The 60,948-nt window shown below is 38.2% G+C and overlaps 2 protein-coding genes across 3 annotated transcripts in view; both read left to right on the top strand.

Annotated features, from left to right (window-relative positions):
- Window positions 1–10,017: 10,017 nt before the first annotated feature.
- Window positions 10,018–47,693, top strand: CSRP1 (cysteine and glycine rich protein 1). Of its 2 annotated transcripts, XM_087720199.1 has the most exons (7): window positions 10,018–10,203; window positions 26,548–26,661; window positions 34,000–34,112; window positions 42,285–42,453; window positions 44,171–44,300; window positions 45,118–45,211; window positions 45,846–47,693. In XM_087720199.1, exons 2-7 carry the CDS (start codon window positions 26,627–26,629, stop codon window positions 45,920–45,922), a joined length of 618 nt encoding a protein of 205 aa, XP_087576325.1. In that variant the 5' UTR covers window positions 10,018–10,203; window positions 26,548–26,626; the 3' UTR covers window positions 45,923–47,693. The 2 variants fall into 2 exon arrangements, with proteins under 2 accessions (XP_087576325.1, XP_013909413.1); XM_014053938.2 differs by lacking the exon at window positions 26,548–26,661 and having other exon boundaries at window positions 10,047–10,203.
- Window positions 47,694–56,114: 8,421 nt separating this feature from the next.
- PHLDA3 (pleckstrin homology like domain family A member 3) overlaps window positions 56,115–60,948 on the top strand; it is a 7,088-nt gene continuing 2,254 nt past the window's right edge. The window contains exons 1-2 of the mRNA XM_014053937.2: window positions 56,115–58,030; window positions 60,809–60,948. The exon at window positions 60,809–60,948 is cut by the window's right edge and continues 2,254 nt beyond it. Of these exons, the coding sequence (XP_013909412.1) occupies window positions 57,667–58,030; window positions 60,809–60,948 (504 nt within the window). The 5' untranslated portion in view covers window positions 56,115–57,666. The remainder of the gene's footprint in view (window positions 58,031–60,808) is intronic.

The following is a 60,948-nucleotide window of genomic DNA, read 5'->3' as shown; positions in this document are numbered from 1 at the left end:
TATTCAGAATAGTATAGATCAAGGATGGTTAACCTTGATTGTTGGGTGCCAAAAATGTGAGGGCGTGCACACAATAGCGCACATGCATGCCGACACCCATAATACAAAGTGCGCCCCCACATGTGCATGCATGCACAACCCCCTCTCCATTCCCCCCCTCATGCATGCCGCACAATTTGCTTCTAAGCTAAACTTGGTATTTCCTCCAGGGGGCTGGGAGGCCGTTTTCACCCTCACCAGTCTCCAGGAAAGCCTCTGGATTGTTTCCGAACTCCTGGTTGCCTGTTGGGCCCGTTTTTCACCCTCCCCAGGCTTTCCTGAAGCTTGGGGAGGGTGAAAACGGCCTCCCCTGTCCCTCCGAAAGGCTGAAAATCAACTGGCCGGCACATGCATGTGCGCTGGAGCTGATTGCTCACATGCTGGCACATATGGCTCCCCGTGCCCCCTATGGCACGTGTGCATTGGTTCGCCATCATGTGTATAGATCAATAATTCTATGCAGTGTTTAAAATGAACATGGATTATAAAGGACAATATAGAATGTAAGAATAAGAAGGAAGATCTCCTAGTTCAAAACACTATTCAATGAAGGAATCTGCTATTACAACATTTCCAGCAGATTCATTCATTCATTCATTCATTCATTCATTCATTCATTCATTCATTCATTCATTCATTCATTCATTATTCAATTTATATGGCTACCCATCTCAAACATATAACTCTGGGCAGGTACTATTATCCAGCTTCTGTTGATACATTCCAGTGAAGAAGAATCTACTACTTCCAAGATGGTCTAGTTCATGGGTGTCAAACTCAATCGCGTCAAGTGATATATCATGATTTTTTTTGCAGAGCCAGAGTGGGGATGGCCTGTGCATAATGCATCCGGCCACGGACTGCCCTGGTCTAGAGACTAGTCCATTGGTGAGGAACTCTTGATTAGGAATTTTTCTGATTTCCAATCAAAATCTATTTTCTTATAAATAACTTTTTTTCTTGTCAGAATATATCAGAATATATCTGCCACATCTTCCTCAGATAACAGTGTCTTCAACTTTTTCAGGTGATTTTCTTTCCAAACCATTTTTCATCTTGGTTATTCCCTATTGGACATGCTCCATTCTCCATTGTCAAATGTCTTACTCAGAAAATTCGACCAATTCAGAACAGAGAGAAATAAGTGCTTTTCTTGCTGTTTAAACTGTAGTTGTATTACTTATATTATGGAGTTGACTCAAATTCAGCTTTTGAGCCACCAAATTTATCTGAATCCATTTCACATGTACTGTTACCCGGTACAGTCTCCTCTATATTTATGATTTTATTGTTTTTTCTGCCCAAATGTAGAGTTGCATTTTTCCTGTTGAAATTAAACTTTCTGGTTTCTATCTATTTTTTCCAACTTGCCAAGATCCTCCTAAATCTTGATAAGATCTGAGTCATATATAAAGAAATCTAAAGCTCCTCTTTAGATAAAAAACCAGAGAAAAATATGATTTGAGAAGCTCTGCTCTAGTCCTGTTGCTATCATATACTATCTTTGCTAGGAGAAAGACTACCTTATTTTAAAGTTGACATAATCCCCATAGCTCTCTTTCTGACTTTAACTTACCTTGTGAACTTAAGATGCTTTAGCACTTTAGATGTTGTAGTAAAATGATGATGCTTTACTAACAATAAGCCTCACCATAAAGTTTCATCAATAATTTAGACAAACTTGCTACTCTGGAAAGTTAAAAGAATGAGAACGTGTGTGTCAACAGTGTAATTTTCAGGTTAATTAACATGTTTATTTAAATTCTTTTAATCTTGTTAGCGCCATCCTGTGGTTGATGTAGTTCTTAGCATTTCAGGCTTTATGTCAGAACAAAAAAAATGATCTAAAAAGTGTCTTCTTTTGAATTACCTGCTATCATTTATAGAAAACATTAATTTTTATAATTATGTTAGAAACTTCCTACAGCAATACAGAGGAGGCCAGTACACTATACTGTTCCCTGTTATATTTACAAATATAAGCATTGATATGGCTTTTATGCAAACTGACCACTGTGGAGCAACAGCTATGTGTTTCTCTACTTCAGGGCAGGCAGGTAACCCAAAAATTACCTTCAATTAGTAGAATTGAAAGTGTTAAATTTTCTTTGTATAACTTTGTTTTTTTCAGCTATTATGTTGTCTCCAAATGTTACATGGAGTTATAAACTGCTATAAACTGTGCAGTTCTTACTTTGAATTTTATGATTGTTCACTAACATTCCCCTTGCTAATAATTTGTCCAATGGAGAAATTAGTTTTTCTGCATGAGACAATTGTTCCACTTGTTTTGAATACTATTCTAAAATTAAGCTGTTATATAAGAACATAAGAACAATGTTGCTGGCTTTTTATTTGGTGTTGCATGCATTATGGTATGCACATAGAAAGTATGCAAGCTTTTAATTCAGTGGCCATTTTGAATATGTATCCACTACAATTAAACATATTGTGCTTTTGATAACTCATCCTGTTGGATTTTTATTAATAATCAGGGAAAAACAAGTCATTTCAGCTATGAACCAGAGGTGGGATGAACATTGATGTCATCCTTTGAACATATTGTCAACTGACAGAAAATTCCCACCAACCAAACAAAAATATAATGCTAGAGCCTGAATATTTATTTATCTACACATCTGTCCAATGTGTAGTTTTCAAGTATTCATGTTGGATAGTACAAAAGCCCACAAAAACAATCTTTGCTTAGGGTAATTTTATCACGGCCCTGATTAAACTGTACTTCAGTCATTCTGGGAAGTGTTTGGTCTCACTGTTTTTTCTTTAATAATTTCAGCTGCAATAGGAAAATTCTAAGACTCTATGAGATAATACATGCCAAAGAAATCTCCATCTAATCTCCATTTTTAAGAATATTTACCTATACAGACATATGCATGATAGCACAATGTGTTGAGTTCTATTTTGTGTTGGAAGCACCAAGGAATTAATGCCAAACCTACATTGAAACAGCTGCTGTTTTAACAATGCAATCTTCTGTGAATATTTATGCAGTGGCTCAATGGCTAAGATGCTGAGCTTATTGATCAGAAAGGTTGGTAGTTCGGTGGTTCAAATCCTAGTGCCGCATAACGGAGTGAGCTCCCATTATTTGTCCCAGCTTCTGCCAACCCAGAAGTTCGAAAGCACTTAAAAATGCAAGTAGGAAAATAGGGACCACCTTGGTGGGTAACAGCATTCCATGCGCCTTCGGCTGGCCACATGACCATGGAGACATCTTCGGACAGCACTGGCTCTTTGGCTTTGAAACGGAGATGAAAAATATCTTTGATTCTAGGCAAGGGGCTGTTGCTTAGCCTTTAATAGTAAATTAATGATAACTTTAAAATTGCCATTCATTCTGGCAGTTTTATTCTTTTAAAATCAAGCAGCCTGTGATGTAATTAGTTTCTTGAGGGAGGGGACTCTGGCTTCCATCCAACTCAGGCTCTACTTTTTTCCGTATAGCTTATGGAGGGTGGACATACTTCGTGAAAACTTGGGTCTAGCATTTTCATATAATATTGCCTTATCTTTTATTTAAATATAGATGTTAGGTGTGGGGGCGCTATCTGTGAACACAGACTCAACATCAAACAATATCCTTTTCAACCTACCCTCAATGGTTTCTGTGATGCTATTGTAGGAAAGCCACATTAATCTATGGTGGTAAAAATTCAAAAGTCTTCAGTTCACAGAAGCTTGTGCTTTTTAATATAATTTGTTAATAGGTAAAGATCCTTATCAGCCTTCTAATCCAGTGTCACCTTCCTCAGAGTCTGATTCATTTGTCTTCACAATATACCATAAGTCTAACATGTCCCAAAGGTGCTTTTTCAAGAGACAAATGGACTTTCCAGTTTTTCTTTGAAGACCCTGATAACACAGATAAACCTTCAGGTGATCTTAACAACTTGCTAAAACAGGGGTGTCAAACTCAAGACCCACGAGCCAGATCCGGCTGGCAGGTTACTTAGATCTGGCCCATGGGGCCTCTCTGGAAACGGCGAAGGACCGGCTCGCGGTGCCTCTGCCAGCAAAAACAAACTCGGAAGGGCCACACGCAGCCCTCCATTTTCACTGGCAAAGCGCTTGGGCCACCACAGGGCCCCCCAACACAAGTGATGTCAAGCTGGCCACACCTAACTGTTGTCAAACACAACCCTGATGCGGCCCTCAATGAGATAGAGTTTGACACCCTTGTGCTACAAGAATGCAAATGACCAGCTGTCTGCAAGGAGTTTAAAACCTTCATTCTCCACCATCCAGTTAGAGCTGAAGAAACCTCTTGGATGAGAAGTGAAACATCTTCAAAGAAAAACCAGAAAGTCCAGCTGCCTCTTGGAAAAGCACCTTTGAGACAACCATGACCTGGATGACTGAGAATCTCCATAGATACATGTCTAATACATTTACTTGATTTTTATATTTTATGCTACTGTGCTAGTATCACTCCAATACAAGTGATCTTTCTTCCAGTATACTATAAGTTACCGGTAGGTCTCGGTAGTTTATCATCTGTGAAATTGCTGCTTAAATTCACATGGTGTTTAACCAGTTTCAGCAGAACTAATACAAAATTGCATTGATATGGTTTTGCCATTTATTTCTGTTATTTCTGTTATGAGCTGTTTTGCTGGTTTCATTTTACTTTGTATGGTATAGATTTCCAGGTCAGCTAATAGCTAGCCCCGTTGCCCTTTCAGCATCAGTTTTGTCATCCATGGCATGCACTGCTGCACTCTTTTAAAATAACTGGTGCTTTGCTTTAGCAAATGACTTGTGTCGTCCCCGTCCCCCCCCAGTGGCAGCCTTTCTGAGCATTTTTTACATTTTCTGCACTTGGCTTCCCCTACTGTAGCACTATTCATTCTGACCTGTTACTTCCTGTATGCTACTATAAATTACTCCCATTTGCTTTCATTCCTAAGTGCTGCTCTGTAATACAGTTTCCATGGAGATAGAAACCTCAAATGTTCTTTTAAATGTTTAAAGCTGCCTCTGTTAAAACTCTTTTTCTCTTAGTTTTTCTTTCAGAATTTCACAGCGTAGACAAATGCTTAAAGTATCCTTAAAGCCTTTGCTGAATTTGCTACGTTTGAACAGTTTTTTTTAACATTTCCTTGCTTCCAGGAATGGAAGAGAAAAAAGAAATAAAAAAGAATTGTACTTCCACTGCCTACAATAATATTGCGGTCTCCCCCTCTCCAAATTAGATATCCTTAAGGCCTCCTATTGAAAAGCCTATATTTGAGCTCCCTTCTGTAGTTCTCATCTGTCTAAAACAGTTTATTCAGCAGAGCCCAATTGGCTTGTTTCTCTGCCAGCTAATCTCAGGCCACCATTTCTGAGAGTTGAGGTCCATATATCTTCAAGTTGCCATGGTAAAGAAACACTGGTCTAGACTCATTCACACCTCAGGGATCCTCAGCTGGAAATCTTCCAGCTACAGTTGCCTCCATCTCTGCCCAAGCATCTACCGGTAGTCTATCCAGCATTTTGTTGTTCAGCCTCATTTTAAATGGACAGCATCTCTGGTAAGTCTGCAAGAGAAGAGAAAATACAAAAATAAAACCTCTCCAACACCAAAACCTGAGTGTTTTAAAGATCTCCATGAGGAGACATACAGAACTGTGTGTCAGTAGATGTGCATCTGAAAAAGAAACATGCACCACTTGGCTGTTGTTAGTTGCGGAGTCATGTCTGACCCATTGTGACCCTATAGACAATGTTCCTCCAAGCCTTCTTGTCCTCTACCGTTCTTTGGAGTCCATTTAAGCTCACACCTACTGCTTCAGTGACTCCATCCATTCTCTGTTGTCCCCTTCTTCTTTTGCCCTCAATCTTCCCCAGCATTAGGCTCTTCTCCAGTGAGTTCTTTCTCATTAGGTACACCACTTGGTAGAGTGGGAAAAAATTAATAACACTGTCCTGGCCGTTGGGGCTCATCATCAACAACAGTGTCATTGCTACCTCTGAAAGAGCTGTTGGTTCAATAGCAGCTTTCTGCTCAAGTAAACTGTCTGAAAGTGGAAGGGCTGGAGGCATCTTCTCTAGTACAAGTGTGCACTCCCACCTGGCTGCAGTCTAAATAGAAGGAAAAAGGAAGGGACCAAGATGAGGGGAGAGCTTCTATAGAAGGCGAACCAGAAAGGAGCTGAAGAATGAACAGTGACATGTCTCAGAGAGGCTGCTACTATGGAGTGACATAAAAATCTTGAGGGAAATTGTGATGGATGGTTGGAAAAAAATGAGGCAAAATTAGCAAACATTTGAAGACAAAAAATAAGAGAGGGATGAAGCATAGGATTATTTTTCTCATCTTCCATCCAATAAACCTTGAGAAATAGGTACTCCTTAACTTTGAGATGATCTTATGGTATGAACAAAGGCTCCTTAGCTTTGATGGTCTCATTCTTGGCAAAAGGGCGAAGCATTCCAAAATAAAATAGACGTGTCCTTCTTGTCCTTGGAAAAAATCCAATGAGATTGGACCATTAAAAACAGGTGTATTGAATTATAGTTTGGAGCCTCTATAAGCTAGTCAAATGCCCATGGAATGAAATTCGATTTTGGTTTAACTGGGAGAGTCCTGCATGTTTGTTAGCTTTGAAGAGGTTTGTCTGCAGTCATCTCCCTGGAGTTCTCTGGCAGACAGAAAATATTCTATATTTTCTTTCTTTGTATTCCTGAACACTTTTAAATTCTGGATATTCTTTGATTTGCTCTCTTGGGACATGATTTATTCTTCGTATTCCTTTTTTATAACTTTTTTAAGAATTTTGATTAAAAATTAAAAGAGAAAGAAAGCAAATAAAAATCCAGTAGTTCAGAAAGAAAGAAAAAATAAAAAGTATTTTCCTATTTTTTTATTGCAATTATAAGTACAAATACAAAATTACCTCTTATTCTATGGTTATAAAAACAAACTCTTTTTTCTATTATCTATTTTTAAACACACATATTGTCTTTTCTGTAATTGAGGAAGTCAATTAACTATCACTGCAAATTCCATCAATTCCACCAACCGTTCCTCTATAATGGCCATTTACTGGGCAGTGCTGCTATGCATGTAATAATATTGCTGCAATTATCATTTATAAAAACAAAGTTCCATGACTTTTTTCCCCAGCTGCTTATCAAACTCAAAAGAAAACTGCATATTAATCTTTAAGATCTTCTGAACTGGTATATGTATTTGTACCCAAAGTTTTCTGGCTTTTTTGCATGTCTATCAAGCATAATAAAATGTCATTTTTCATATTTCCAAAATAAATTTGAGGTAACTTTATACATTCTAAACAATTTATCTGGTGACATATACTAATGATGCATCATTTTATAAACCTTCAGGTTATAACATAATGTAAATTTCAGTCTTTTTAACCACATAGTTTCCTATCGTTCTCTTTGTATATTGTAACCAAAATGTTTAACCCATTTTATTATACATTCTTTCACGTGTTCATCTTTCCTATATATCATGTAACACTTTATATTTAACAATATTCCTTTTAAATACTGTTAGGATTACTGACTCACATTATGTGATTATGTTATTTTCTTATTGTGCCTTGGAATAAAACTTTATTTATACTATGCAGTCACTGCTTCTCAGGCCAAAAGAATTTGTGACATAGTGCTCAGCTGGGGACAGAAGTACAGAATCTTAAAGGAGATTCTAATTCAGACCATAAATCAATACAGATCAGGCATTCAGATCTTTCTAGCAAAAAATATTAAAAGATTTTCTGCATCACTACATGCAATCTCACATGAGAAAATTCAGAAGTATAAGTACCTAGATCTCATTGTCAGAAAGCAATGCTTAAAGCTGAGGAGTACCATTTGAAGAACAGAGATCTTGAACAGTGTTAAGAAGAGAAAAAACCCTAACTTTCATTTTGCCTCTGTCAAAATGCCAGTGCTCTGGATTTTACTTATTTTGCCATCTGCTATTTTTTATTAGCCTACCACTGCCAATAAGTTATTTATTCTAATGGAACCCCACTCCTTTGTTAGAAAAAGGCTGTATATTGCCATTTTAATTTGGAATTTCTTCAAAATAATTGGTTTAAAATCTGATCCGGATGTTTCCTCCATAATATACAATACTTTGGTCTCTGATTTTAGAAGAAATGATTTTTTGTGTACTTAAATGTTCAAGAACTGTGTGTAGTATTGCAATTTAACAGCAGGAGGCATCTGCATCCTGGGCTCTTATTCAAACTTAGAATGACCATGTGTTTTATAGCTGTTACTCTGTGGGAGGAAAATGTTACTTCATCAACTAATAACATCTTAAACACATGAATCAATTCTTCATGCTTCCTTTAAAAAAACCCAGCAATAATACAATTATTAAGGTGTATCTAAAATCCATAAATGAAGATGTAATTAACTGTGTACAGTTAGTTATAAAGATAACATTTCACTATATATTTTAGCAATAAGGAATAACAAAAAAATGAAAATGATAAAATATAGAAAGATGCAATGAAATAAACTAGATTTCCAATCCCTCATTTTGTATTTATTACAGAAATATGACTGTTGAAATATGACTGCCTACACTTTGGTTGTGAAGTACATGTTGAAAGTCACTGTAAATGTTGTACTTCAGCTCCAAAAACTTCCACAACCCATTAATGAAAGCTGATGGAGAATTCTGGGAGTTGAAGTCCAAAGTTCGTAAAACAGTCTTCAAAAGCACTAAGGTCCCTGGGTTGGTTAAAAACTGGGTTGGGGGATTTGGGGCTTTCCAGATGTTAACAGATTTTCAGCAAGAGCTGCTTAACAGATTAACAAGAGTTGGAAGGAACCTTGTAGGTCATCTAGTCCAACCCCCGCCCAAGCAGGAGACCCTTCACCAGAGATGGGTTCCTGCCAGTTCTAACCTCTTCTATAGAAGAGGTTCCACAAATCCACAGTGCCGTTTAGAACCGGTTCCAGCCCCTTCCCCTGCCCGCCCGCACATCATCAAAATGAAGAGCGAGAGGAGGAATTCTGGGAGTTGACGTCCACAAGTCTTAAAGCTCTCAAGTTTGAACACCCCTGGTTTTTTTTCCCTAAAGTGTTAGGGGTGCAAGGGTCTTGTATCTTGACAGTTTTAAGACTTGCGTGCTTCAAATGCCAGACTTTCTGAGCCAACATTTTGATTGCTAAGCAAGAGCGTTGTTAAGTGAGTTTCACCACATTTTACAAGTTGGCCACATCCACCCAGTCACATGACCAGCAAGCCACTCCCACAAAGCAGGCCATACCTACAGAAGAGGTTCTAAAAAATTTTGAAACCCACCACTGCCCTACACCATTTCTGACAAACGGCGGTCCAATCTCTTTTTATTTAATAATTTTGTCAAGCATGTATTAGACAACATATGTATAAGCATGATTTTTGATACATGAAATGGATACGAATAAAAAGAAACATTAGGACAGAGACATAGGTAGGCACTTCTTGAAAGCCTCCAGTGATGAAGCTTTCACAACTTCCGAAGACAACTTCTGTTCCATTGGTTGATTGTTCTGTCAGAAAATTTCTCCTTATTTCTAGGTTGAATCTCTCCTAGATTTCCAGCCATTATTCCTTGTCTGGTCTTCAGGTACTTTGGAAAATAGCTTGACCCCCCCTCTTCTCTGTAGCAACCCATCAAATATTGGAACACTGCTATTATGTTTCCCCTGGTCCTTTACTTCACTAGATTAGTCTACCTAGTTACTGTGCTACCCAGAGCAGCAAGGAGTTGTAATTTAGCAACTCCAGAAAGCCACAGGTTCCCCACCCTTTTTCAGCTTCTCCGACAAGCGCGGCTACCACTGGAAACTTCCTTTTAGCTAAAAGAGGTGCATTCTGAAGATACGTCTTGAAGCAGAAAGCGCCGCCTCCTTGCTCGCCAGCCCGCTTCGATTGTTCCTTCAGGAAACACCGGAGGCCCTTGGGATGACATCAGCCCGTTTGTGGTATTGAGTGCAAAAAAGAAAAGGGTCAACCCCAACCCAACACGGCCCTCCCTTTCGAGCCTCTTTGGGCTGGCTGTGGGCGCTGCTCGGGGACCCGCCTTCTCCCAGAGAGAACAAAACAACGCTCTGCAGATTTCTGTGCCACGACAGCTCGGGTGCCCAGAAACAGGACGTCGGAGCGACCAACGCCAGCTTAGCCAGGTAAGGGTCCGTCCTTTTGCCAGCTCTATTAAACGGTCCCGTCGTCCGGGATCAATCTTAGCTGCGAACGATCCGTGTAAAAAGAGCGCCGCCAATCTTCTGCTCCTTTTGCCCGATTTAGGAAATCCCCATTTGAAAGCGCCCAGCCAACTTGCGCGACTTTCGCACGTTTACCCGCCCAGTAAGTTTTTGTTTTTTTAATTGGGGGGTGGTGGTGGTGTTCAGCTACTGTTAGATTTTCGCTTCCCCGCCCCATAAAAAGAGTATTTTGCTGTGTGCCTGATCAGGCTCACTGTTTTATTTTTTTTAAAAAAAAAATATTGACCCTCCGCAGCAAAAGCCCGGTGACCCCGGTGACTCTTATGTAATAGAGGGTGCCTGAACCGCAAACTTACTCTAGTTACAGTATTTCCTGTGTCCCCCCCCCCCCCAGTGCAATATCTCACTGCAGAAATTGGCAACAATTCGCAGTCCAATGAAGTAATAGTAGGGTGCCGTTTGCTACGTATTTAATACTGTTGGATGTCATGCCTCTATTGAACAAAGAATGCAAATTCATCGCTGGAGTCCTTCTTGATATATAAAGATAACTCAATAGAGTTGGGAAGGCTGTTTATTACTAGCATTCTTGAAAGAGAAGAATGTTACAAACACTCCATTTCTGGGGTGACCATCAGAGTCTGTGCATTTCACTTCCTTCCTGGTGCTCGAGATTTGTGGGACTTGTGCTCCCAACACAGTTGGAGGATGTCAGGTTGGGGAAGGGTACTAGAGTATGTCCTAAAGTCATTGGTTGAGTTGGAAGAGGCAACATAGTTTGTTTTTTGCTAACCTGTAATGTGAGGTTTTATTGTAGTTGTAAACTGTAGTTTGCTTAATCTGTGTGATCTAGGCTACCATGGCTTCATCAATAAACCATGACTAAAATATTGGCATAGGGTCAGAGGCACATTTAGCTATTTAATTGCTAACTGCAGTAACTTACAAATAAAAAAGATTATTGAGAAGATTATTCTATCAAAGGAGAAAATAACCAGCATTCTGCCCTATAACCCAAAGAACTTGATTCCAAGGCCAAACTTATTTTGAGAATTTATTTATGTTCAAATGAAATATATACTGTATAGTTTTTTAGTAGAACCCAAACTACTTACACTATTCTAGATGAGATTTTCACAGTCATGAAAATTAATTTCATTAATTAATAAAAAAATAATAGATTATTTTTTAAGATATAAAACAGTCTAATAAAATTTTAATGGCCTCAGGTGCTCATCTCTAGGGTTTTTGGTAAAATCCTGGTTCTGCATAACATTAAAAATGTCTCCTGTTTTTTAACAAAATGCCTTAAGGTTATTATTTCTAGCACTTTAATTATTAACACTCAGTCTGACTGACAACTTGATTTGAGCTGACAGAACTATATTTTTATGTGAGAGAAAAGAGAATATTAGGAACTGGGAAAGTGGAAATAGCCTACAAAGATAGTAATGTGCCATGCTGTTTTTAAAATAAAAAAGGGAAATGAAAGTGTAAATTGCATTTTGCACTTAATTCCAGCCCCTATATTTATAATGCATTGGGATCATTTACATTTTATAGTTTTCTAACCCTCCGCTTTGTTTTACAATGCATAAATAATACTAAGTCTAATATCATGAGACTCACATTTTTATACAGAAATAAGACTAAGTGCAAATATCTGACTTTGTATATTGTGCTAAGTTTGGCTTACAAGTCACAATAGCTAAGCAAGCAATAATAGCTAAGCAAGCAAATATAATTTAGCCTGCTATATAAATTTTGACCATGTGTTCACACATTTTGTTAAACCATGGATTGTTTTAACCATAATTTATTGAATAAGCCATAAAAGGGACCATCAGCATTGCAGGCTAACTCTGCCGACTGCCAAGCAGTTCGATCCTGACCGGCTCAGGGTTGACTCAGTCTTCCATCCTTTCGAGATAGCTAAAATGAGGACCCAGATTGTAGGGGGCAATATGCTGACTCTGTAAACTGCTTAGAGAGGGCTGTAAAGCTGTGTGAATCAATATATAAGTCTACATGCTATTGCTATTACGCCTTTCAGGAAAGATCCTAATTGCAATACTATTACATAGTAATAGTGTCAACTTACTTGGTCTAGTGCAGTACTTCTTAAGAATTTGACTCATCTATAATGCTAAAGGATGTCCATTTATGGTAAAGAATTCTGTTACTCAATAGTCTGATCAGTGACTGTTTCTTCCGCAATAGAGTAAGCTTTGAAGCCTGCTAAGAACAGTTGACTATAAACTTTTAACATGTTGACATAACAACCAAAGAAAACAGTTGTGCTTTTGTTGTGTTACATGGAATTTTTTTCTTTCTTAATAATTGAAGGATAGCTGTGTCTCTGCACAGTTTTGTCAGACAGAATGAAGAGGCTACCTGAAGTTAGATGGCAAATATCTGACAGGATTGACATGTGCTCTCCTGTAGTTATTTGAGTTTTCTTGAATTGGCTGGTTTCACAGAGTAGTCTAAGCTGTAAACTATGGTTTCGATGCACAATAATTATATTCACACAAGAAATTAAGTCAAAATCAAGTGTTTCATTTCATGTTATAGTATCCTTTCAATGTCAGTTTCTCATCTGTGCCATAAAAACATTAATTATATGTCTTTTTGTGAAGGAGACCAGAATAGAAATGTGAGGAAGTATATTTAAATGCTTCTTAAATGAGAAGTACTAATAATCTGCCTCCACATATGGCAACATTTGTTTAATTTTCTGAGTTTAGAAGTTAACTCATGATACTTGGATGGGATATATCAAGGAATTACAGGGCTATAGGTTAGATTCAAAACATTAATATAAACTAGAATAAGGCAGTGGCTAAGCATTTTTGTATTGCTTAAAAAAAAAAAACCATATCAGTGGTGCCCAGGCCCCATAGGGGGGCAATTTCATTTTTAATGGGGGCAATTTGAACCTTGTTTAAACCAAGTTAATGGCCTTTTAGGCTTTTTCCGCATGAGTAGAGTTCACTTTCTGAGTAAAGCAAGAATTACAAGTCACCGGGGAAAGGGGGTGAATCAGGATTTTAGAGATGCTTAGGTGGGGCCTGGCCCAAAAAAGGTTGGGAACACTGTCCTATATGAATGTATCTGAAGTCTTCAGGCACATTCATGGAGTCCAAAGTAATTGGCCTTTATTAGCAATTTAAATGTAATGCAATCCAGCAATTCCTATTTATTCCCAAAAGATGTAAAATGAGTTTCTAATAATCTTTCTCCACAATTGCAATAGATTAAAACATTACATTTGCCTACACCAAAAAAAACCCCAAAACCAAAAAGCAACTATATAGTGGAGAACATGGCTTATTTAGTCCAGACCCAGACTTCCCTTATGTGAGTTAGCATGTTTTGTGTGTGTGTGTGTGTGTGTGTGTGTGTGTGTGTGTGTGTGTGTGTGTTCAAGCATAACTCTGAAACGCCTCAAGCAATTTCAACCAAACTTGGTATATAAATGACTTGCTCTGCAAAAAAATACTGTGGGGGTAAAACACCCCTAACACCCCTTGGGGTGTGTGTTCTGTTAAGATACAGCCTGTTGTGCTTTAAAATGATTTCTATTGTACTGCCGTAAAATGGCTTTTACTGTACTGCACTGTACACCTCCACGTCGCAGTAGAGTTGCCATGGTAATGGCTTCACAGTACTCCACAAGGGGGCTCCCTCTGGTAAGGGGGAAAATCAAACATTAGAAATTACGTTTGGTCTCGGTTCCTGGGAGGAGCCTACTGGTGGAAGCAGCAAAAATCAGCTGCCTCCGAATTCCTGGCTACGTACCTGTTTAGAGGATCTTCCATCTGACGTCTTATCAGGTTTTCTTATCCTTCAGGCAAGAAGGAAAGAAGAAACTGTTTTGCTGGCAAATGCTCTTCGATTTTTGCAGCTTTTGTGCTTGCAAGGAAAGGGGGGCTAGCCCAAGGCAGAACGGCTGTCCGTGCTGGGAACTTCAAACTGCCTTGTGCAGGACAAAGTAGGTCTCTCCCACTCTGATCAAAGTTTTGTTTGATTTATTCTTATCACGAGCTGGATCCGTTCACTGTGGACATTAATTGCTTATCAACATTTTAGCTTCTTTTCCTTTTCTCCTCCGAAAAATTATTTACTCAGAGGCTTCTAAAATGGCGCCGAGCAGCCTGGTTTCTCCGGTAATAACGAACACTTTTTGCTAGACAATGCAAATCCTCAAAAGAATTCAAAACAAAGAGATTGCTTATCATTTGTTTTGGTTTCACAATAGAAGAATTTTACTCCTTTATTAACCTTGCTTATTTGGAAGTTAAATGGTGATGAATCTGCTGAATGGTCTTGTTACAATGTTTACTCACTGAAAGTTTTGCCAAGCCTTAAACTTCAAAATAAAAGCCTCTTTTTTTAAAGCTGCTTATTTAGGCAATAGAGTTTTATTAACTGCAGGCAGATAAATTTTGAAATGGCCTCAAAACCAAATATTAACTTGAAGTCGTCACCCTCTACTTCCAGGGGCACATCCTCAGTGCCTGGCACAAAGCTGCAGCCTCCGCTTCCTACGCCCCCTGCTGGGGATGTGTTAACGAAAGAATTTTTTCTGAGTAATCTAAGCGAGGCTCTTAATGCACAGACAATTAAAATGGAAGATAAATTTAGAGATAATAGAGAGGAGAGAAAAGAGGAAATAAAAGAAATGAAAGAAGAAATTAAAAATGAAATTAAAAGTGAAATAAAAGGACTTAAACAGGAGTTGTATGAGAAATTTGAGGCTAAGGTTGATAAAATTAGAGACGACATGCTGAGTCTTGTAACTGTATTAACAGAACATATTTCTGGAGTGGAAGATACTTTAGAGGTTCTTAATGATGCCAATGCTAACTTGACATTGAAAACAGAGGTGGTGGAACAAAAAGTGGAAAATGCTGAAAAAGAAATTATTATGATACAGTACCGACAAATGGAGTTCGCATTAAGAGTAAGGGGGCTGCGTGAGGAGAAACAGGAGAACCTGAAACAGATCCTATCGGAAGCTTTTGACCGCCTGATGGGAAGACCAGGGAGCAATCAAGGCTGGCAAATTGACAAAGCTTACCGCGTCAACTCCTGGCTGGCAAAGCAGAAGCAGCTTCCTCGAGACATCGTTATATATTTTACTACAAGAGAGTTTAGAAATATGGTACTGCAAGCATCTTATAACACTAAGCTTCAAATTGGCGGTCAAGACCTGGTTGTTTTGAAAGAGATACCACCTCCAATGTTAAGAGCCAGGAGAGACTACGCTTTTTTGGTCGAAGAACTCAGAAATCGTCAGATACAGTATAGATGGGATGCACCATTTGGCATCATATTTACATTTGATAAGCAAAGGTACCGCCTCAACTCTGTATGGAAAGCCCGAGATTTTTATTATAATATATTGAAGGCCGGACACCCTGCACCATCTGGACCCAGAGAAAGACCACAAGAAAGACAGGATAGACAGCAAACTACACAACCATCAGACAAGATGGAGCATCTTTCTTCTCTAGAAGTGCAAGGTGCTATGGAACCAAGACCTAGCCGCATGACTACTAGACGTATGGAGAAACAAGCTAAAAAGCAACAGCATCAACAATCATCGGCCAGCGATCAAGGATCTACAACAACAAATCTGGAAGCAATGGGAGGAGCTAGACCTAAGGTTAAACAGGCCGTGCAGGAAGCTCTAAAAATGCTTCAACCAACCAAAAATGACAACTAAGATTTTAACATGGAATGTCAATGGACTGAACTCTCCACAGAAGAGGAAGAAAATATTTCATTATCTCAAACAGTTTAAGAACGATGTAATTTGTTTGCAAGAAACTCATATCAAGTCAACTGATCAAAAATATTTGATCAACTCAAAACTTGGTCAACATTTTGCAGCTTCTGCTATGGAAAAGAAGAATGGTATAGTTGTATACTTAAGAAAAGATATGAAAGCTGAATTAATAGAAGCAGATCCCTTCGGAAGATATATTGCTTTAGACTTAATCTTAGAAGGGAAAAAGACATTACTTTTGGGAATTTATGCTCCCAATCAACAGCAAGATAGATTCTATAGAAATCTTCATGCTAAATTAGTACAGTGGGACTATAGTTCCTGTATACTATTGGGTGACTGGAATGGAGTGATAGACACTAAGAGAGATAAGAAGATTTCCCGCCTAAATACCAAGATGCGAGCAAAGTTACCCAAGTCTTTCTTTGACATTATGGATGATTTTGAATTGAGAGATATTTGGCGAGAAAGAAATGCAGAGGAATATGACTTCACTTTCTTCTCGGACAGGCATCAATCCCTTTCAAGGATTGATTTTATCATAACCACTAACGATTTGCTTTCTAGGGTCAAGAAAACAAAGATTGCAGTTAGGGTCCTTTCTGACCATAATCCAGTTTGGATGGAGTTGGGAAGGGTAGTGCAGGCAAGAAGGTCTTGGAGATTGAATGAAAACTTATTTAGATATGAAAAGTATATTAATGATTGTAAAAAATTATTATCTGAATATTTCGTTTTGAATATGAATAAGGGTACATCTATGGAATTTGTATGGGACGCAAGCAAAGCGTATATGAGAGGAGTTTTGATGAATATAAATAAACCACATAGAAATAAGCAAGGGTTAAAACGAACAGAACTGGAAGAGGAAATTAAGAGAAAAGAGCTGGAGTTAACAATGAACCCAGACGATACAAAGGTTAAGGAAGCTATTAACATATTAAAATCTCAATTTGACATGTTGATCTCTGACCAGGTGGCTACTAATCTATTATATGCAAAACACAATACTTTTTGTAATGCAAACAAACCTGGCAGATGGTTAGCTTATCAGATTAGGAAAAAAAGGAAAACTCGAAATATATCTAAACTGTTTTACAGAGGGAAGGAGGTGTTTCAACAGGAAGAGATTCAAAAGGCCTTCTGGGAATTTTTTACAGAACTGTATAAAGGGGATAAAATTAATGGTTTAGACATAGACAAATATTTAGACAAAGAGAAAATACCTTCAGTTAGAGAAGAACACAGGCAAAAATTGAATCAACCAATAACCTCGGGGGAAATCCTGCAGGTAATTAAGCAATTAAAGTTAGGGAAAGCACCAGGTACAGATGGCTTGACAGCGGTTTACTATAAAAACTTACAGTTAGAAATGGTAGAACCTCTTAGAGAATTATTTAATATGATTCAAACGGAAGGTAAAGTCCCTCCATCTTGGAAGACAGCGTTTATATCTTTGATACCCAAAGAAGAACAAGATACTACTCAACCCAAAAATTATAGACCTATTTCATTACTGAATGTAGATTATAAAATTTTTACTAAAATATTAGCAAATAGGTTAATGTTGGTCATTCAACAATTGATACACACGGACCAAACAGGTTTTATACAAGGGAGACAGATGAAAAGTAATGTTAGATTAATTATTAATGCATTAGAATATTTGGGAAAGAACAACCAGATCCCTGCTGCGTTTATATTTTTGGATGCTGAGAAGGCCTTTGATCGAGTTAACTGGCAATTTCTGTTGAAGATACTGCAAAAAATGCAGATAGGAGATAATTTTCTATAGTCAATTAAAGCAATATACCAACAGCAAACAGCACAAATTATAGTCAATGGAAGTCTAACAGACTCTTTTCAAATTGGAAAAGGTACAAGACAGGGCTGTCCTTTGTCCCCATTATTGTTTATTATAACTTTGGAAGTATTGTTGAATAAAATACGGGGCTTGGATGGTTTAAAAGGGATCAAGATTAGGCAGCAAGAATATAGAGTCCGCGCTTTTGCGGATGATTTGGTCATAATATTGGAACAACCGCAGGAATCTAGTATGGTTTTAATGAATATGATTAATCAATATGGTCAAGTGTCGGGCTTTAAAATAAACTTAGGAAAAACCAAAATATTAGCTATAAATATGAATATTAAACAAAAGGAAGAATTAGGAGTGATGCTAGGATGTGAGGTAGTTAAAAAAGTTAAATATCTTGGAGTTAACATTTTAACTTCAAATGGGAAATTATATAAGCATAATTATGAACCACTTTGGCATAGCATACAGACAGAGATGAAAAAATGGGAGAAATTGCACTTATCTTTGCTGGGTAGGATAGCGGCAGTGAAAATGAACATTTTACCAAAATTTTTATTTCTCTTCCAAATGTTACCTATACTTAAAAAAGATGCGAACCTTTTAGAATGGCAGAAGGGTATCAACAAATTTGTGTGGGCAGGAAAGAAGCCGAGGGTAAAGATGAAAATAATGCAAGATGTACGTGAGAGAGGAGGATTGAAACTACCTAATTTAAAAATATATTATGATGCAGTGGTATTATCTGTAATTAGTGACTGGATTCACTTAACCAATGATAGAATATTGAACATTGAGGGACACGATCTGGTATTTGGTTGGCATGCTTACCTGTTATTCAACAAAAAATTGGATAAGAACTTTAAAAGTCATATTTTAAGAAATGCTTTATTGCGGGTCTGGAAGAAATATCAATATAAATTAAATGACAAGATACCCATGTGGGCAATTCCTAGACACGCAATTGAAAATATGAATACAGCACAAAAACAGGACAGAATTACCTACAGACAGCTTCTTACCTCGGAAAGGGGGGTATTACAATTAAAATCTTTAGAGGTATTAAAAGAGGAGAAGGTAGTTCAAACATGGTTCCAGTATGGGCAATTACAGGCTAGGTGGAAAATAGATCAAAAAATTGGTTTTATTCAAGTTGAGGATAATTTGTTTAAACAAATAAGAGATCAAAGCTTAATGCATATAAAGAGGATATATAATGTATTGATACAGATGGATTCGGAAACAGAATTAGTTAAAGATTGTATGATAAAATGGGCTCAAAATATTGAGGAACCAATAATGTTGGATACATGGGAAAGAATCTGGGTAAGAAATGTGAAATTTACACAAGCTCAAAATCTGAGAGAAAATTTTTACAAGATGTTCTATAGATGGCATTTAGATCCTAAAAAGTTGGCTTCTATGTATCCGAATGTACAGCCTAAATGTTGGAGATGTGGTTCTCTCGATGCTACATATTATCATATATGGTGGACCTGCCAAAAGGTTAAAGCATTTTGGATAAAAATATGGTGGGTCATGCAAAATGTTTTTAAAAGAAGGATAAAGTTTAGTCCTCAGTTATTTTTACTAGGTATATGTACTGACTTTACAGTGGTAGAGACCAATTTGACTCTGCACCTGATAACTGCAGCAAGACTGTTGGTGGCGCAATATTGGAAGAAGGAAGATTTGCCTACAATTCAAGAATGGACATTGAAAGTAACAAACTTAGCTGAAATGGCTAAAATATCGGCATATCTCAAAGATCATTCAAATGAGAGATATAAACGAGACTGGAAAAAATGGATTGACTATATACAAAATAAATACGGGACTAAGAAATTCCAGTTAGCCTATGCTTAAGATCAGAAATGATTTAAATTGTTTAAAGTTAGTTCAGTAAGAAGAAGCTAAGGTCAATCTAGAATGTCATTAATTTCTTTATTTCTTTTTTCTCAATAGATTTTAGACTGTGTTAGTTAAAATTCTATACCGTGTACGGGTTCTGGGAAGTCGGGGGGGGGGAAGGAGGAGGGGGGGTGGGGGGGTGGAGGGAGGGAGGGGTACACACACAAAAAAAATTGTACTTCAATGTTTTAATGATTGACAAATGATGACATATTTGTGTTTTTTTTTGAAGAAAAATAAAAAAGTTCTGTTAAAAAAAAAAAAAAGAAAAGAAATTACGTTTGGTCTAGACATTTCCTCCCTATAAATAAATACCTGGGCAATGCCGGGTTATCAGCTAGTCTTAAATAAGGAAAAAGAATATATTGTACCATAAATCAGACAATCCCTGGTGATTACACAAACTACACCCATGTACTTTTCTTAGTAATAATGTGGAGTGTCCCCCCCCCCATTGCTACCTTTCTTCTTTTAGTCTAATCTATTCTCTGAAACCAGAGATTTCCTTGGCTTATTTCTCCAAATAAGTACTGAACTCTCTAATATTAAATTTCTTATACTGAGATTATCTTCTTTCTTATTCATACTTCTCTACGGCTACTATTTCTCATGTTCTCCTAAAACAACTTGATTGTAAACAATTTAAACTTTAGAAATATTTTTCTAAAAGATGGAAAAGAAAAAGATGCATAGAATGCAAATAGTAAATTTTTAGAACTACAACAAAGAACTCTTTCTAAGTGCTTAAATAGAATGATTGTCACAAGGCTACCACTTTTTACATAATCTCATTCTGATCATTTTTGTTTTCCCAATTTGTACTCTGTCCAACTGACAACTATTTCCTCCTGGCTTGTTTTAGCTTACAAGCTGCCTTTTAGTCTAAAAAAAAGTGTTATTAACAGCCTAATATAGGAGTGTCAAACTCAATTTAATTGAGGGCCACATTAGGGTTGTATTTGACCTTGGGAGGCTGGGAGGGTCATGGCCAACTCAACGTCACTTGTGTCAGGAGTGCCTGTGATGGCCTGAGCACTCAGCCAGTAAAAATGGAGATCAGGAAGGCTGTTATTCTACTACACCCCTGATCTAGTTTCGTCACGAGATGTTGTATCATTTTGCTTTTCCTCTTAAGCCACCTTGAGCATCCCACAATGTAAAGGTGGAATATACAATAAGTCAGTGGGTAAGTAGTCACCATGGTACAATAGTTAATATGATTGTCTTGTACAAGAGGAATCCAGATTCACGTCCATCCTCAGCCATGGACAGGCAATGGGTGATTTTCAGTCAGTTATTTTCTCTGCCCAAGCTACATCACGTTGTTGTAGAGCAGTGGTTCTCAACCTTCCCAATGCTGCGACCCTTTAATACAGTTCCTCATGTTGTGGTGACCCTCAACCATAAAATTGGTGTCACGGTTCCTAAGACCTTCGAAAATATGTGTTTTCCGAAGGTCTTAGGTGACCCCTGTGAAAGGGTCGTTCGACCCCCAAAGGAATCCTGACCCACAGGTTGAGAACCACTGTTGTAGAGGTAAAGAGATGGAGGGAGCACTCTGTAGAGTACCTTATGCTTCTGAACAAAAAGCAGATCATAAGTGTTAGGTAAGCTCCCCATTGGGAGAGCGAGTACATTCAGCTAAGCGTTGTAAGAGTTGTGTTGGAGAATACACAAACCAGCATACAGAAACACTGCAGTTTAAATAGGTTTTTACTTTCGTGGAAATAGAGGTACCAGAGTCCATCAAACAGTCCAAGTCATACACAGATAATTCTATGTCTTTCAGTTAAGGGATAATCCAAATAACATAGTCCAGTATTCATATAATCAGTCCAGTAATCAAGGTTTGCTAACAGTTGCAAAACATAATAGCTCACGGCACTCAGATCAGATCAGCCCAGCATCTAACGAACAAAGAAAGAGCTAACAGGCATTCTGGCTCCCTCTTATGGCCGATTGAGGAAAACAGCAACCAATCACATTTACAGCATGATTTAAAGAAACAGTTACACCATTGTTACATGATTTATATATAGCCGAACTAACAGTTAGAATTATATTCCTAACATCCTCCCCTTTGGGTAGGACAATATATAAATCTTACAATCTTAATCCGTATTCCTCGCAACAACATTTATGCTTTATATTACTTTGGGCCTTAGTAAAATGATCTGCAATGTTATCCTCAGACATACAATACTCCAGTGAAACTAATTTACTATTCACACTTTGCCGTACATTCAGATATCTTATATCAGTATGTTTTGACCTAGTTTTTACAGCAAGATCGGATGCCATCTGAATTTCTGCTTGATTGTCTTCATAAACAAGAAGAGGGTCTTGTATGTCAATCCCCATATCAATTAGCAGTTGTTTATAGCACATCAAATCTCTACATACTAATGACAGACATGAGAATTCAGCCTCCATAGTCGATAGACTTAAATGTTTTTGTCTAATGGACCGCCATCCAATTAGTGCCTTTCCCAGGAATACAACAAACCCTGATGTTGATTTCCCTGTAGACACATCTGAAGCAAAACTTGCATCAGCATATGCAGTCAAGCTCAAATCATCTCTAGGTTCTAAATACAATGCATAATGCATTGTTTGCTTAAGATATCTTAATACCCTCTTAGCAGCTTGCCAGTGCCTTTCAGTAGCTTCAGCATTAAACCTGGCTAATTGATTTACACTATATGCTATGTCGGGCCTTGACCAATTACTCAGATATGATAAGCTATCAATTAGTGATTGATAAAAACCCTTATCAAACACAGGGCTTTTTACATCATAATGGCTAAATTCCAGACACATTGGAGTTTTAGCTGGTTTACACAGTTCCATCCTGAACATTCTGAGTAGCTGGTTAATATTCTCGGTTTGTGAGATTTTGTATCCTCCCCTAGTTTTATCTATTTGTAAATCAAGATAATGCCTAATCTCACCGAGATGTTTTATACTTAATTCCGTTTTCAACAGTGTAATAATCTCATAGCTTCTTGCTCAGTTTTAGTGATTAATGCTATGTCACCAGTGAACAATAGCAACAATGAAATCACACCATCACTTTCTTTCTTAAACAAACATGGATCAGCAATGCCAGATTTAAACCCATCTTAGTTAACTCTTTCACTATACATTGATTCCATTCACGTCCTGATTGCTTTAAGCTATAAAGACTCTTTTAATTTCCAGCAATCAGTGTTATTACCAGTGTTTAACCCTAAAGACTTCTTTAAATATAAAGTATGTTGCAACAGTGCATGGAGATATGCCATCTCAACATCTAAATGATTCACTACATATCCATGCCTAGCTGCCCAAACCAATGATGCACATAATGTTGTAGCCTTTAGACTAGGTGCAAATATCTCATCATAGTCATTGGCTGACTGAGCAAACCTTTGTGCAACTAATCTGGTTTTATGGGTAACAGTGCCATCTACACTTGTTTTAATCTTGTAGATCCAATTACATCCTATGGCATGTTTACCTGGGGGTAACCTGAACTTTTGTAAGAATTTCAGTTCTTTTTTCATTGCTGTTTTCCAAACTATCTGCTCCTCCTTAGGATATAGGATTAATTTATGATAAGTAGTGGGAACTTTATCTACTTGACATGCTATAGTAGCTTGATATCTGTCAGGTGGCCGTGTTACATGGGTTGAACATCTAGGCAACTCAGGACTCACCAGTGGACTCCTGTTTCAACTGCTCCCGTTTACTATTTCATTACTAGGGACCTGGGAGTCGATAATTACATCATCAGTTGGTTCTAATTTATTCCACCCCATGTGTTCTATAAACCTAGCACTAGAGCTACACTGAACCTTAGTTGTGCCCTTCTCCCAAAATCTAAACGATCTATGGTTGGCCTTGTAACCTACGAAAAATAACTGTCGAGCTCTACGTTGCCCTTTCAGTCTTACGTGTGATGGTATATGCACCCATGCTGGGGCTCCGAATGTATGTAGATAACTTAAATCTGGTTTTCTGCCATGCCATCTAGTGAATGGTAATTCACCGATTGTCGTATTCACCACATTATTAAATACATGGTTACTACAGATCATAGCTTCACCCCACAGTGTTTCTGGCAAACCTGAATCAGCTATCATAGTGCGAGCCATGACCTGTAATGTTTGCCCCCTTCGTTCTACAAATGAGTTATGTTATGGCCTATAAGGAGCAGAACGTTTATGCTCAATACCAGGTGATCTTAACATCCTTTGGAATTTATAGTTTGTAAACTCAGTCCCATTATCAGTAACTACAATGATAACCTTGGCTTTCATCTTTCTCTCCGCAAACCTCAGCCAAGTAAAGAAATGCTGAAATGTTTCTGTTTTGTTTTTCATTAAATAACAGAAACCGTATCATGAATAATGATCCATGATATTCAAAACATATCAGGCACCTCCCAAACTCGGTTTCTTAGGTCCTATTATATCAGCAAAAACAACCTCCAGAGGTTCCTTTGTTTTAAAACCATTCAGTCTGTTTGCAGGAGTAACTTTGCTCTTCTCCTGATTGCAAACATTGCAATTTAAATATTTAAATATTTACATGTAGCTCCTGAAAAACCCCTTTCATAAAGGTTAAATCAGCTAACATATCTCTACCTTTCAGAAGATGTGCCCTAAACAGTTTGTGTGTACCATGTATGTGTGCACCTACAGTGTCACGCACATAAATCCTCTTCAAATTCTCCCAACATCTTGCAGCAGAATTCTCTCCATGAATGTGTACTAACTGTTGGCCATTCAGTGTTAGACCAATAATACACAACGCCCGTTCGTTGCATCGCTGTAAATCTGCTATTTTCTTGGCAATGTTCATTGTTATTTGGATTCCAAGCAGTTACATCCAGTGGATTCTGAACAGCATCCCATAAATCTTCCCTACGCAGGAATAGACTGCATTTCATAAACCAGGAAATATAATTTGTTCCATCCAACCGGGTTATCATTGATAGGCTTGTTGATGGGTCGCTCGCCATCTTCTCCAGGATAGTACAATCACTAAATAAACAGCTGTCTGTATGCGGTATTGCGTATCAACACCAATTCTCCTTTAGCTATGTCTGGTACACTCTAGGCCCATAACCAGTGTTAAGTAAGCTCCCCGTTGGGAGAGCGAGTACGTTCAGCTAAGCGTTGCGAGAGTTGTGTTGGAGAACACACAAACCAGCATACAGAGACACTGCAGTTTAAATAGGCTTTTACTTTCGTGGAAATAGAGGTATCAGAGTCCATCAAACAGTCCAAGTCATACACGGATAATTCAGTCAGTCATCAATGTCTTTCAGTTAAGGGATAATCCTGCTAACATAGTCCAGTATTCATATAATCAGTCCAGTAATCAAGGTTTGCTAACAGTTGCAAAACTTACAATAGCTCACGGCACTCAGATCAGATCAGCCCAGCATCCAAACAAAGAAAGAGCTAACAGGCATTCTGGCTCCCTCTTATGGCCGATTGAGGAAAACAGCAACCAATCACATTTACAGCATGATTTAAAGAAACAGTTACACCATTGTTACATGATTTATATATTGCCAACCCAACCGTTAGAATTATATTCTAACAATAAATATAAATAAAAGTGATACAGACTAAGTGGACCAATAGGATCCTTAAGAAAACACAATGGTATTACTATTTTTAAGTGGAAAGGAAAAATTAGAAAAAGAAAAAATCCTAAGAAAGCAACATTCCTATTCTTCTCACATCAAATGTTAACAATTGTATTATCTTGTCATCTCCTCTTACTTAGCAAATATAGCATTAACTCAAATCTGACCTATAGGTAATATAATTTCTAGCATCTTCTGCAATCCAGGAGCCAGCAAGAAGTCCAAGGAGTTGGACTAAACTCCTAAATTAATATTTAAAAAATGCAAAGCTCATCATTCCATATCTCATCTCTTAACAAATAAACAAATCCACATTTAGAAGGTATCAAGTGGTCCCAGTACCCTAGTACAGGGATGACAAACTTTTTTACAAATGAATGCCAAAATTGTGGGCCCATGTGTCCATACACACCATGCAATGCGTCCTGCCCACGTGTGTATGACCCACCCATCCCTGCACAAGGGGGGGGGGGGTTGGCCTCCCCAGCTCCAGAGGCTTTCCTGAAGCCTGGGGAGGGCAAAAATGGCCTCCCCGGCCCTCCGGAAGGTCAAAAATCAGCTCGCTGGCATGTGCCGGCAGATATGGCTTTGCATGCCACCTGTGGCATGTGTGTCCTAGGTTCGCCATCACAGCCCTAGTATAAACAAAAGGTTGAAATTTAACATGACACAAAGTGAAATATCTCCTTCAAAGAGAACAAAGTCACAAAGATTTCTTTAAGTGCAAAGACAATTCGATACTAAAACAATGTAGATGTGTTAGAGTAAGATATATGAAGTTGATGTAGAGACAAAGGCTTAAAACACCATGAACTGTAAATAAATCCAATACATAATATTTTTCCAGTCTAGATGTCAACAAGTCCGAAAAGAACATGTCTCATTTTAATCCTGATCAAATAAATCAACTCTGTTCATTTCTATTGTATAAACAAACTTGCTGTTTTGCATAAACAAATTTGCTTCTTAATCCAGCCAATTGATCTTTATCTCAAATTTCTTCAAAACTTAAAAAGCCTCTTTAGTCAATGTAATATTAAGATAGTATTCCAATTCCTCTCCGTTATTGATTTTTTTTCTTTATTAATTTTTAAAATTCATCTATTTTTTGTATATCTAATAACAAATTATTCATCTTATCAGGTTTTATTGCAAATCCTTTTTTTATAACTGCTTCATCTCAGGAAATGACTGTTCCTAAAAACAGACAAGACCAATATCAATGATTCAAGATCCTGATGCAATTCCTCGAAAAAGGTCTCTGAATGCCCTTATAAGTTGCTTATCTTGTTATATCTTCTGTTATGTCTCCAATATGAAAATACTTTTCCTCCACAATAACACAGTCTTTAGAATTAATTTCCAGCCTTAATACTCAATTCCAATGTTTATAGAGCCCTTAATCTGTTTGGCCAAAACCTTGTGAGGATTGAAGGCACTCAGCTAGTGTCTCCAGCCTTGTCAGTTTGAAGTTGTTCAACTTCCTTTAAGCAGTTAAAAGTCAATTTCCAAGGGTGGTTAGCAAAGGAAGTGTGAACTTAGTGTCCTTAGGTTCCAGTTGCAACAGGAGCAAGTATGACAAATCTCTTGACTCCCAGTTCTGATACCCTCCAGGGACTATTGCCTTGCAGTCTTCTTCTATTCTTTGGTTTCCTAGAGAGGTTTCCCCCCCCCCCACACACACACACTTAGTAAATACTGATTAAAAATCTGAATAGGAAATGGGTACTAACACTATGGATAACTGTGCAAACTTAAATATTTAAATTAGCTTTACCTAAAAGTTACAAAAGAACCTAGATGGGAAAATATTTGAATTTTGGTTCAGGTCTGCAATCCGAAAAAGATCAATAAATGAATCTCTAAACTTCTATCAACCTGTCTAAAAAAATGAAAGAAATGATACTTGCCTTTTAATCCAAAGAATAATTTCACCTTTGTAATGATACTGAAGCACTTCAATTTCTTTCTTTAAATTCTGTAATAGGCACTCCTTCACTTATCTGAGTCATTAGGCAGGAATATTACAATCTGAAAACTGTCGCTTATTAGGAGAGGAAGTATTTTGAATATTTAAAAAGTATGAAACCAAGAATACTTAATAGTTAGAAAGTGTAGAATCAAGCCACCTAGAGTAGCCCCACGGCAGGATAGGTGACAAATAAATGTAATAAATAAATAAGGTAAGTGCTTGATTTTATATTGTTGACTGGGATTAAGTATAAATTGCCAGGATGTGTGAATAAAAGAATAATTGTGTTTGTGCTGTTTTTATTGTTTTATTGTGAACCATCCAGAATTATGTTTAAGATAGGGAACATATAAATGTTATATTTATAATAATTTAAGAAGAAATTGTTCACTAAACATCTGTGCTTTCAGAATAAATATTTACAAAGCTGAAGGTATTTCTGTTTGATTACACTGATTGTTGTTTATAGTAAAACATCTGATTTGATGAGTTCAAAATTTCATTGGGATTTGATGTGCTGGAGTTGTTATTATGTAGATACGCTTTTTTACTGCATAGAGAAAATATTCTCATTAGTCAAGTTTTAGGAAAGTATTTAGATTGTGTGCTTTGCTGATATTTCCTGCACTTCTATTCTCAGTTTTATTAAAGGCTGAGAATTATGTGTAAGTTTGTTCCATATGGAACTTTATCAGTGGCCTTTTTTCATGAAATACAATAGATGACAACTAAAGTGAAACAAACAAATTACTATGCATTTAATCAGGATATTTTACTAATCTTCTCATCGCATTTCACTTTGTGTGCCCCAAAACTGCTATGATGAGTTTCTCATTAAGTTCTCCAATTGGTGTGGCCAAGCTTTTCAGGAGGTGATTCTTGGTGGTGGACAATCTTAAAAAAATGAAAAACAAAATGCCATTATAAATACAAAAAATAAAATACATAATAGCTAAAGAGGTTGTCACAATTGATCTTTGTAAACACAACCAGGAGACCAGACCTTCATATACTCAGGCCCATCTCATGATCAAGTATTAAGGCCAGCAGGGTTGGAGTCTAATCTCTGGAAGGAAATTATACACCATTTGATAAATACTAGTATGTCTGACTCTGTAACCTCTAAATTTTAGGCCAGTTTTTCTATATTTTCTTCATATCTAATATAATTATCAACTACATTTCCATCTAAAACCCCTCACTATATTTTCTTGTAAGAGTAGAACTGAAGCTTGTTAAGGTAGTTTGATCTTATGAACAGAATGAATGAGGTTCTAATAGCAAAACACATGTAAGGAATAAATGAATGTGTTGAGAAGAAAAGTAAGATAGGGAAAGTAGTGGTTGAGTACGGTTAATGAGATTCTCACAAAGAGAAGTGAGGTTTAAAGAGAAAACCTGATGTGGACATGTGGATAGACCTGATGGAAGCAAGGATGAACACTGCTGAAAATAATTTTGGTTTGTATTTAATATGTGAGTCATTAAAAATCACTTTGTATTCATGTCTAGCTAAACTGAGTTCTCACCTATGTCTACTATTTTTCATGTTCATTGCATTTTTGAAGAGGGATAGTGTTGGATCAATTTTCTTATAAATAGATTACTCTGGCTAAGTGAACCCATCATTATAAATGAGATTTGACTAGTTGAAATTATTTTTCATGGCGCCAAAAGTAAGGATTGAGTGGATTCAGTCCATCGCTTTCTGAGATGGGGATTATGCTGTTTCAGCTGATAAATTATCTGTACAACCTTGTCTGGATTCAAAAGCTAAGCAAATTGGGCCTTGTTAAAACTTGGATGATAAATTGCTACAGAATATCAGAACTGGAGACCAGGCAAGTTAAAAAAAATCAGAAACAAGGCAAACTATTTACATTTTGTTGGAAATAAAATGATATGTTTTTTTAAAGAACATTGGAGTCACTAATCTTATTACATTCCAAAAATATGTTTGGGTTAAATCTAAAGCTTTATTTTAGCAACCCTGATCAAATATATCAAGTAAAAGTACTGATTAAAGTGGCTCAGCTTATTTAATAGTGTTTTTTAAAGATTTACTAACCTCAAAGCTACAGAGGAGAGAGTCGTTGTATTCATTTTGTATTCATTTGGCTTGGCATAATCAACAGTTTCTCTTCTGTGGATGAAACACAAAGTTTCTTGATTCTGAAATATTTTTTGAAAATGCTTCACTTTCCAGATCAGCACACTAATTCTGCTCTTTCAGCAGGGCTTATCCACATCCATAATTTTATTTTTCTTCTGGGAGAGGCTGAAATAATCCAGTTAAAGTGCACACAGTATTTTGCATTCAGTGGTTCAGAATCCAGTCTTTGTCATTTCCATCTAAAGGATCTCAGATAGCATTACTGGAATGGGTTTGAGACCGAATCAAACAAGGCATAGTAGGTTAAATATGTAAACAGTCTAAGGCAGTTTCCTGTGAGCCTTTATTTTAATTAATAACTTGTAAATATATATGACTAAGCATAATTAGACTGTAACCTCCAGAGTATTTTATTTGATTCCCTTGATTCTCTAGCAGCTTACCGGAAAATTGAATTATATTAGCTTATTAGTATCCTTTCGTCTTTCTATCTGCATTAAAATAATATGAATCGGCATTAATCAGAACTTTGGCTTTTATCTAACAATGGCCTCATTAGAAATAAAACCAAAGTCATGTGAAGATTAGAAACTAGCATTAGACACATCCAGTGCGTTTTTGCCAGTGAATTTCCTGTTCAGGCTGATAGAATCTTGCAGTTTGAAAGCTTTCTGCTGTTGTATTTTAAATTCATGCATTTGTTCATGCTTCATATTCTCTTCATATTTCATGGCATGTACTATATAAATTCAGATGTTATTGGAACTTTCTAGTTGTAACAAATATATATTTGATTTGACATTCAGGCAAGTTCTATTTTTCTATAGTTTTCTCAATTCTCTCTCTCTCCCTCTCCCCCTCTCCCCCTCTCCCCCTCTCCCTCCCTCCCTCCCTCCCTCTGTGTGTGTGTGTGTGTGTGTTTCTACTCTTATTTTGAAATAACAAAAACATTTGAATCAGTGGTGGGTTCCGGATCCTGTTGCAACCAATACCATGCAACAGGGCCGCGCGTCCACCACATGCACATGTGCAGTGTGCGCGTGTGTGTACTTACCACCTGCGACCCTCGGTGACACTCTAGCTGCTCGGTGGAGCGTCATGCAGGGGCCGAACACTCTGTGCTTGTGCACGGAAGTCCTGATCAGCTCAAATAGCACCGGGGGGGGGGGGTGCATAGCACGGTATCGGAACAGTACCTGGTGCTCCCAGCAGGCACCAGTACTCCTGTACTAGGGCGTACCGTTCGTATCCCACCACTGATTTGAATCCTTTTGTAATTTGTAACATGCTAGTTTTTGGTGGCATGAAAATCACAATTCCTTTTTGTGAAGGTGGTAACAGTTAGATGAAATAAAGTTGAATTCTAGTGTAAAAACTTTCCCTTAATTATTCACTCATCACAGTTTTATTATAACCCAGAAATATTTTGATCAAATCTTGAAAGTATTAGGAGGCATTGCAGGTTATCAGGAAATACTTCAATTCATTTCAAATCCAGAAGACATGTTGAGAAATGCATTTCTTATGGGAAGCCACTGAAAATTATTCTTGATCCTGTCTTTCTGACCTCTAGTCATTCTATGTCAAAATCACATGGAGATTTCTCTGCCAAGGCTACCCACAAGAAATTTGCTTTATATGAATTGCCTGTCACGGTTGCACATTGAAATAGTTCTTTAGGGACACTCCTGCCTGTTGAAAGGCAGGGCTAGCCTTTTTCCTGGCCTGCTGCCCTAGTGGGGGGGGGGGGGGAGCCCGTCGGCTCTATTTCCTTTTAAGGCAATCTGTAGGAATCCAAGGTAATTTAATGATTTGGCTGAGAGGAAGACAAAACACAGCTAGTTTGCAGGATGTTGAGGAAAGGCAGCTTTGGCAAGATAAACAACAGGTTTTGTTTTTAAGTTTCATTTTAGCAACATCTTTCTCTTTGGACAAACCATAGTTATCTAGTAGTTTGGGAGTAGATGGCCCTGATATTCACAAGATACCTATATTTTCCTCTAATATCACAATATTTCTTTCTTATTCTTAATGTCATTCAAGGTATCCATATCAAAAGGAAAAACTTTTGAAAAGAATGGACTTCAGACTTCACTTCCTTGTACCTCAGACACGGTTTGGTGCTTCACAGGCAGGCCTTAAGGGGAACTATTTGGAGAAGGTTTTGGAAAGAAATGTGCAGAGAATTGCAGCAGATCTGTCTTGTTTTTATGAGGTAGAAAGGCAGGCTTTGCTAAAATTTGTTATTTCAAGTTACAGGAGACATTTCCTTCTTGTGTATCCGGTCTTTTCCTCATCAACCCCCTTTTAAACCTGCCATGTATGCCTAGAGATGCTATGTTTATTTATTTTTTCTTTGTTTCTTTGGTTACATTAGCACTGCTCCAGTGGTGGGTTTCTGCCGGTTCGCACCAGATTGGGAGAACCGGATGGTGAAATTTACCAATCTGGTGAGAGAAGGTTTGACCGGTGGACCCGGAAGTAACTTCCGGAACGCCTGCCCCGGCCCTGTCGCTTCTCGCTCACCCCCACCCGTCGGGAAGCCGCTCCATCGCTCTCTCCCCCTGCCTGTCTGCACTATCCTAGCCCAATTCGGTGTAAAGTCCCATACTTGGGAGTGGAAGCGGTGAACGGAAAAGCATGGAGAGGTCCAGCAGCACAATCCACCAGACAACAGTGGCAAGCTCAGGAGTTTTCTCCTGGATTCCTCTCTGTCATGTCTCCTCTGATCTCCCAAAGTTCTTTCTCCAGGGTGTGATAGCTTTCTACTGGATTCCCCTCTGTCTTGCCTCCTCCGTTTCCCCAAAGGTCTTTCCCCAACTTGTGATAGCTTTGTTCTGGATTCCCTTCTGTCTTGCCTCCTCCGATCTCCCAAAGTTCTTTCCCCAGCATGTGGTAACTTTCTACTGATTCCTCTCTATCCTGCCTTCTACGGTCTCCCTAATTTTGGCCCTTAATCCTCCAGTTGTCTATTTTTGGGAGGTTTTCCCCTCTCTCCCCCCTCCCCTTCATAGGAGTCCCAAAAATTTTTGCCACATGGCTTGGGGGTGGTGGTTATATGAGTGTGCATGAGTGATGTCAAGTTGGCCATACCTGCCCAGTCACATGACTGCCAAGCCACGCCCACAAAATAAGCCACACCCACAGAATATGTTACAAAAATTTTGAAACCCACCACTGCACTCCTCTTCAAAAAGCTTCTATACGTGCTTTTTTTTCTTTTTCTTTTATTAGGGTACTATAGTGATGGGTGAGGTTTTGTTTAAGTTTCCTTCTTACACAGCTATTAAAAGGTACAGGATGAACAATAGATTCCTTCCTTATCTGAACTTAGTTCACCATGGGATGAGGTAGCATCAGAGGGCTGCTTACATCCGGTTATATATTTCAGCTCTCTGCCAAACAGGAAATGGCTTAGAAGTGCTGAACCAGTGCTTGAAAGCTGTTAAGGTTTGATATAAAAGAATAGATTTGGTTTGAATGCATCCAAATCAGTATAACTTTGGGTCCATGGGTCAGATGTTTCTGTAGTAGTATGATCTTTGGCTCTGGACAGGGTTATACTCTCCCAGTTAAAGGTCATCCACAACTTGGGAATCTTCCTGCACTTGAAGCTTCTGCTCAAGGAACAGATAAAAGCTGTGGGTAACAGGACTGTTGTATAATTAATTACCTCTGCTCCATTAACTGCAACCATTCCTGGATCAGAAGCCCTTTTTGCAATCATTCATACCATAATCACTTCCTGTTTGAATTACTGTGTCTAGTAATACGCTCTATATGGGAATGCCCTTGAAAAGCATTGAGAAGTTGATTTAAAATGAGTATGAATGCCCAGATAGCAATGTATGTCTCCCATTTACTCAGCTGATCCCCTTACTGTAGAAGCTATATTGATTGCCAGTTGGGTTCCAGTTGTGATTCAAGGTTGTGGTTGTCACCTTTATGACTCTACATGGCTCTGAATGTGTTTTATCTGTGGGGTTGCTGCCTCTTCCTATATTCATCTAACTATCTGATGGGATGAAAAGATTCACTTCTCCCCAAGACATCATCTATCTGAAAATGCCATTGGGCATTGCCTCTATGCATTAGCATTCCTTCCCTAGGAGGCTCCATTCTGCTTATTTCCTCCTGGTTTCAGGAAAGTCTTGACTTTGGTCTCTAGCCCAGGAGAAGGCATGTTCTGCATATTGGAATACAATGGTAGACACATGGATTGGTTTTTGTTGGGTTTTTTAAATCCATTATCTTGTTTAAATTTGCATTTTTTTCCGATTGGGATTATTTATTTTTATTAAAATTGTTTTTTTAATGATTTGTTATCTATACAGAGCTGTAGTAAATAACTGAATTCTATGTGGTTTTGATAAAGGCCATTTGGGCAATTTCTCAGTAGAGATTTTAACTGGTTGATCCTAAAGCAGTTTCATATATTCCAAGAGTAAAATGAGACGTGCTTAAGTCCCTCTTGGTTTATTTTTGAATTTCTCATTTATTTTGTTTACAGGATGCCAAACTGGGGTGGAGGCAAGAAGTGTGGCGTATGCCAGAAAACAGTGTATTTTGCAGAGGAAGTACAATGTGAAGGCAACAGTTTCCACAAATCCTGCTTTTTGTGCAGTAAGTATTCAAGTCCAAAGTTTTATGTAAAAGTTTTGGGGGTTTTCCCACACCAATACGCTGTACCCAACTTACTCTTACCAGTGTTGTATATCAACAGTTTCCTTCAGCTGCCAATGACGAGTAAGTTACAATGGGCTTTGCACTGTGCCATCACAGAACAATCTTTGTTTTGATTTACTGCAAAATCAGTTGGAAGAAAAAAATGGAAAGAAAACTGTTGAAAAACAGATTTTTTTATCAGCATATTTTTACCAAAGATATTTATAGTTACCTAGCACTTTTCTTAACTAACATATTGCTTTACCTTCAAATTCTTCGCTTCTGGATTTAAGGATTGTTAGATTTCTTGGACGTTGATGGGTTGAAATAGAACAAACTGATCTATTTTCATAGGAAGTTATAATATGAAACTTAAATAGTATACTAACAAAGGAAGAAGAGAGAGAAAAAAGTTAAAAGATTATAAGACTCCATCTCCTCCAGCTAGAAAAAAAAATAACTCGTGTATTTTTTTTTTATATAGGTACATAAAAGTAATTTTTCAGCCTAGAATTACTTAATCACTTTTTCCATTGTGTTAATAAAAAGCTAGGTTAAAGATTACAGTTTCTTCAATACAGTATTTTAAAAATCTAGAGAAATCATTTCTAACTATTCAAACTTATCTTTTTTGGCTCTAATCTCTATTACTCCAAACCTCTTCCTAAATCAGTAAAATGCATTAACATATTTGGAAAAAAAAATTTCCAAAACCAAGCCTTTGTCCACCTGGGATTAATGGAAAAACATTAATTTGGCTAAATTAATGCTTTTTCCAGTATCTCATTTAACTTTTGGCTAAAAGAAAAGCCAATCCCCAGCCACGTTATCAGAGGGGTTAAGTAATAATTTTCTATTTATGCACATATTGCCTTTTCCCTTTAAAAAAAATCACTGTATTCCACAAAATAAGTCAAAATATAAGCCCATGGCAAAGTTAAAAATCTGGAAAATTAACTTCTCTGTTACAATTTAAATAGAGAAAACATATAGATCTCTTTAGTTTCACTTGGAAAACTAACACAGTCATTTCAATATAAATGTTCATGGGATGGAAGAATTTAGAACAAATGTTTCCTGAATTATAAGTATGATTGAGACTGGCTGAAATAGCCGAGGAAAAGACATATGAAATCTATAGACATCATCTTTAAACATTAATGATATTCAAAAAGCAGTTCTGAAGACAATTCAAACTTTGTGTGCACAACATCTACAATGGGTTTACTCGTCACTCTAAGCCAACATTAGTTTTAAGTCACATTATAACTTACCATGATGTATAAACTCTACTTCTGTGTGCATGTGTATTGAAACACATGGTCTCATCTTCAGGTGAGGATGGTGTTCCATTGAGTAGGGCTAGCAATAGAAAAGGCACAATTGCTGTGTTCCACTGGTAAGATTTTTAATAGTTGCGACCAAGAGCAAATTCCTCTGCTGCACCCAATAAAGCAAGTAGAGAACTTTAGGAGATGTGAATGTATAATGAATCTGAGGGAATACAAGTATCCAGACCCACCATGCCAAGTGGTCACACATGCCCTCCCTCTCTGGTCCCTTCCCCTTTATATATTTATGTACATAAATAAAGGTTATTGCTCTTGTTCTCTTAACTTTCTAATGCAAGCAGAAATAGATGAGTCTTACTAGAAGATCAAATGATCATTTGTAGATGGCTTTTGGAATTAATGAAAGATTATATAACAATCAGTTGAAATTGAATATATTACATTACATTGTAATATTATATTACACCAAGCTATGCTGTAGGTTGGCTGTTTCTGGTCAGGAGGTTTCTGACTAAAGGAAACAGAGAACCGCCTACTTAGATCAAATGTTAATCCCTACTTGCCTTTCCATGGGAAAAACAAATTAGAAAGCTGTATGTCCTAGGTAATGCCCAAATTTCAAATTAAGAATTTTACAACTAGTTTTAGATATCCAAGTCTGTTGTCAAATTAAAGGTGCATTACCGGTAGTTGTCTGAAACAAAACAAAATAAAAATCCTAACGATTCATTGAAATATATTTCAGGGTTTTTTTCATGTATTCTGTGTAAAATTATTTCATGTTAGCATCTGATCTCACTACTCTAGATATTGTTGTGATTCTGATCTACTCAATAATGGACTTGTAGATTTTATATCTCCAGAGCCACTTCCCTCCCCCAGTGAAGCTGGGAATCTGACATACAGCCTCTGCAGCCAGCTTATGTTTTTAATAGAAAGCTTTTTGTTCTTATTCACAGCTCCATTATTGCATCCAGGGTTGGTTTGAATTCATGCCAATCAGCTGACCTTTTGTTCTGCCTTAGGAATCTCATGTATCCTAAGACTTGTTTTGCTTGTTGCATAAGCTAAATGGTAGCTGGTAGGAGGAAATATAACAAATAGTATGCATGACCTGGAGTTCCCTCAAAACATTAAAGGAATTGATCTTCTTACGGTTGACTTATCACAGTAGCGGGAAGCCATGTTTTTTCCCAGAAGTGGATAATTGTAGCAAAGATACTGCCCTTGGAGCCTCTTGACTTTTTAAAGAAATCTTAGCCCTAACATCTATGGATGTGAAAGTTGTCTCTAATATGATGTAATATTTTATTCCATTCAGATCGTTGTTGCAATACAATTCACAGTACTAATTTAGGGGGGGAAATCAGTATTTTAATCTTAATGGTTGATTCAGATTGGCTCAGTTCAGAAAATCAGTTTGTATCTAATTTGATTCAACATTTGCATAAATTAACAGGCCAGTTCATGTTTTTAAATAGTTTTATTATAGCACTAACACTTAGACCTATATACTACTTCACAGTGCTTTACAGTCTTCAGCAGTTTCCAGAGTCAGCATATTGCCCCCAACAATTTGAGTCCTCATTTTGCCGACCTTGGAAGGATGGAAGGCTGAATCAACCTTGAACTGCTCAGAATCCAACTCCTGAGCAGTGAGTTAGCCTCCTCCTCCTCCTCCTCCTCCTCCTCCTCCTCCTCCTCCTCCTCCTCCTCCTCCTCCTCCTCCTCCTCCTCCTCTTTCTTCTTCTTCTGCCATATTTATAATCAGACATTAGCAATCATGTTGGTGATCCTATTTTTATCAACAGCCACACGAAAAGGTGCTGCTGAGTTTTGTCCAAACCACTCCCTTAGATTTTGAAGCCATGGTGTTTTTCTTCTGCCTTGATCTTCTTTGCCTTCAATCTTTCTCTGAAGGACTAAGTGAAGTAAGGCATATTTTTTCGGGTATTGCTTTACATGTCCGAAATATTCTAACTTTTGCTTTTTAATGGTTTTGATAATATTCCTTGGCTTTCCCAGGTGGCTTACCACCTCCTCATTTCTGATTTTGTCAATCCAGCTTATACGTTACCACAGTCTGTAAATCCACATTTCAAATGCTGCTAGTTTCTTCAAGTGGCTTTCTGTCAGAGGCCAACTGTCCAATCCATAGAGCAGGATAGAAAAGATGTAACATCTGACAAGCCTCGTTTTCAGTCTAGGCTTATGTCGTGCCTGCAGAAGACCTTTTTGATTTTGAAGAATGCTGTGAGCGAGCCTGCAGTATTGCATTCTAACCATTGCATTATCATGGCTCATATAAGTTACAATTACGGACAAAAACTAACACAAAGTAAAAATAAATAAACAGCGCAGAAAAAAAATAAGACTATAGTAAAGAAAAAGAAAATAAATATATAAAGAAATGACTTCCCCCTCGTTACAAGCATAAACAATGTTAACAACCTTCTGTTTTTTTCCCCCTGCCATTCAATCATGACTGATTCTTAGAGACCGCCTAGAAAAGTCCCTGTGGTTGAGTCTTTTTATTTACCACATATGTATTTTACTTCTGTATTTTCTTTTGTGTATTTTACCCTGGAATTAGATCCTGTATTTTATTTTTGTTTTATATGTTTGATATGGTCATAAGACTAATCAATTAATACGCTATCTATACTATAATCTATATTACAGATTATATCTAGTAAACTATCTAGACCCCCTACGACCCCATGGATCATCATTTCAGATATATTCACTAGTGCAGAGAGACAGGCAGAGATTGCATAGAATTACCTAAGCAATTAGGGATCTTCCCTGAAAGGTCCCAAATTGATTTTCTTCCTTCAAACTTCCCAAGAAAGAGAGTTTCCAATCCAAGCCTGCTGTGGTTCTCCTGGCATCAGCTGCAATTACATGGTCCCCATTGACCATAACTCCTTGTCAGCTTCCCCATTGATTTATGACTGCAGATACTATATTAGTATATTATTCCTAAAATCACATATTTAGGATTAAAGTCTGTCAGCTCATAAGCAAGAAGCTGCATTACCAAATGTATCACAGGAGTGAACTTAGATGAGATAAAATAAAATCATCATTCTTCCATTTATCATGAAACTTTTACCCCTCTTACATTCAAATACCTAAAATATATCAGAGAGTAGCAAAAAAAACCAAAAAAAACCCCAACCCTATAAATCCCCCAAAAGTAAATTACAGCTTTCATCAGTAAACTATCTAGAAAGTTTTGAAAACAGGAAGTTCTTAAATCTTTTTTTTTAAATATTGTTTGTTGGTCCTGATCAGTCCTGATTAAACTTTTCTTTGACAAAAATGAAGAATGGATGATAATTTCTCTAGAAAAACAATTGAACTAGTAATGAATATTACTAGATTATTATTGCATTGATTATAGCAGAGAGAATTCTGGGCTCTGGCTATATCAACATAGACATTATATTTCTCTGGAAATGTAAATATGATACAGAATTGTCAAAGGGAGGACATCATTGTTTTATTTCTTTGTAGCTTGTTCTCAATACACATACACACACACATACAAAAAATATTGAAGATTTGATGACGAAAGAAGTGGATTAATATTTAGGTGAGGAGTAATAATTCATCATAAATTTGCAGAAACAGCTGGGTAAATTATTACTTTTCTAAGACGGGAATAAAGACTTTTGTGAAAATAATACAGACAGCTTTGGAAAAATAAGATAAACTATGATAAAAGCTGATGCCTTAAATATGGCTATTCCAGTGTAAGGCAAAGTTTTATCTTAAAATGCCAGTATTCAAGCCACAGTGATTTATAGGATCTCAAGGGAGGGCAATAAAAGAAGAATTAGCTGTTTCTTTATGAGAGGGGGAGTTCTTCTAAAGATCCTCCTTTCATGGCTAAATATTTTATTACTTCTCTCCCTGGTGGTTTTCTCAGCCAACCCTTTGCCAGCCCAGGGATACAAACACCATATTTGGTCAACAGGATGAGAAATTCAGCCTTCTTCTTTTCCATATATAGAGAGACTGCTCCTACTGTTGCCTCTACTGCATTCCTGAGAGAATATTTGGTTTTCTGTTTGCATTCCTTGAGAGTAAGACAATTTATTGTGGCTTAAAAGCAAACTCTGGCTATTAAAGGCTAGCTGCTATGGTCCATCACAAGAAGAAGAGAACTTAGGTTGCAGCCTATGCTACAGCCAAGTTCTTTTTCTTTTCTTTTCTCAGCCAATTGCTCTTCTAATCATGTTAATAAATGGACAGAATCCAACCTCTCTGGCCAACACACACACACACACACACACACACACACACACAAACACATACACACACAAAATCTATACTCTGTCTATATTAATATTTATGCCTGTAGTCTAGTTCCAAAATAGCCCTATGAACAGTTTGGTCTTCTGTTGCCTGAATTATAATAAAGCATATTTGAATTGAATTGAATTGAATTTATTGCATTTATATGCCGCCCTTTTCCCCAAAGGGGACTCAGGGCGGCTCACAATCCAAGTCAGGGAAGGGGGTACAGATAAGGGATAAAAAAGACGAACAGAACAATACACAATTTAAAAGCACACAACAACCATACCATTTGAGGGGGGGGGGGCAGAAGCTCTTTAGCCCCAGGCCTGTCGGAACAGCCAGGTTTTAAGGGCTTTGCGGAAGGCCTGGAGGGTGGTGAGGGTACGAATCTCCATGGGGAGCTCGTTCCAGAGGGTCGGAGCAGCCACAGAGAAGGCTCTCCTCCGGGTAGTCGCCAGTCGGCATTGGCCGGCGGATGGAATTCGGAGGAGGCCTAATCTGTGGGATCTAATCGGTCTATTGGAGGTAATTGGCAGCAGGCGGTCTCTCAAGTACCCAGGTCCAATACCATGAAGGGCTTTATAAGTGACGACTAGCGCCTTGAAGCGTATCTGAAGACCAATAGGCAGCCAGTGCAGCTCGCGGAGGATAGGTGTTACGTGGGTGAACCGAGATGCACCCACGATCGCTTGCGCGGCTGCATTCTGGACAAGCTGAAGTCTCTGAATGCTCTTCAAGGGCTGCTCCATGTAGAGCACATTGCAGTAGTCCAGTCACAAGGGCACGAGTGACTGTTGTGAGGGCCTCCCGGTTCAGGTAGGGACGCAACTGGTGCACCAGGCGAACCTGGGCAAATGCCCCCCTGGTCACAGCCGACAAATGGTGTTCGAAAGTCAGCTGTGGGTACACCATTAGCCACTATGAAGGCTTTTAGCTTCAGATGCTATCAATTACTGTCATGAATTGTGGCTTTAGTGTTGAGTTTTTACAGTATCTCAATCTATGTTGATGGGGGTGGTGGGGAGAAGATGCTTTAGTAGCTGGCTGATGGCTCTCAGCATCTCTGCTGGAATGGGCTCAGCTTCTCCTTTTAATTTGTCTGCTGTTGACTTACCTGAATCTATGGCTTCTCCTCCTTAGTCATCTGCTAAGCTGCACTTTACTCTGATGGCTGCTCCACTTCTCTGCTTCCCCTGCATGAAAATTGCTTTCCATTGATACCTGGATAAGCAGTTGTAACCAGCTATAACCAGGCACTGATAATGTTACCTAGTTAGGGTAATGAAATGTCTGCAAAAAAAAAAAAAAAAAGGTCAGAGAGCACCAAGGACCCTTACAACAAGCATGTCCAGGTGCTCTTTGGGCCACTTAAAGTCCCAGGAAGAAAAAACAAAGGAAAGACAGACCTCATGCTGGCCACTCCAAGGCAGATTTAACAATTTTTAAGGAAAATCAAGCAACGTATTACTACTAGTAATTGTAGAAATCTAAGTATACTGCAAATAGAATGCAATGGAATTGGCCTGAAAAATACTGAGATACAGAAAACTGAATTATATAGGCAATTGAGTAATAAATACAACAGATGCCTTCATGAGTGGTCCAAATTTTGTCTAGAAAAAAGAAAAATTCAAATGTGGATTGGCCACTCTCACACTTGAGCCCTTTTCCTTTGATGGATATCAGTTTGATTGTCTTGGTGGTTTAAATAATGTGGTATTTCTTTGGTATCTACTATTCTTTTCCTTTGAGTATCTTGCCTGGTGGCCCCAATTCTCTATTTCCTACTTGATTTTTTAAAAAAACTCAACTGCACAATCCATGTTTGTGATCAAAATAATTCCTATTAATATGATGTTATATCACTTCCTGTGTGTTTTTTCTAGACATTATATATGGGACAGTTTATGATAGGATAAAAAGGTAGCAAATCCAGTAGCATTGTTTTTTCAAAATAATAAATTTTATTAAGAGGCGTAAGCTGTTGAAAGACTCCTGATTTTCTGCTTTTTCTGTATTTCTATTTGTGAGTGGAATCTCAGAAATAAAATAATACAGTTTATGGCTGACCAAATTGCTCAAGTTAAATAGGTCTTTACTGATCCATACTTGCAGCTTCTTTGCTCTGTGCTAATTCTCCAATTAGATTCTTTTATCTTTGCCATGTTAAAGAAAATGTGTGAGAGAAAAATATTAATTTACTCTCTCTTTGGAGCTTTGCCCTCCAAAAAAATATAGAGGTGCATTTAAAAAAAGAAAACAGAGCTATAGAAGATCCTGATAGAGCAGCCTTTTATCCAAATAGGTTTCCTTGGTTGTACTGTAGACCAACATCATAAAAGGCACTAGATTGGAAAAGATGGTAATAGATCTTCCATTCTGAAACTTGTTTACCCTATATAATGTACTATTTAATGGTATTGCATGGTTCCACAAATATCCTAGTTGCCTATATTACAAATCAGGCCTAATACTTAAGCTTATAAAGGTGACATTTTTTTTTATTTTTGTCCTTCCCAAATGACTGTAGTGGTTTGCAAGAAGAACTTGGATAGCACTACGGTGGCTGTGCATGGAGAAGAGATCTACTGCAAGTCATGCTATGGGAAGAAATATGGACCGAAAGGCTATGGCTATGGACAAGGAGCTGGGACCTTAAGCATGGACAAGGGTGAAGCATTGGGGATCAAACCTGAAGAGTGAGTTGTACTAATGAGAAATCTGCAATGTGTGATTGCTTAATATATTGATTTGAATTCATATCGTTATTCAAATATTGCGGTTACAAAGAATGTAGATGTTGCCTAGATAAAAATCCAATTTGCAGCGAAGTAAGCTATTAAATGTCTTCCGTTATGAAACATATTCCTAGCGTCAGACCTGGAAACAATCTTTTACATTGGGCCTTCAGGCCTGCCACATTTTTTACTGGGGGGAAATGGGAGCAATAGCAGCAATATAGCAATAGCAGTAGACTTATATACCGCTTCATAGGCCTTTCAGGCCTCTCTAAGCGGTTTACAGAGAGTCAGCATATTGCCCCCAACAATCTGGGTCCTCATTTTACCCACCTCGGAAGGATGGAAGGCTGAGTCAACCCTGAGCCGGTGAGATTTGAACCGCTGACCTGCTGATCTAGCAGTAGCCTGCAGTGCTGCTTTTAACCACTGCGCCACCTTGGCTCTTTAACCACTGCTTGGCTCTTTAACCACTGCTCCACCTTGGGAGGGGGGAATTATATGGAGTATGGGTAATATATAGTTAAAATAACATTCCTTTCTCAGAGAGTCAAGGACACCTTGTCCTGCAGCTATGATGGTGTGACTGGGAGGCATCTCCAGTTTTGGATGGTGCCTGATTGGATCCTGTGATGGACATGTGGGTGCTGGGCAGAGACTTAAACTTTCATTTGGGCGGGGAAACCTGGAAACTTTCAGTTTTGGGTTTTCCGAGATGTGCCAATATGACATCTCTAATAAAATGGAACTTTGAGGAAACTCAAGCCTCGGAGTCTTCTTTCATTGGGGGTATTACTTGGAACCTTGATGCATAGGTCTCAAATGCAATTCATTCTAAACCTAATTATGACCTATTTATATCAAATGCTAGATTTTTATTGAACTATGGCGTGAAAGTTGATTTTTTTTAGGTGGGTGAAAGAAGGTTGGTAAATTGTATATCCAGCATTCTTTAGGTCCCTTACAAGTCTCTGTTCAAAATTACATGCTTTTACTTAGGGGAAATAAGAATAGCTAGAAAAAAAGGGACTGCCGGAAAATGTTTGTCCAGTACTGGTATTCATGCCCTGAGATTTTGGAGTGAAAAGCAGAGCAGCTTATTAGGTAGCAAAGGCAGGAGTTACAACGGTTTTTTAAAGAGCCAATTAGATGTTCAGAGTAAAAGCTTGGAGGTGTCTTTGATCAGTAATTTTTCTACAGTAAAATACCTATAGCAAATGAATTTGAAGGCTATAAAGTTGAAAATTATGCATTTTCATAACTTTATTAAGAATTACAATAGTTAAAAACAAATACAAATTAAACTGAGAAAAAGAGGAGAGAATGGAAAGGGAAAGAAGAAAAGCAGTCTGTTTTGTAAGACATTGTCAATTTTTTTTCATCTTGAATATTTATTAATCCATCACCATAGTGATAACAATATTGGGAACATAAGCAAATTCAGTAGTCTTATAGTGTTTAACACTGATTTCAAAATTGTCAAGTCTTACGGCTTTCTCACTTATCTTACACTCTAAATAAAAATAAAAAATAATAACCAGCCTGATTTTTTTATGTATTTGTGCCTAGGATACTGACGATTTCTTTCTCCCCACCCCAATATTTCCTCTCTCATATTCTCTCAACATACACGGACATGGGACTATGAAATGACTCTTTTCTTGCTTTGGCCCCACAGATCTCATGCCCATTTCCCAACCAACAATCCTAATGCATCCAAGATTGCCCAAAAGGTGGGTGGATCTGATGGCTGCCCTCGCTGTGGGCAGGCTGTCTATGCTGCAGAGAAGGTGGTTGGAGCTGGAAAGGTAAGAACGAGTAGATAGCAAATATGAGCATACTAATTTAGGCTAAATTGGGCTTTTTCTTTTTGAGCCTATAAAAGTCTGTGTTACATTTTAAATTAATTCTGCTAGCTATACTTGTGTAATAAATTCATAAGTGAATAGGTTTGTAGGAAAGAATAGAATACTCTTCCTTGAAATTCTATGCTTCAGGGTGTCTAAAACGGAGAATGTAGTGTCTCTCCTGATATTCTTAATGCACAACTCCCGCTATTCTTCATCACTGCTTACTAGGGATTTTATTCATTAATACTCAGGATAACTCAATTTCCTATCATTGCGATAAATGCTAGCAGTACAATTGAAGCTAAATGACTTTCCAAGGCTATAATTATTATAAAGAAAGATGATTGGTGCATGCATTTGAGAATAAAAATGCTAGAATCAAGAAATAATCACTTGTTACATATATGTTAGGAATATAATCTAACGGTTGGCTTGGCAATATATAAATCGTACCCGCTCTCCCAACGGGGAGCTTACTTAACAGATACTATTGTGCATTATCTGCAAATTTGATGTTGCAAGTAAGTTCTGCAAATTTAAAAAAAAACATGCAGAATCCCCCTTCTTTCGGAGAAAATATTACCATGGTCTTTCAGAGAATATTTTTATACAGACTAATGTAAGAAATGGGAAGCTGATAGAATGGCTATTGGCCTTTATACATCAATTTTATGGAGGGCAATGCTTTTCCAGTCACGCTCATCTAGGATGTCAAAGGTCCCTTTGAAGTTAGTTCACTTTCATACTAACAATATGTCTTCTGCATTATGCTCAGTCATGGCACAAGGCCTGCTTCCGATGTGCAAAATGTGGCAAAGGCCTGGAGTCTACAACTTTGGCTGATAAAGATGGAGAAATCTATTGCAAGGGTAAGAGCTGATGTCTCCCTTATGTTCATAACCTATGGTGTGTAATGATTAGTTGCTAGTCAGGTATCAGATGGATGCTAATGCAGGAGATGTTCTCTTGTGTAAAAATGTTGCAAAATCTACAAAAACTGTTTATGCAATGAGTTATGATTTAGAGGTTCAGGAGAGTGACAAGCAGAGGCCTTACATGTCTCTTGTAACACACGTTTACTTGTTTGATTGCAATTTGATTATGGAACAGCATGCCTCAGGTTACCTACTTGAGAGATGTTTTCTAATGATGCTTGATTGCATTTGGGTATAGGATACTATACCAAGCTACAGTTCTTTTGATTGCTCCATTTCTGCACTTGCCAATGGGAATGGCTAAACAAGCTAGATTAATAGTGGTCAACACTGATCAAACCTCTACTATGTTTTCTCAAAAGAGCATGACAGGTCAGGTGGGGGGCAAAGTATGTAATGGAAAATGTAGTCAAGTCTTGAAGCCGGAAGCTGGAAAACAGAAAGCTCTTGTTTTCTAAGCACATGTGTTCACTGATAACTCTGTAAACATGTTTACTATTTATGGCTCTTTCTGAGCTCAGAGCTGTGATTCTAGCTGATTGATTCTTCTGCTGCTTCTCTCTAACAGGTTGCTATGCCAAGAACTTTGGACCTAAAGGCTTTGGCTTTGGCCAGGGAGCAGGAGCCCTTGTCCATTCTCAGTGAAGAACTAGATCCCAGCAGCTTTGAAGCATCCTTCCCAGCCCTGAATGCTTCGCCAGCGCTGTGTTTATCCAATCCAATCCTTAGCAAGTATAAGGCTATCTCACCAGTTTTGTACGTATTAGTAATACAGTAACAACTTGCTGCTCCTTTTTGCTAGTTGGGCAATCTTTCCAGGAGCCTTGTTCCATGGGTCCTTTGAAACCATACAATGGCCCTCACTTCCCATGGCTCATATTAGAATAATGGCCTCCTTTAACATACATTCATGCTTTCAGTCTTTGTTGATGTTTCACACAGCAGCAGAGCACATAGCTGCTTTTGAATAACAAATACTGCAACAGTTGTCTTCCAAAAAAATATTTTCCCCAATCTGGACCAGCATAAATAATTATTTATGTTAGAATATATTTTTTGATACTAAATTACACAGTAACTATGACACTAAGTACTGTGGAAAATATAAGTGATTGTTATGTCCTAGGATGCAAAGCTGCAAATTAAGAAATTGCCTAGAGGCACAAGTAAAGCACATTCCTCAAATTTTAGAGGCAATATAAATAAAGTCTTAGCTCTTAAGTTGAACTAAATGTTGCATTTTCAACAGAAAATATATATTAATCAATAGTCACTAGTTGAGATGCTTTTGTACATTGGTTTGGTAGAATTCAGTTTGATTTTCAAAATATCGAAGACCAAATTTCCATTTTTTGAAGATCCGTATGCATCTATTTTTTTTAACGTTCCTAAAATGTTTCTGAATTTAGAGATGAACAGAATCCACAACTTTTCTAGATTTCATTTTTTTTAGAAAACTGGGATTATTGACGTCCTGTTTGTTGCTGCTTCATTTTTGCATTTTTCCACTTAGCTGAATAATTATTGGATTCATATATTACACTAAGCTGAAGTGTGGTGTGGTTAATTTTGGGTTGGTATGTTGTATAAACCCAACCATTACCATTTAGAAAACATGACCTGGTGTGATATATTAACCAAGCAAAATAGCTTGTTCACTTAAAAACAAACCATACCTTAGATTCAGTGCCTTAGAACGATGAGTGAATCCCTATTGGTAAAATTAAAAAGATTGGGTTGGAATTCCTTTCTTAAACTATGGAAAAGTAAGCATTGTAGATATCCTCATCTTTGGGACCAGAGTTGACAGTTCTAGTTCTTCCTCTTATTAAACATAGAAGACTCCTGCTTTCACAATCTCGTTTCAGTAGGGTGGATTTTTTAGGTTTTTTTAACCGAAAAACTGAAGTGTTACCCAGTTCATGGACTCATATTGCGCTAAATAATTTTATATGAGCCTAGTGCACATAGATTTCATTTATAATGCAGCCTCTTTAATGTTTAGTCCCCATTCAGTACTTAATATGGGATTAAATTAAAGTGCAGTAATTCTGTATGCACAACAAATGAAACTGTAGCAGTAGCAATTTATAATTTTGTTATTATTAAGGTTGTTCAGTGCTTTGAAAATAATTTAGGAAAGAAGCTTCTATTGTAACGTGTAGCTACAATAGTAGTAATTACAATTGTCCAAACATGACTTTCCAAAGATTTTTCTATGGTGGCAGAGAACAGCCATATGATCATAAGAAAATATATGATTACTTTAAAATGTATTAAACAGGCACTATCTTTATGCATCCATGTGCTTTGAAGTTTTCTTTTGAAACTGAATCCAATTGTTACAAATACCTGTTACAAATGTAAACTATGTTCAGAAAAACTTCTCTGTCTTCAATAAAGCAGTCAAAATGAACCTCGCGTGTCTTGCAAACTTCTATTTTTTCCAAATTTTATGGACTGTTGGAACACATTTATGAGAAGAGGCTCAGGGTTCCATGTCTCTCCAGCAGCAGGATAATCCTTTGAAAATAGAACAGTCAGGCCAAATTTAGTATGGTAGTAAAAGCTGACAAAAGGAGGCTAAAATTCCAAAATGGGTCAGATCCAGTTAGAACTGGGACGGGGTGGGGAGGGAATCACCAGAAGAATTCATTCATTCAGAGAAGCAGAGCCTCTTGATTCTGCTGAAGACTCCATCACAAAGTTCTGCCTTTTCTAATGCTTCCCTTCTAGTCACATAATTATTCCCACTTGCATAACCTGTTGGATCAACCATTAAGGACATGGAAACAGTTCCAGAAGCAGAATTTTGTATGCTTTTTTTTTTCATTAGAATTAGAATTATTTATTTGTTAGTGTACAACATATGTACAATGAGATTGGTTGAGCTCCCTCAGTGTAGGCTCCACCAATACACTACAATGCAATACAGTGAAGACAGAAAATCCCTAACCCAATAAATCATTTTAACAAACATCCAGTCCAATTGGACCAGTGTGAACATATTATACATTGCACCGATCCTACAAGTCCATTATACTACGTAGTTATGATGTTATTTCGCATTCAGGAGTCTGACAGCCCACGGATAGAAACTGTTCTTCTCCCTGTTTGTGGCTGGCTATGCTTCCATATCTTCTTCCTGATGGTAGGATGGTAAAGAAGTGCCATCCAGGGTGTGAGTCATCCCTCACACCCTTTAATTAATAAACATAAAGAAACCCACCTGTTTTAATCCATGGGGTGAGTGCCTAAAGATTTGTAGTCATATCTTACAGTCTGAGACCAGAGTCAAAAGTATGTATTTTTTCCCCCCCTTGCATTCTCTTCTATATCCATTCTCATGCCTGCCCAAGGGACTCAGAGTAGAGCATCTCATTCCAAGAGTCACTGCTGGAAATCATGTGATCCTCCAGTTTGATTTCAGGGGGCAAATTCTAATTGAGGGGAGAGAAAAAAGAATCTTCTGGAGTATTGGGGATTTTTCCACATGACCGCTCAAAGATATCAATAGGAGAAAAGGCCAATCTGAATGCTTGAGCCTTATGCTTACAGCTTCTGTGTCTGAATAAGACACAACTAAAGGTGGTTCTTTTCAGATGAAATTCATGCATTAAAACCAGTCCCTTTGTTTATTTAGAGCAAGTGGAGATAGTGGGGTCCTTCTGCAGTGTAATTTAAACACATTTTGTGCTATATTCATTTCCATTTTAGTTTTATAGTTTTGCCTATCCTGAAGTCTCGAGGCAAATATTTTTTTGTTCCTCAAGTCAAAAGAGTAGAATCTATTGGTATTTTTTTCTGTTCTGCTTTTATTTACTTAGCTGTTATTTTTCCATTTCTTTGAATCTGTTCTTAATTTTCTCCCTTGTTCCTATGGGCTAAAAACATCTCATCTCTCTCCTTTCAAGGCAGGCCAACCTCCCAGTATGACCCTAGTGGTTTAGAATATTCACATACACACACACACACAAACACACACACACAGAGAGAGAGAGAGAGAGAGAGAGAGAGAGAGAGAGAGAGAGAGAGAGAGAGAGAGAGAGAGAGAACAATATGTAATGTATATCTGATTTTACATGTATTGACTGCAGCGAGAATAGTATTTGCACAACAATGGAAAAGTGAAGAGATCCCAACAGATGAAGATGTGATTAGAAAAATATTAGAATGTGTAGAAATGGATAAGCTAACACTTACAAGTAAGGAAAAGAAAGAAATGAATTTTTTTTTTTTACTTGGGACTTATTTTATCAATGGCTAGCTGACAAAAACAAGAGCGAGAAACAGGAAAATATATGAAAGGATCAAAGATATAAGGAAGATACTTAGTTAAATAAATATCATGGTTATTACTGCTAATAATATTAATATAATTGATATTAATGCAATGAATATTGTTGTAAAACCTTTGATTATTTCCTAAAATGATTTGTACCCAGACAACACACCGTTCAATTGAAATTTGAATTTTTATACATTATAAAATAAAATAAAAACCTATTACAAAAAAAAAGAACAATATGGACAACAAATTAAATTAGAACCAAAAAAGAAAAAAATAACATAAAAATCTAACTGTAACGAGAAATGAAAATAGAACAAATGGAAAAATAGATTTAAAGAAAAATATAAAGACATAAAAAAGTTGCTTTGAATATTTTCCACTGCATTTATAAGTGCAACCGCATTTTCACCTCTCTGAAGTAACTGTGTGATTTTTTTTCCTTTGGTTTAGAATGATTTAGAATCACTTAAAGTCACTTGATACAAGATCATTGTGTTTTGAATATAAGCATTTTACATGCAAATTTGCATCCACACAGTTTTGCTGTCTGTTGTTTTTGTGCCCTTCCTGTACTCAAAAGGACTGCTGACCTCTACTGGCAGTATTCTGGATATTACATATAATATCTGTTTTCTAGGCAGGCACTGCACAGTCCCATTTCTGTATTCTCAAATAAAAATGCCTGATTTCCTATCCATGTGTGGGAAAGAAATAAACATTTAACAGAGTAATGTTTTAACTAAGTTGGCCAAATGTGTTGAATATTTCAGGTTGGGGTCTGTATTTAGTTCAAACAATATACGAGTCTTGGGAGCAAATCAGTCTATTTTTAAATCAAGTCTATTTAAAATAAGAACAGCTGTAACACCATTGCTCTGCTAAATGGATTAAATGGATAACAATACTTGTTTATAAGGCAGGCAGGCAGGCAGGAAGGAAGAATTAACTGGGGGGGGGGGGTAGGGGGAGAAGGGTTAAAGGAGGCAGCCAAACAGGATAAAAAGACAATCACTGAAAAAAGAAAAAAGAACTACTAGTATTCCATGTGGCAGTCATTCCATAAGAAAAAACTCAAGTTTTATTAAATTTGTTTAAAAAGATAAATCTTAAAATCTATATGACCTGTTCATGCAAAAAGTGTTAATTGTCCATAATCACTAAGTCCTTTGAAGAAATGAGACAATATCCTCCCTTATACAATGCTCTCAGTAAAATAATTATTATTATTTGGGTGAATAGCTGCAAGATGTTAAGGTGTAAATTTTAACACACAAAATAAAGTAGAAAAATATATTTGTTTCATTCACGTTCTGACTTTCATTTACTAGTTCAAGTCAACACTTTCTACTTTTCTGTGATAATAGCTATCTGATAATAGCTATCTGAACTGAGAAATGTCACTCACCCAAAACAACCCAGCAAACTTCTGTGGCTGAGAATCTCTATAGAGATTCTCAGCAGTGGTGAGATTTAAAGTTTTACTACTGGTTATTTGGGTGTGGCTTGGTGGGCGTGATGTGGCTTGGTGGGCATGGCTTGGTGGTCATGGCAGGGGAAGGATACTGCAAAATCCCCATTCCGTCCTGATCAGCTGAGGCATAGCTGATAGATGGGGTGGGGCCAGTCGAAGGTGACATTTACCAGTTCTCCAAATTACTCAAAGTTTTTAACCGGTTCTTCAGAACTGGTCAGAACCTGCTGAATGCCACCTCTGATTCTCAGTCATCCAGGTCATGGTTGTCCCAAAAGTGCTTTTTCAGGAGGCAACTGGACTTTCTTGTTTTTTCTTTGAAGATGTTTCACTTCTCCTCCAATAAGCTTCTTCAGCTCTGACAGGATAGGAATGGTGTGGGTGTAGGATTTCCAGAAAAAAAAGTTGCTGACTACAGGAACCAGGAGCACTACTCAGGTGACCCTGAGGACACAATAAACCTCCAAGTGCTTCAACAGCCCTCTAAAAGTATGCAAATGACCAGCTGTCTGCAAGGAATATAAATCCTTCCATTCCCCACCATCCAGTCAGAGCTGAAGAAGCTTTTTGGATGAGAAGCAAAACGTCTTTTAAAAAAACCTAATTCCAGTTGCCTCCTGAAAAAGCACCTTTGGGATATTCTGTGGCTGAGGATAGACCAGAATCTGGTCGTCCCAATTCTTATTCAACCCCCTAACCACTACATTGGCTTTTTCTGTCATAGCAGACCAAATAAACCACATTTTGCAGCAAATGGTTGTAAATTTGAGCCACATGGTTCGCTTAACATGATTGTACACTATATTGCCAAAAGTATTCGCTCACCCATCCAAATAATCAGAATCAGGTGTTCCAATCACTTCAATGGCCACAGGTGTATAAAACCAAGTACCTAGGCATGCAGACTGTTTTTACAAACATTTGTGAAAGAATGGGTTCGCTCTCAGGAGCTCAGTGAATTCCAGCATGGAACTGTGATAGGATGCCACCTGTGCAACAAATCCAGTCATGAAATTTCCTTGCTCCTAAATATTCCACAGTCAACTGTCAGTTGTATTATAAGAACGTGGAAGTGTTTGGGAACAGCAGCAGCTCAGTCACGAAGTGGTAGGCCACGTAAACTCGTCCAACATCAGTGTGTGACCTCACAAATGCCCTTCTGGAAGAATGGTCAAAAATTCCCATAAACACTCCTGAACCTTGTGGACAGCCTTCCCAGAAGAGTTGAAGCTGTTATAGCTGCAAAGGGTGGACCGATGTCATATTGAACCCTATGGATTAGGAATGGGATGTCACTTACAGTAAGTTCATATGCGAGTAAAGGCAGGTGAGCGAATACTTTTGGCAATATAGTGTATCTAACAGCCAGGTTTTTTTGTCATTTTGTGCGACAAAAAATAGCAAATCATGGGATGCTGCAACTGATTGTAAATGTGAGCTGGTTGCCTAGTGCCTGAAAAGCAATCATGTAACCATGGAAACAGAAGGGATATGTAGCAGTCTTAACTTTGAGGACTTGTCGCAAATAGGTTTTTCAAAATCCCCCGTAACTTTGAATGGTGGTTAAGTAACTGATTGTAAGCCAAGAACCATTGAAAAAGAAAAAAGGGAATCCAGAAAAAGCTATCTGAATATATAGAGAAAAAATACTGTCTGTAGAGAGAAAATGGGATGCTAACTCTATGGATTAAAAATGTTGAATGAAAACAAAGAAATCATGATTAACATAACAAAACATGCTTAATTTACTAAATATAGCAAAACAAGCCAAAACAAAAGAGGGAAACACAAACAAGGTACAGTATCCCTAATGTGATTTATCAAACTACGTAGTCAACTATATTGACATTTCTACATCTATTTATTGAATTTTGTAGTGGATAGTTGTATCTGTAGGCTCACAGAAGCCTTCTGGTCTTCAGATCCTGAGCCTGTTCTGCTTTGGGAAAGTAACACAGAAGGCCTTAGGAACCCCTTCTTCCAATTCATTTGCATCTTTTCCCTTGTCAGAGATATTGACAGGGCTATCACTGATTATAAAGTCAAAATGAATATTATTATTTTACTAGGGCAACATCCTTGCAACATCCTTGTTTTTGGGAAATTCAGCCCTATTTTCTTGAGAAAAATGAATCTTACAAGAGTTAAGTAAATCTAAACTTTGTTAGAGGGAAAAAGTAAAATACTTTTAATGATAAAGGCAATAAAAATATAGAACTTTTCAAATTACAGATAGCAACTCAAGAATAAAATACAATCTTCTTAGAAGAGTGTAAGTGGATATGGTTTGAATAAACTTGAGAGACCGCCTTCTGCCGATTACCTCCCACAGACCCATTCGATCCCACAGATTAGGCCTCCTCCGTATTCCATCTGCCAACCAATGTCGGCTGGCGACTACTCAGAGGAGGGCCTTCTCTGTGGCTGCCCCGGCCCTTTGGAACGAGCTTCTCGTGGAGATTCGGATCCTCTCCACCCTTCAGGCCTTCCGGACGCCCGTGAAGACCTGACTGTCCCAGCAAGCCTGGGGTTGAGTTTCCCCCCTACTCGAATTTGCTGTGTCTGTTGTGCTTTTAAATTGTTCGTATTGTCTGATTGTCTTTGTCTTACTTTTTGTAATTTCCCATCCCTTGGCTTTGTTCAGCCGCCCTGAGTCCCTTCGGGGAATAGGGCGGCCTACAAATTGAATAAACTCCAAACTCCAAATAAAAGAACTGCAAATTTAGAAATATCACAAAGTTCTAAACAAAATTGTTGCCTAAAATTTTTAAAGATAAAATCACAAATACAATGTGAAATATGGAGTAACGGTTGAAGTACATACCATCCCCTAATTTGTATAATAGTGCATTTCTTTGTAATAAAAATAATTATAATAATTCTTATTGAAATAGGAAATAATAGAGAAATAAAAATCCTTGACTTAGCATCACACAGGATAAAGAAATTGAATGCAAATTTATGGCTAGGCTGATAACTCTATTTTCTTTTTCTAAAGCAAACATTCCTCTCCTTCATTGTTTGGGCTTCAAAGTTAAGGAGTGCTAGCTTTGCTTAGTATTTGGATGGGATGCATTTCAACACTAGTCTTCCCCTTTGATCTGCCTCACTGCCTATGAGTAAATCTATCTTAAAACATTAAGTGCACCTATTTTGCAAAATACTGTAAATTGCATTTTATCTCTTGACATATTCCCATCACAACTTCAAAATCTGTGTAAAAGGTATAATGCTTTGCCATGTTTTTGTTTTGTGGTTAAGTTGATCAGACCTGTTGTGGAAATGATTGGTAGTAGGTGTTTTGGGGAGTGTTCAGGGGTATCCCCAGGGGTGGGATTCAATTTTTTTTACTACCGGTTCTGTGGGCATGGCTTGGTGGGTGTGGCAAACTCCCAATTCCCACCCCACTCCAGGGGGAAGAATACTTCAAAATCCCCATTCCTAGCCCACTCCAGGGGGAAGGATACTTTTGGGCCTAGTGGGCCTCCCCACACCTTACCTGGGAGCCAAAACAGGCTGTGTGGGGACTTCTGGAAGGGGCAGGGTGGGCAGAGTCAGGGCCAGCCAGAGGTGGTATTTGCCAGTTCTCCAAACAACTCCAAATTTCCACTACCACTTCCCTAGAACCGGTCCGAACCAACTAAACATCATATTCCCCCTCCACTCTGGTCTCCTAATAGTTTTTGTTCTCTCCCTTAGCACTTTATTTTGTGAATTCCTTCCATATCCTGTTGCTGCACCACTTCTGGTTTTAAATTCTTTTCTCCAGGTTTCCAACAAGGTAGGGGAGATAAGAGCAGAGCTCCATTAATTTGTTTGGATAAGCAAATAAAGTTTATGGACACAATTCTTCTGTAACAGCTCCTGAAGTAATCTGACCTATTTAAAGGGAAAGTGCTATTTTACTCTTCCACTGATTAGTATTTTAAGAGGTATGTTTAACTTTAGATGCAACAGCTTTGCTTTTCCTGGTTCCAGGGTGCAGAAAATAGCAAGGAATAGTGAACTAATAATTTTGTTGTTTATCAGTCTTAATTTCATACAGGTCCTTCTTTCCATGGTCCTTTTTTATAATGCATTCATTTCAGCATCCTTTTGCAAAACTGCTTTCTCTCGTCATGGAGAGATACTATGTTATTTCTATATACTCCACTCTGAGTCAGTTTAGGACTATAGTGGTAAAAATAGGGTAATTAGAGTAATATTGATTTCTTCCTTCCATCCTATCTCCGTCTTCACTAAAGTTTCTGTGTCTTCAAGAACGTCTCACTTCCCTACTTAGTACATAAAGTATTGGGATATCAATACCTACTCACCACAATAATCTTTCAAATTTCTCTGTGTTTGTCAGATATGTTTCTCATACTTGAATCTACTTTTTAAATGAAAATAGAAAACAATTATATTATACTTGTATAGGTTTGGAGTATTGTTCCTGTATGCTTCGATTTCAGGATTACAGCTCTTATTTTTGGACAAACACATTTTACTAAAAGACAAGATTTTTCATGAGTTGCATTTCTGATAAAGTGAGTTGCAATTTACAGAAATTGCATATACCTTTTAATAAAATATGTTAGAAAAATGAATTAGCAGGTAGATTTTTTGCTACCACAGATTTAAAATTCCTCTTCTCCTACAGATTTTGAACTGGTGATTCAAAGCAGTACTTTAATAGCTTCACTACTATAATAATTACAGCATGCTGCTACTGAGAAATACATGTTTATTAAAGCATCATTCAGTAGGAGCTTAACTAGCCATACTTAAAATCTAAGGCAATATTAGCAGTAACAGAATTAACAATTTACGCAATGCTACTTCTAAAAGTGTACTATTAGGACTACACACGCTTCATAAATGATTCAGAAGACACACAGTGGGCCACACACAGACATGGCCTATAACTGGGCTGTGCTAATGATTAACAGGGAAGTGCTAAGTATTTCTCATGAATCATTTTTGAAATGTGCATAAAAAATGGTTTAGACAGATGTCCGTGAGAATTTATGCAATTTACTTTCAGGTAAATGTACATAAAATTGCAGTCTTCAGTTGTGCTAAAAATATCTGGATAGATTCAATAATGATTTGATCCTTATTGCAAATACAACACTGGGATAATAAATGTGAGTCATGTTTTCTACATTTCTGTTCCAGTTTCCATTCGTCAGTTAAGAGCATTCATGTTCCAAGTTGCTTTAAAACAATTTGCATATCATGTTTCTAATCTCCATAAACTCGGAGACAACAATTTATTTCATTTGCTATCTAATAACCTATCAGGAGATTCACAGCATTATTTTAGTTCAGCATTATGAAACACCTGCACAATTAAAGGCATGATTAAATAGTAGCTGAGTTCATGCTCATAATTGCATCTGGGTGTATATGGCTTAGGGGGGACTACATATGACTACCATTCCCCCATTGAAAGAATAATTGGAGACTATAATTTGAAGCTGAAAATGAACAGCTGGGAAAGATGCAACTCCTCTGCAAAGGGGAAAGAGAAGCCAGGTGTTTTGCTTTGCAAAGAGATGGTTCTTAATCTAAGTCCTTGTCTTCTACCATTTATTTACTCTTGGTACCAGCCACTGCAAACCATTAACAGAACATCTTAGGAGTTGCACCAGAAAGCAAAGCTGTGCGGTGTGATCTGGACTAGGAGAACACTGGGGCCAATGTCCATGTGGGTACAACTTAATTTCTAGGATACACAGCAGGAGTCAATTTTCACAGGTCTAGATTTTCACATTACTTGCTTTTGCATAGGGGAATTTCCATTCTGCTCCTAAAATAACTGTTCTCATCCTACTGTGCCTGTGTCAAACAATCAGGTGACAATCATTTTTACTCATGAGTCCCTCCTCCACAAATCCTCTCTCCATAATTCAACCTGCGTCTTCTAAAAGTGTGCTAAGCACCACACCAGCGTCACTTTTCTTATTGCAAATCTTCCCCTCCCAAAACAGCTACCAAATTTGGTTAAGCACGTTTACATGCGAGACCTAGTTTGGACCACAGGGGTCCAAGGGAGGGACCTCTAGGATCAGGACTACATGGGATGCCCCGACCCACGGACACGGGCAAGTACATCCGTGTTAAACTCTGGCCGCCTACGAACGGTGCCTTTCACTCGTGCGCGCCTGCTGCTTTTTGGGGGAAATGAAAGCATCCCTCCAGCCTGAGACTTCAGTCACTCTCCTCGCTGCTTGGCCGAGCCGCGTACGCCCGTCGGCGCGCAAATGGGTCTTCCAGTCTCCGCGGCAGACAGGCAGACTTCCACACCGGCCCGGACCCCTCAAGGCTTCCAGCGGAGCAGTCCCGCGTTTGGGCGTGAGCGCCGTCTGGCAGGCAAAACTGGGGCGAGGCTCTGGCTGAGCAGGAAAGGAATGCGAGTGGGAAGCAGAAAGAGCCAGGCGCAAGCAAGCGGGCATGTAGCGACAGATCCCGCCAGCAGCGAGGCGCGAGGAACCGAGCCGGGGCTCACGCGGCAGAGGGCGGCCTTTCGCGTTCTCCCGGGGAAAGCCGGAGGAAGAGGAAAAGGCAAGCTTCGGCCGGCGGAACACGCGGCCGTTTCCACGGGCAGCGCTCCTCCCGGCCGGAGCGTCCCTGGTTGCCCCCATGGCAGCGTCGGAGAAGGTGCTGCGGGAGGGGGTGCTGGAGAAGCGCAGCGGAGGGCTGTTGCAGCTCTGGAAGAAAAAACGTTGCCTGCTGAGCGAGAAGGGGCTGCGGCTCTTCGAGGCCGGCAGCCGGGGCTCCACGCGCTGCAAGGAGCTTCCCTTCGCGCACGTCAAGGCCGTCGAGTGCGTGGAGTGGAAGCAGCGGCACATCTACTTCACGGTGGTAACGGACGATGGCGCCGAGATCGACTTTCGCTGCCCCCAGGAAGACCCCAGCTGGTACGCCGACATCACTCTGGCGCTGGTGCGCTTCCAGAACCAGCAAGCGGTGCAGATCGTGCGCGCCAGGCACAGCTGCAGGGCGGGTGAGAGACCTGGAGGGGCGAGGGCAGGGGATGGGCCAGGGGAGGTTTAAGAAGTTCGCGTCGGTTGGGGGGATCTGCCTGAATTAACCAACCCGGAGATATGATCTCTAGGGAAAATGCGGCCTTTGCGTGGAAGCGGGTCGCAATTCATTGTCCGGTACCTCCAGCTGAACATCTTTGTGGCAAAATTAAGAAAGATTTCTGCCTGCTAGAAGGGCTCGGTGCCCCTGCAGTCGCCGCCAGGTAACTTAAGCAAAGCTAGGATTCTCTGCATAGGCCATGCTGGCTGGGGAATTCTGGGTGTTGAAGTCCACACATCTGGTAGTGGCCAGATTTGAGAAATGCCATAGCTCATGTGGCTCAATACAAGACTCTTAAGAGCAGTCAGCCATCATGATTTGCTTTCTCATGGGTTTATTGAATACACCATCATTTGGCTGAATTAATAGATGATACCAAGCTATATTGACCATAGAGAAAAAAAACCAGTCAGTGATTGAATTCTCTCAGCATGTTAAATCAAATCACACATAATGTATGAACTTTATCTTTCTGGCATCTAAAATTCCATGCAAAGAATGGGATTATTAATCCCTAGCGGATGGAGTAGGATTTCTACCTAAAATAAGTAAGGTGAGGTAGGCAAAGTAAGTTGTATTGAATGATAGCCAATCCTGATAGTTACAGTATGTGGATATATGTATAGGGCAATCCTATATACTATGGTGGAGTTAATTATATGAATGTCTATTTTTTATCAGAGATTCACAACATCATGAGGCCATTGGAAATTTTGCAATGTCTGTCAGAGCTCCTCTGAAAGTTACATCAGTTTATAACTGTTAAGGTGCTGGGCAGATTTATTGTAATCATGAAGATCATAATAATTGTATAGGTTTACTGTATAATTACATTCAGTGGGTGTTCATTGGGTGTTTTTTTTAATCTTGGGTGGTTTTTTTTTTAATGTTAAGCCACTCAAAAGCCGGTTCATCCCCCAAAAGAATTGTGTATCCTTGAGGTCGACATTTACTGCTTTGGACATTGGGCAACTAAATTACAGAAGTAGAATCGGGGGGGGGGGGGGGTTTGAAAGAAAAGAAAGTGGAAAGAAAACTTCTCCTGTAGAGAGAAGAGCAGAGTGGAGAAGAAAACCTAACACCCAACAGAAAAAGGCTTGCAGATGAGTTTGTTTAGAGCAGTGGTTCCCAAACTTGGCAACTTTAAGACTTGTGGACTTCAACTCTCAGAATTCTCAGAAGCTCTGCTGGCTGAAGAATTCTGAGAGTTGAAGTCCACAAGTCTTAAAGTTGCCAAGTTTGGGAACCACTGGTTTAGAGGTAGATCACTAATGCATCTGGCCCAATGCTGTTGACAGCAGCCTTTCACTTTCTCCGGGCGTTGAATTTAGAGTGGTTTGCATGCAAGGAAAAGCCTGAGTAACTAAGCTGTGCCCTCCTCTATTCTCAGCCCAACTAAAAACAAATGAACAAACATGGCTGAAAGACTTCTTTTTCTAAGCTGAGAGGTCAGAGGTTCAGGATAAAGTAAAATGGAAAACAGTAGGAGAGAAAGACTAGAAAGGAAGTAAATAAACCGCACAGCATTGTTTGTATCCGCTCCTTCTCAGCAGGGAAGATAATGTTTAGTCAGGCTACATACACACTTCTCATAGAGAATTTTCCATTAATGACTCAACTATACCCATCTTATGCTTGGAGCAATGTTTAAGTTCATTTCTGTTTAAATATTCCAGAACAAAGGTTGAGTTAGCAACTGCATCTCCCTGTGTTTGGATTATTTTACCTTTACTCTAGAACAGCAAATATTCTCCAGTACAGGATGACTGCTTTGTTTCCTCACAGACCTTTACCTCTAGGTAAAGGTAAAGGTTCTCTCGCACATATATGCTAGTCGTTCCTGACTCTAGGGGGGGACGTGCTCATCTCCATTTCTAAGCCGAAGAGCCAGCGCTGTCGGGTCATGTGGCTGGCATGACTAAACGCCAAAGGTACATGGAACGCTGTTACCTTCCCACCAAAGTATTCCCTATTTTTCTACTTGCATTTTTACATGCTTTCAAACTGCTAGGTTGGCAGAAGACTGTTTCTACTCAGATATAATTTGATAGTCTGACTGATCAGGGAAACTAAACTGGGTATGTTCCACTTCTGCCATTTTGCTCTTTGACTGCATTTAATAGATGCGCTTTCTTCTAAAGGGAAAATAGTTCAGAACAATCTTATCCTTTCAACTTATTTCTGATCAAAACAGGTAGCATTCTGCAAGGTCTTCCTTTCTTTTTATATTGAACCTCACCAGAACCAGGAGGGAAGAATCTAAGGGGGCATATTCGTCATTTGTATGCCTTTGCCTAGCAGTCTGTCATATGAAATAATATTTTTTATGGAGTTATGATGCAGAACCAATTCAGCAAACATGATTTTTTTAAAAATACAAGGTACTTTACTTTGTAATTCTAGATACATTGTGGTGTGGTGGAATTGCATTTGGGGAAATACAGTACACTGTTAGGGAAAGGTATTGTTTTAAAATCATTATTTTTATGTGAAGAATGTTGTTGTTTATTTTATGTTCATTTCTATAGCATTTTTCTGTCTATGAAGTGATTTATAGTACTTTCTCACAAATCTGTGAGAAAGGCACATTTTAGGCCAACATGATTTCTTTCTTGCGGTACAGTTAGGGAGTATGCATGGTCTCTTGTATGGCTTAACTCCAGTCTAACTGTTGATTCTCCATCCTCTCCCTTTCCAGCACTTCAACAAGGGTCAACTCCAACCAGCCAGATTCTGGTGAATGGGTCTAAGAAATCCGACTCTCAGCTCAACGTGGAGAGGGTGGAGGAATTTATAGCGGTGACTTCACCTGCTGGTGGACCAAAGGCAATTTCTAGC

The sequence above is a fragment of the Thamnophis sirtalis genome, unplaced genomic scaffold, assembly GCF_051295495.1.
Source record: "Thamnophis sirtalis isolate CommonGarterSnake01/CBP01778 unplaced genomic scaffold, rThaSir2_p1.2 scaffold_7, whole genome shotgun sequence".
NCBI classification, from domain to species: domain Eukaryota; kingdom Metazoa; phylum Chordata; class Lepidosauria; order Squamata; family Natricidae; genus Thamnophis; species Thamnophis sirtalis.
Note: the sequence above shows the minus strand (reverse complement) of the source record. Positions and strands in the feature narration are given on the sequence as shown.

Bases quoted from the DNA above. Each gene is read 5' to 3' on its own strand.
- CSRP1 (XM_087720199.1), top strand. From the start codon at position 26,627: ATGATTCAAGATCCTGATGCAATTCCTCGAAAAAG. The intron at 34,113-42,284 runs GTAAGTATTCAA...AAATGACTGTAG, and splicing joins CAAATCCTGCTTTTTGTGCA to TGGTTTGCAAGAAGAACTTG. The intron at 42,454-44,170 runs GTGAGTTGTACT...TTGGCCCCACAG, and splicing joins TTGGGGATCAAACCTGAAGA to ATCTCATGCCCATTTCCCAA.